The sequence below is a fragment of the Accipiter gentilis genome, chromosome 6 (genome assembly GCF_929443795.1).
Source record: "Accipiter gentilis chromosome 6, bAccGen1.1, whole genome shotgun sequence".
NCBI classification, from domain to species: domain Eukaryota; kingdom Metazoa; phylum Chordata; class Aves; order Accipitriformes; family Accipitridae; genus Astur; species Astur gentilis.
Window position 1 is genome coordinate 19,991,026 of NC_064885.1, and position 65,835 is coordinate 20,056,860.

Genomic DNA, 65,835 nt, shown 5'->3' on the forward strand with positions numbered 1-65,835 from the left:
AAAACGGGCAGCACACAGGCACCCCTGAGCCATGGCAGCAGCTGAACCACCTTCAGACATCACTGCCTTGATTTTGTGCATCAAGAAATAGTGCCTGAGAGCTATGAAATCAGATATATAGAGTTATACTTTGCCCTAGCTAATTAATAGCTGCAGTTACTTGAATACATACTAGAGAACCAGACTATAACCTAAAAAAGTTGCAATTAAATTGCATTGCCTGTGCATTAAAGGTCAGTCCAATTTCTTCTGAGGTGGATGTGAGACTTCTTGATGGTCCCTGCACATCAGCTTATGCCCTACTTTTAAGAATTGATAAATGTAGGTAGTGGGTTTGCAGTAGATACGTCAGATGCTTCAGGGGAAACTCTCAACCCTCTGAAGTGTTTCTGTGCCTTCTGTTCTTGGTTGATGCTCGTAACCCAGGTCAGGGAATCTACAGGCATGCACATCAATACATCTGTGTGTTGCTTGGAAAGAGCTGTGAGGTGCTTAAAATGACATGAGGTGTATGCTGTGCACAAAGCAGGCTGCTGAGGGAGCCTGGCGAGCAGCGGCAGGAGGTCCAGAGTCCATGAGACATGTGGCATGAGAATAGCCTACCTCTGCAAGCATGGGCTTGTTTAGCAAAGGCTGAGCAAAAAGAAATGGAAGCCCAGCAGAAGGCTTCAAACAGTAAGTCAACAGGATGCTTACAGAAAGGAAAGCAGTTAGCCTCAGAAGCTATTGCTGGGGCTTAATGAGAATTTCCTTGAAGCTCTGAAACAGTGGCCAGTGATACAGTGGCCAGTTTAACAGTAGCTCATGGTCTTTCCTACTAATAAAAAAAGTTTTGCTTGGAGAAGAAATACTGATGTTTATCGTGGAAAATAAATGGCTGATGCTACCATCCAGAAATGTTGCAAGATCAGTTAGTTTTTATTTTTAAGGAAGTTTTTTCTACCCTTCCTAATATCTGAGTCTTTGAATTATGCTTAAAAGCATCTTGCTGCGATCACAAAACCTAGAAACATGTTAACTGCATTCATAATGAAAATATTTTCATATAATCTTTGATTCGTAGCTTAGGCTTTTTTAAAATTCCCATGCATTCAGTGCCTTCTCATGAAAACAAGAGTGAGAAAGGCAAGTTGCCAACTTTGTCTTATATTTCTGTTTTAATGCTCGTCCATAAAAGGAGTGCTTTGCTTCTGGCAGACCTTGTGGTTTTACTCCACAAAACAGATTTTACATCACTGTAACAGGTTTGAACCCAGCAGGCTGAACTGCAGCACAGCACAGGAGGAATCAGGAAGAACAAACCAGGAGACAGGATGTAAAATAACTTGAGGCAAAAAGCAGCAACAGTGCTGATTTATGACATGGAAACTTCTGTCTCTCCAATTTCCCAGTGTGCTGCTTACTTGGTCTAGATCTATTAACATCTTGTGAGGCTTAGCAGTATCATTGTCCTGATGACAAAACCCCAAATTCCTTTGTCTGAGTCAAACCCAAACCTTTTCTAGTGCCCCTTGCATGATGCCAACTAAGCAAGTTCCCAGCTGGTTGGGCTTGTTGGGGTCCAGGTCTTTCCTATGTGTAAGAGGGCAGTTACTAAACCCCTCCAAGATATTTTTTTTTTTTTTTCATATTAGTTCTTTAGGTGTGTGCGATTCCTTGTAGAAGCTATGAAATGGAAAAGGTTTATTGGTCCTCTGAAAGTCACAGAAAATGCACCACCACCTTCTGCAGGGACAAGCAGAGCTTCCCCACTCTGCCTTCGGTCAAACTGGGAGGAGGCTCTTCTGGCTCCTGCTGCAGCCCAAGCAAAGCTGAGCTCGTGGCAGGGAGCAGAGATGGAAACTGATTTAAAACAGTTGGTATTAGTTTCAGGAGCAAAAAAAATGCAATTATTCTTAAGGTTAGAAAACCTTCCTCAAGATTTCCAGGAAGGATGGAAGGGCGTCTGCAGGTGGCGGGTGGAGGGCTGTGGAGACTTTTGCTGTAGCAGTTGCACATTTCTTCCGTGACCACAGCATTCTTGGTGCTTGGATTCTTGCCTGTGACTTGGTGTAATTTTATGGGTAATGGAACACCTTATGCACAAGGAGGCATAAAACATCTGTGAGAAATTGCTTTTGCCTCAAACCACTAATTAATTTTGACCAGAATTCCATCCTTTTTTTTGCAAAAGAGATGTAGCCTGAGGGAGCTGAGCCTCGTGATTGGATTCACTTAGGAGGTCCTCTGCTTTCCCTGTTCAACATTTCTGGTCTCTCCTACACTGCCGCTGTGCCCACTTCTTGCCCAAGTAGAGATTCAAGACCGAATGTCTCTGAATCATGCAGCTGAGAGATGGCATCTTTTCTTCTAAGGGCATGTGAAAATGCAAAGAAATCTTCAACCAGATGAATACTTTTTTATTATTGAAGCTTAATAACAGTCCACATAAGTGATCTATTTTCCCAGCCAAATATTTCCTTTTTCCCTGCCTTTTTCCTATGCTGTTTTACCTTTCACTCCCTCAGTTACTGAGGCACCATTTGGGCTGACCTTAGCATCTCATCACTTTTGGAGTGCTGTAGAGACTTCCAGCTCACTCAGCTGTGCTACAGGGGAAGGGAACCAGATGACAAATGTTACAACCATTCATGATCTGCAGAACATTTTGTGCTCCCGAATCCCACTAATGCTTATGCATCAAATCATATTTAAAACCCTCCAATTTCAACCCTCAACACACTATATGTTCGTATACCTCAATGAGTTGGGTTTATGCCAGAATATCCGAAGTTTGCCTGTTCATACAGAGGGGACACTAGCAACTCCCTTTTGGTGGGTCCAAATAAAACTTTTGACTCTCAGGCTGTGCTCTGGGTGCTGCCCAAGAGTCAGGTGAAGATTTGCTTCTGCAAATCATCTTTTTTCTAATAAATGAAGGCTGTGGAAAATCTCCCATGGTAAGTGTATTAACAAGAATGATACTGTGGAAATTTGGCTAAAAGCACGTAAAGCTGGTTGTAACCGAAAGGAGGTGGTCTCAGGCTGTGTCCCATTGGAAAGGGATCACACAGCCCCTGCAGGACTTCCATGGCATGGGCAGAGGGACCTGGCCCCACTGTTACCGACTGCTCTCTGGAAGTTGCAGTTTCCAATATTAATGCAGACCTCTGCCAAAGCTTATAGGGAGGCAAGAGGGGAAAGAGAGAAGAAGAAATCAATTTCCATCCACTGTGCTGACATCGTTCACCTCTGCTATAGTAATTTTTCTCATCTCTCAGAGGGTTTGGAAGATGCCAGATGAGTAATATTAAGGACCTTGTGCTATGCAAGGGAGAGAGCTCTGTGGCTCAGACATGCCCTCAAAATGCTCACAGCATCCTCTCACGCTCACCTCTGTCCTCACAAGGGTGGACCATGTGATTTAAGATTAAAATTTAAATCTAAATTCAGTTCCTCACTTGCCTATATAAACAGAGGGCTCCATAACTGTAAGGAGAGGTCTTTTAATCACTAAAAAGGGTTAATTATTCATTTTAAATATCAAAATATTAAAATAATTCATTGTGGTTGACATTTGCAAAAGCTCAAGTACCAAGTGTGAGCACAGCACAGTGCTGCTGGGAGGTTTCTGGGTTCTAAGCATTGCCTCGTCCTTCTGTTGAGTTTTCTGTAACACAGTGGGTGTGCTTCTACGCTTGGGGCGCTTAACTGTGTAATGCAGAAAATGTTTACAGTTCGAAGGAAGCATGTCCTTCGAGTTATTAATCTGCATAGCACATCTGTCAGTGAGAATGAATATTAAAATACTTCAGCGCTACTTATGTTCGTACTGGTTTGGTTCCCATTCTGCATCTTTCTTTGATGCATTAATCAGTAATGACTGTGATGATAGCATGTTCTTCTCATTGAGAGAGGAAGTGTTCTCAAACATTATGTGATTTCTAGATATAAAATCAAATATTAGCAGAATAGGAGCCTCAGGATATGTTCACCCAAGACTGTCCAGAGTGTCTTTTGGGGTGTCCAGGCAGGCAGGTTCAGTCCTGGCACGCAGCAAAGCCCAGACCTGGTGGCTGCTGCCAGCTGTGAGGAAGGGTGTCCTATTGCCTCCCCTTCCAGGAGAGCAGGAGACCCTCCACTGGTCTCCCAAAGAGCAGAAGCAATAGCTGTGCTCAAGGATGGGTATGTTTTAAAAGCAAACTAACTGAATTAGCGCTAGTATATGTGATAACAGCCAAGTATATCTGTATAGCAGCTATATGCTGATGTGCACTCTTAAGTGGGACCTTTGCAATTGCAGGAGGTCTCAGAGGAGACTCTTGGGCTTCTGTGTGTGGAGTGTTTGCAGTGCTAAACCTCTTCTCCTTGGGAAGAGGGAGCCCTCTCTGTGAACCCAGAGAGCTGCTCATGTGGTGGTGTGTCTGTTGTATCTTCCAGGACACTCAGGTACAGTATTTGATTATTTGGGGGTGAAACCTGGCTGCTATCATGGAAAAGATGTGGTGTTTGGAGTAGAGCTGTATTAGGCTTGAAATAGTTCCGTGCTCCAGGTTAGTGGTTTACTCTCCATTCGGTCCCCTGCAGATCTAGCCACAGCTGTCTGAGCTCGAAGAGCAAGTGGGAGCCCCTTTGGGTGCAGGGGAGGCCACTCACAGTCCTCCTGGAAGACTGAGGCAGTGAGTCTTGCTCCCCGACTTGAATTTTTGTGATATTTTTCTTTGCCAAGCCTAGAAGACAAATCATTAGACCAAGGATTGATGGGTGAGAGGGTGTTCTCCCAAGGCAACTGCTAATGAGAGGTAATTTGCATTTGCCTTGCTGACTTAGGGGGATTTTAACCAGTGCTTCAAGGACTGCTGCGAGGGCTGCTGCTTTAGAGATAGGTGGGGTTCGCTCATTTGCTGAGCCTCCTTGTTAATTTTTGTTTTGCCTGGTGATAAAATGGCATAGTTTGGGAGCAGATTTCTCCTTTCTCTTTCCCATAGCACACTTTTCCTGCAGGTTAGATGGTCGTGGGATGAAACCCCAGGACAGTGATGGGGCACAGAATAGGATGGACAGAAATGCTGCCTGGTAGGTAGCACAGCAAGGGATGTCAGCCTGGGCTGGCCCCGCAGCCCTGCAATACACAAAAGAGTATCACGAAGAGCTAGTGGAGGAGGAAAATGTGGTTTCTGGCACTGGCTGGTGATTGTGCTCTGGGAAGAAGGAAAGTGCAGCTCAGCCTGCAGGGCACGGCTGCTCCCTGCTGTCCTCTGGGGTGAAAGTGCTGTGCAAAACTTAGCTTCCCTAACTGCAAATGCTTGGACACTTCATTTCTGAGTTTTTGAAGCACCTGCTGAAAAATATTTGAGCTAGAGGGGAAAAAAACCAACCAAAACCCCGTTCACAGCTGCTTTGTTTTCAACTAGAAAAATCCTTACGTGTGTTCATCAGGTAAGTGACAGCTGTTGGACAGATCTCCACTGCACACAAACACAGTGGCAGACCACAAGGTATGTCCCCTCCAGCTCTTTGGAAAAGCCAAGGACAATCGCTATGCCTTGCTGTCAAAGCAAGTCCCACAGGGAATCACAGTACCCAGGGGTCCAAGCGTTGCCCCTTGCTTCAGAGCCACCATGGGCCTGTGGCCCTTGTGGTACATGTATTTTGTGTTCACATAGATGTCTGATCTTCCAGTGCCCACAGGTATTGCTGCTAATGGAAGAGTTCCTCCAGCTCTCAGAGGGAGCACGTACTGCAGGGGAACCTGCAGCAGAGACGAACCAAGTATAATCAGCTCTAATGAGCAGAATGCCTGCTACCATTCGAGTGGGAAAATATAAAGGTATCCCACAGTTGCATTTTCCCTGGGATTGAAGTTAAATGAAGCAAAGAAAAACAATTCCTTGGTTATTTTGTGTGTGGGTGGATTTTTCGTGCTTCTAAAGGTGTTTGCTCTCTTCAGTTACTGGGGCTGCACTGTTACTGCACTGTCTGCTGGGTTAAGCTGTTTTAAGACTGATTTCTCTTATCTGACATCTTGAAGTGTTTCAGTACTTGAGCTTTAATGCTTCCTGCCTTTGGGCATGTGTCCCACATCCCCAGTTCAGTCTCAGTTTGTTCTGGGTAAGCACTGCAGCAGCATTAGTAATTGTCTAGATAAATGCTTGAGGACGAGTGTGGCATCCTTTCCCTTTCTTGCCAGTGGAAGGAAATTGCTGGAAAACAGTGCTGTTTTACCCCAGTTTCCTCTGCTCAAGCTCTATGAAACCATTACCCCAACATTAGAAACCGCTGGACTTGCTGATCAATGTAATGAAATTAATATGTAATACATCAAATGCCTTCCTGCATTTTTTTTTTCCTTTCTGTAACTTGAGGGACCAAAAGGGCAGGGGGCTGATGGAAACCATGCCTAGATGCTGGCTTTTCCTGCCTTGCCTGTGATTACTGCTGGAGCGAGGGGGCTCAGAGGGCCCAGCAGCAGGTGGTGAGGACCATACAAGCCTGGATACGCTGTAAGAGCCCACATGTGGTTATTTCTGCAGCACAGTCCTTGGCATGCCTTTGGTCCACGCAGCCAGCAGGTCTGCAAGGTGCTGGGGGAAGCAAGCCTTGCTTGGGGCTTTGCTCTGCCCGCTCGCCCTCCCTGTGCCAGCGGGCCAGCCTGTACATTGGCATGGGTGTTCATGGCTTCGGGCATGAATTTCCTGTGGGCCACCAGTACTGGTACCAGTTCTCTGGCTGGTGTGCAAGTGTCAGCTGGAGAACAGGAGATAAGGCTGCAAACCCTGCTGGAGAACCTGACCTCTGATGGCCTTTGCTGCTTCACTGTGCTTCTTGTCTCTCTGTGAAGAAGGATGCTTCAGCAGGGTGCGACAAGAAGGGGAACTGAAAGTTGGGGATCTGATCAGATTTGGAGTCTGAGGTGAAAGAGCTGCTAAACCTCCCTTAAACCTTAGAAGCTTTGCGTCTCTACACTTATGATGTTATACAACCCAGGGCAGGATTCTGCATGGAAAAGCAAGAGTATTGAGCCCATGTACAAATCTACTAGGATGAACGCTGGCCAATAATTTGGAGGCAGGACTTCAGATTCATTTGTCAAGGAGATGACAGAAGAGTAGCCTGTCAGTGAATTAAGGGGAAACCCCCCCACACACACTGTAATACAGTGACATAAAAGCTGGAATCGATTATATTTGCATTCTGACTATTCATGTAAGAGGACTCTGCCAAGTTTGTCAAAGCCTCTAAATAATGACTTTCTAACCCCTGTGTTCAAAAAACGATTTATCTGTTTCCAGTGAGCATTTTTAAGGTTTTATGTGCTGACTACAGCTATTCTGAAACCTGGGAGCAGAATGGTTGTCTCCTGCAAGTTTCATGGATGCAATGGGGGAATTACTGCCTGTGTCGCTTTCAGTGAGCTCATTATTTCCATCAGGGGACTTGGGATGCAGACCACATTTGATGAGATGGTTTACCCAAGCAGGTATGTACTTGGCATTTTAACACCCCATGCCTTGGGTTGTGCCCACTGCTGAAACACAGGAATAGCCATAAAGATCTCTTGCTTCTTCGTGACATCCAAGAGCTCAGGGTGAACCTAACGCTGCCTATCAAGTGTTTGTACTAGAAGAAATCCCAAACTATCATTTTTGGTAGCCCATGAATTGTTTGCATCACTAAAGTTGTCTTTGAGAGTCTCGTCCATGCGCACTGTTTCTGCTGGCTAGAATGGCTTTGAAGCAGTAATATAATAGACATTACTGAGCTTTTCAAACCAGCCACGGGACTTAGGATGGAGGATGCATCCAGCTTTCCTGCACTGCCCAGCTTCATGTCCCAGAGGGTTTCCCCAGCTGCAAGCAGCCACCCACATGCTTCACCCTGAGCACTGAAATGGGCTAGTCCGATGTCCTCTCACCCTGCTTGGGCTCCTAGGACCTCCTAGGGACACCAGGCTGTGTGAAATAAGAAGTCGTTGGATTTGCTTTCCTGCTGCTCACAGCTTGCTCAGCCTGGTTGCTGGCTGTCTCCCAGGCTCTGTTTCACTTCTGTCGTTCTTGGTAACTTCTGAGTCAATCTGAGCTGAAGGATTACAGCTTCCCTGCTGTGGCATGTAGCGTGGATGAGATCCTGTGTACTCATCTGAAGCAACATACTCAGCTAGAGGGGAAATAACAGGCTCTCGAGAGTCTGCTAACAAAACTAAGGCAATTATAAAGCATCCTTGTTCTTTGCAGCAAACCCCAGTCAGCAGGTTTCTGCTAGCAGCTTCCTTTTGGGAACAGGAATGACCATGGGAGGAAACGCTGGCTTTTGCCATCCCGGTGAGGCACTGCGGTGAAGCCTCCTGTGCAGGAACCTCAGGAAGGAGAGGTAAACCCTCGCACCTAGCTGTCTGCCACCGCACAACTTCATCGTGCTTTTGCAGCACAACAGCCTCCCCCCAGGTAAAGCAGCAGCCTTTGCTTTCACATGGGTCCTACTTCACATGGGAGGTATGAAATCAGCATCAAAACAGAAAGACTTCTCGGAAAGGAGATAATTAAGAGGAAAGCTCAATGTGTTTGGAAACCTAAATACCCCTCATTTTCTAATGGTTGTTTTCAGTATTCAGATTTATTGTCAACAGCGTACTGTAATATGTTCAAGCTCCTTTGGTGTTCATTTGAAAGGGCTCAGAGCAAACCCTTCCCTCTGGCCACTGCCTGCCAGTGTGAAACGAGACTTGGGGGCAAAAATGGATCCTCTCTTAGTGGTGACAATTTTCTTAAGGTTTAAGGAAACTGTGAGCTTGAAGCAAGACGGTGGGATCTGTCAGCTGCTTGCAAGCAGCCCAGGAGAATATAAGAGCCTGGTCTGATTTCCAAGATCCTAAGCATCGCTGCATATCTCCTGTGATGACAATCATGTCAGAAACCAGAGCATGAAAATACAAATGTCAAGTGAAAGGATATAATTTTTCATGCCTGGCTGAAACCAAACAGCCCAATCTCCCACTACAATTCTACTCCTGTAAGCGGTGCAGATAACCTCGGTTATGGGAAGCTATTCACAGCAGGAGCTGAAAGCACGATAAAAGGCTTACAGAGTATTGCCTGTAATTTGGGATCATCTAAAAGCACAAACGTCCGTTGTTCAATTCCTTAAATATTTAGCTTGTGTGTGAAGCTTATTTTGTTCAGTCTTTTTTTCCTCCCTCTTACACACACCAGGGATTTTGCTGCTTCTGCACCTTGCTGCCATGGAGGAAGCTGAGTGGCAGCGTCACTGCCCGGGAGAAGCCTGAGTTGGCAGTGGGCCCGGGGCAGGAGGCAGGAGAGAGGCTCTGAAGCTCGCTGTCCCTGGAGGTCTCCTCCCTCCCAGCTTCCCAAAAGAGCCCAGGCGCATCTGGCAGCACCAGCTGGTTTTGACTTTCCCTCTTCATAGAAAATCCCCTTTCGTGGAAAGATAACTCGGATCCAGACAGAGGTATGCGTCTGGCGAATCAGGTATGATGATAGTGGTAGAGGCTGAGCCTCAGAACTGGCTCTTCTCCTGTGTGCTGGGGCTTCAGGAGCCCATCCCTCAGGGTCATGCAACAAATATAACACATCGCATGTGCAGACTTTGTGCAAACTGCACAAAAATGGCTCTTCCCCATTTGAGAATAGTTTTCATATTCTTTTCCCATGGTTTGGGGTCTCTGCAGGACCAGACAGCCCAGGAAGTGCAGCTCCTGACCTCCAGACCTGTCACCCAGTCCGACAGGGGGTGCAACAGCCCCTGCCACCACCCTGTCCCCTTTCCATGCCACTGTGGTCACTGGAGGACCATTTCGTATCACTGAAGGGATCCCATCACTCGCTGCATTTGCAGAGGATTCTGCTAAAACTGTGGAATCCTGCTGCTGCCTGAACTAATGCTCACCCTGATGAGAGTGTCTAAAGCTGTCCTGAAGACAGATAGCTCTCCTAAGCCTGAAAATTACTTTTTATGTAATGGATGCATCAGTGGGAGGAGTATTTAATATGAAAACTACACCCTTCAGTGTTCCCACCTAGGTGCAGCCCCTAGAATGGGGGGTGCAGCCCAGCAGAAATAAAGGCTCTGCCTGCCCTGGAGAGGGCACAGTAAGGAGAGCTTGTCTGAGCCATGGAGATCACTCCAACCGTTGGGCAGCACAACCTTCCCACAGAGGACAACTCTCCGACCAGGTCTTCTTGCTGTTTCTTGCCTGTGGAGGAGCTTTGGAGAGGAAGAGCCTCTCTTGCAGGCACTACCTGCTCCAGCCTTAGCTGCTGTGAATGACTTGGAAGAAGCAGCACCTCTAAACCACTATTTTTAGCTTCAAAAGATGGAGAAACTGGAGTTCCATGAGAGCCAGCCCCCCTGCCTGCATTCAGGGGACAGGTTGGTGGTGGTGCAGGAGCAGCCACCATTCCCAGCAAAGGGTGACCAAGGACGACTGAGCTCACTATCACAGGGAACAAAAGGTATTTGTAATGAGATGACAGGCTGGGAAACCATGAGGATTAACTCAAACTTCTCTACTGGTTTGATTTAATTCTGCCCGTAGTCCCCAAGCAATAATAAGCTTAAGTTAAATGTTTACATCTGCAAATGTGGCTCATAGAGTGCTTTTTATCCGACTCCTTATCTTTTAGGCATTTGCTGCAGGAGCTGAGACAAAGCCAGATCTCATATCACTGATGGAGCTTGTGCCCAGCCTGGGATGGGCTCCTGGGGCACAGGGGCCAAGCGCGGAGCTGTGTAGGGTGGCAAATGCTCGGTTTGTGCTGAGGGAGAGCGGGTGGCCCAACCTGAGCTGCCTGGTCCGTGCCTGCCCGCAGGCCGGTCCCTAACAGAGAGGCTGCTGCCGGGTCCTCTCCCAACATCACTGTGCCATGAGCAGGCAGCGCTGGTGCATTGCTGCCTAGGACTCGTGACTAAATGCAGATGCTCTTCATGAGAGAACCAAAACTTCTGCATCAGCATTTTCAGCTGCCTGACAGCGCTGACCCGATGGTGTTGGGTACCAAATGTTGCACTGAATGGGTTAGCACTATTAAAAGCAAACATCCCTTATCTTGGGAATAAAAGCTCATGGTCATTTATGGATTGGCTTTGTTTTGTGTGCAAAGGGTAAGTTTCATGTCACGGGACTGCCTTACAGTTTGTCTTTGCTAAACTTTATCTCCTTGCTTCGCCTGGATCCTGCCAGCAGCTGGATTCTATATGACTTTTCTTTTTAGCACTCTTTTTTGCAGGGTTCACTGTTATGCTTTCAGAGGAGAAGCACTAATCTTCAGAAATCACAGCTCCCATGCCCTCCACTGATTGTATAGCCTCTGAACCTACAGGTGATGCTCACCCCTCCATAGGCTTGCTGCAGATTTAAGTCCTAGGATCAACCTCATCAAGGTAGGTAAGTCCTTCCTAGTTTTAATTATGGGTAAATGGGAGTATCTTGAGCGGTCTAGCAAACTTCCCTCATCTGCAAAACTGCCATAGGGACCTCCAGCTGTTTACACTTGAGCGTGACTTTCAAAGCCCTGGTGGACTGGAGCCTGTCACCAAGAGAGTCACATGAGAGCCAGTTTCCAAAGGTGGCAGCACATCAGACAGCAGAGAAGTTATAAAGGTGGGAAATGGTGGTCACTGGTTTCTGCTTGGCTAGGGTCACAGTAAAGAGGCAGTTGAGGAATCTACTTACCTGCCTTATAGCACACAGCAGCTTCCCGTATGGATAAACAATAATGACAAAAGGGATTACAAGGCAAAAGATGAAAAGACATATGATGTAGGATACGTTGTTAGCGTCCTTTGAATGCCAGTTCACAGAGCACATTGTCCCTGGTTCTTGTGGTCTGTAACTGCTCCAGCCAAAAGGGGGGGGGGGTGGGTGGATATTAAAGACTAATAGCTGTGTTTGCCCAAAGTTCAGGGCTTATCCAGCTTCACAGGCTTCCTTAAGCATCACTGCTTCTGCTTGAAATGATAACGTTGGCTCTTTGCTTCCTGGAATTTATGCTTTCTCCCAGATACCTTTTTTTTTTTTTTTTTCTCTGCAGGAAAGGTGTATGAGGAACAATATTTATTGTCCATGCCTGTCCTGTGATGTCTTCACACAACCTTCCCTGTCCTTGCCCTCTCCCCAGATGTTACGGTCTCCTGGCACTTCTTGGATGTTTTTATGCAGCCATACGAATGCCAGAGACTCGCACAAACCCACCAGCCCTGTGTTGTGCTGGACCTCGAGAACATGGCATTCTCACAACAAAATGTGTGTCAGCAAGGGCAGACACTACAGAGGAATGGAAGTGACTTGACTCATGAAATTTCAGTTGCTGGAGGGAAAAGATGGTTCTGTGAAAGTGGGAGGAGGGTGTGTGTCACCGAAGGAATCTGCTTAAATGAAATTCCTGGTGAGAGCCAGGAGAGCTTTCCTTGCAGAGTGTTTGTAACTCATAAGGAAACCACAAAGACGAAATAAAGATCTGTGTCTCAGTGTTAGATCAGAAAAAGTAGAAAGAGCATAAGGAACACAAGTGCTTTGTTGCTCGGGTTTGAAACCTAACTTGATTCCACAGGCAAGAATTGCAGGTCATTAAAGCAATGCTTTTCATATCTAAAGTGTGAGGACAACTTTAATAGTCCAAATGCTCTTTACAGGGCAAGGCATCTCTTTTGAGATGCAGAAAATGAGAGCTGCCCCTCTGCCTCTGCCAGCTTCAAAGTGCAGCAGTCTGAACACACACACACACCCCCCCAGGAAAGCACAGCCCCCTGGGGTTTTCATATGGATTTATTGCAGTGCGGTAATGAAGAAATGTAGATTAAAACAATGTCATGAAGCCTGCTGTGCCAGCAAGCACCCTGGTGTGCCTCAGCATGGCTGTGCAGGGGTGCAGGCAGCTCCTGAGCCCCCAAAGAGACATTTATGGGTCTCTTGCAGTTGGGGTACTGTCAGTGGATGTGAATGGGGCAAGAAGACCTCTCAGCAGCAAAGAAAAGATTTCTTCTGCAACAAGTAATGCTGGGGGAGAGACAATTTGTAATGCTGATTTTAGAGTTTGTAATTTCTCCTTCACATCCACCTCCCAGGCTGCATTCTGGAGGTGATGCTGGCAGGTACAACCGAATATAGCTGGAGCTGCTGGTTAATGCTGACATACTCTGTTTAAACTTCCCTTGGTGTGTAAAGGTTTTACATACACAAAGCTCGCTTGCTACCCTGTATAACTTTATCAGGGAGAGAGGTGGCAGCGAACATCTAAACTGCTGCTGCCGAGTATCTTTAGAGTGGGTGTAAGTGGTCTGAGTGTCTCCAAAAGCAGCAGTGAGCAGCCTGGATGCGATGCTTAGCTGTTTTCCTCTGGGCGTTCAGGTCTGTTACTGATAGGCAGAGCAATGACTCCACTGGTAAAGCTTCTGGCCCCTATGAGACGGATGTTTGTTGGTGTCTGGACGGTTAAAGCAGGCTGGGGGCGATTTTTGGCGCTGGGAAACTCGAAAATCTGAGCTATGGTTAAACTTAGCTCAAAGTGCCGTTGCTCCAAGCTGCTGTTTCTATAGCTTAGGCAACACCGCAGAGCTGGGAGGACGATGCAAGGGCAGGCCTCGGTACCTGCTGTCCCCACAGCCCCCTCGCCGCCTCCGCTGCGCAGTGGGTCTCCCTCCCTGTGCCCAGGTGGCAGGCGAGGAAGGGGCTGTGTAAAGGCAGAGGCGCACGGTGGGTGCTCTTTTGTTTCGCCCTGCAACCGCCGTCCCCTTGCCTGGGGTCACGCCGGTCCCCACGACCTGGAGCTCTGCGCTCCCCTCCTACACGCCAGCCTGCTTCTGGGGTCCTAGCATCGCAACTGCCCCCCAGTGCAGCACCCTGGCCCTCGTCTCCCCCCACCTCGCTCCCGCTGGCCCGGGGTGCGCGACGCCGTCCCGGCCTGCCCAGCGCTGCCCGTCCCAGCGGCCGGGACCTGGGGTCAGGCCTGAAAGCCCCCGGATTTCAGAGCAGCTGTGGCTCTTGACGCTCCGAGCTGTGTGCTCCGCTTTCATTCTTTGAAGTTTGTGGAGCTCTCCGTAACGGCGAGAAACGCGCGCTTCGCAGCCCGAATCGGGGCTCGCACTTAACGCTGCCGGGCGGGTTACGTGCTCTTTCCGGAAAAGCGGCGACCGAAGCGGGGCAGGTTCGGCGCCGGCCCCGCGCCCCGCCCCATCCCTCCCGCTCTGCTGCTCTCCTGCCCGCAGGCGCTCACGCAAGAGCCCCCAGGCCCTCGCTGCCGGGTCTGGGGCTCCTCGCCCGCCGCTCCCCCGCAGCTGCCGGGGCTCTGCCGCCTCCCGCCCCGCCGGGCGCAGCCTCGGCCGCCTGCTCCCGGGGAGGTGCGGACCCCCGCGGCCTTCCCGGCCGCCTCCCCCGCCCCGCTGCCGGGCGGGTCCCGCTCACCGCAGAGGGCGGTGGCGAAGCCGTGCCAGGCGCGGGCGGCCCCCGGCCGGCCCGGGCGGCGGCGCGGCCAGGCCGAGCGGGGTGCCCAGGGCGCGGGCCGGCAGGTCGCTGAGGGCGATGTTGAGCAGCAGCAGGTTGACGGGGGAGCGCACCGCCCGGTAACGCCAGAAGAGCGGCAGCACCAGCAGGTTGCTGCAGAAGCCCGGGCTGCCCACGGCCCCCAGGCAGACGGCCGCCGCCAGCCGCCCGGAGGGGCTCGGGCCCGGGCCCGGGTCTCGGGCACCGTCCGCGGCCCCGCAGCCGGGAGGGGCGGCGGTGGGGTGCCGGCATCCCCGCGGGGCCGCGCCGGGCATCGCAGCAGCCCCCGTGCCGGCACAGGCTCCGCCGCCTCTGCCGGTCCCGGCGCACCGGCGGGGCGAGGGGGGGGGGGGGTCTGCTCCGCTACGCTGAAGGGAAGGCGCGCAGGGGTTGTGCCTGCCGTGCTCCACCGTGTGGCCGTCAGCAGCCGGCTTCGTGCCGCTGCCGGCGCCGCTCGGCCCTCCGCGCCCAGAGGGCCGAGACCGGGCGCCACCTCGTCACACCTGTGGGTAGGGGAAGCGGCTCGGGGGGAGCCGAGCCGGGAGCCGAGCGGCCGCAGCGCTGCGGGCCGGGGGAAGAGTGGCTTTCAGCTGCTGCTTGGAGACCTCCGCGGAGGCGGAGGCCAATCCGGGGGATCTCACTAGTGAGCAAGGTCTCCTAGTTCAACGACTTGCTGCAAGACTGGGAACACAAGTAAGTTCAGGTCAGAACAAAAGAGTCAGCTGTGTTTCGGCGCCAAGTTACATGAAACACGAGTATCTGTAGCACTAAGTGATGTATGTCTCAGCTTGGCCAGATAGAGCCTGTCAGAGTAAAGCTGCGGAGAGCACGGGCCGATCCCAATGCTCTGGTCACTAAAAGAAGGGGTGAAGCTTGAACTGCCAACCAGCTGCAGAATAAATCATTCCTTATAGATTAAAATCTCTTAAAATCTATAGGGTACTTCCTACAACCCAGCCAGGTTCTAGCCATATCCCACCCCTCGGAAAGGAGAGCATGGTCTGGTGTTTTAATGTGCTGTCCTGGAGGAAAAAATAAATAAAAATCACACTGTTTGACTTGTAAGGGGATTTTTCTCTGTGTTTGTGAATAAAAAGGGAATTAGTCTAATTTCCTGCAGCTTGGTTGCTAGGAGCAGTCAGTACTGAAAAGGAGGGTGTAAAGGGTGATATTCCCCCCCCCCCCCCCCCCCCCAATCTTCTTTTTTCTCCTTTGTTTATTATGGGGAGGAAGTAGTTCAGGGTATCTCTGCTTTTAATGGCCTTTCAAGTTATTTTAAAAAAGCGCAAAAATCTGGGCTTTGGGAAAGCTGGCTGCTCCTTGCGTTCCCTCTGGGATGCTAAATCTGTATGATTTTATTGTGCTTACATGGCTAGGATTATACAACTCTAGTTATTCCATCAGATAGGCAAGGCCAAAGTCAAGTCCTGACAAGGTAAGGTATAGTCTATAGCATTTACCCCTGCTCCTGAGGGCGCAGCCTTCCAAAGGCTGATACTGGGAAGTGCATGTGCTAGAGGAGATAGGGTGATAATATCCTGCCACCCTACTTCAGTTTGCTTTCAATAATTATTGCTTGATGGGTCTACTTTTTGGGGCCCATAGAAAGTAAGTTTCTGTCTGCTTTTTTTAAAAGTGTCTGATTAATTTCAAGATTTTCATGCCCCTATCTGCATACATAAGATACAGCGCTCAGGGTGAGCTGCTTACAGAGGGCACTGCCTGCACAGGCAGACAAAGGGCTTTGCAAGCAAAAATGAAGATGACAGGCAGAGGTCACATGTGGCTGGCTTGTTGGATGCTCAAGAACACTAGATAATCTGCATGACCTGCATGGAAATTATAGTATAAATATTAACAGAAATAAAATAAATATTAATATAAGTAAAAATCAGGACCAGTGTGTTTCTCAAAGGGAGCTTTGATTAGACATAAAAGAGGCTGCAGCCTCCGATGGCAATAAAGCCAAAAGGTGGTTTCCACTGGCTTGAGACGTTTCAGACCATTTACTGAAAATGTGTCAAATAATCATTTTGATAATACAAAATTGCTTTAAACTGACCATTTCGTTTTAAGTGATGTGATTTTCTAGGTGAATATTGTGGAGTAGGAATTTTCACACCCTACTACAACAAAGCCCAATGAGAGAATATATTGGATGTGAAATTGTATTCTGAAAAGTAAATCCATTAAAAATATCTCTTGAGATTTCACATTTATTTCTAAGTAATTCCTATTCATTTTTCAGGGGAGAAACAAGTTTCCCCAGCAGCTGTGTGATTTCAGCCAAGTTCCCAGGTGATCAAATAAACAAACATGCTGCTGCACACCACCTTCCCTGCAAATGAGATGCCAAGTCCCTTTGCTGCGTTAAATAGAAAATGAAGAGGAAAGCAAGGGAATGAGATATTTCAGCAAGGCAGAAAGATAGAGAAGGAGCATTTTGCACTTTGCAGAGGTGGAAAACTGGGCCGCCTGTGTAGGACCTGTGGCCGAGCATCCTCGGTTGCTCTCAATTTGGGGGTCTAGTCTGCATCCCTGGCTATTCCAATCGCTTGATGACATCCCACTGCGATACAGCCTGTGGGACTTATTTTCCTAAATTCCATTCTCGACATTGACTTGGGAGCTTAATGGCACAGAAATCTATTTATGGATGCTCCCTAAGAGCCTGCAGCTTATTGATTTTTCAGCTGGTTGGAAATACCAAGGTGCTGAAGTTCCTTTGAGGAGCAGGTCTTGGATTTTGAAGGCAGAAGAAAGGTACTAGCAATGTTAAATGCATTTATCTCGATGACAGCTCTTCGGGGATGTTTCAGGAAGGGTAAATTCTTGTTAAAAAAATTGCAATAGGAATAGTCAAGAGGGAAATGTCATTTGTTCAAAAAAAACCAGCTTCTGCTTCTGGCTTAACAGCAGAGTTTCACCAGTTGAGGCGTGAAAGATGGGCTGCAGCCTGGAAGAGCCGCTTGCAAAACCGGTAACTTTTGCAGCCCTAAATTCAGTAAGATGCGGGGATTTCTCAGTGCGAGGACCAGCAGCAGCTCTCTGTGGCACCGTGCAAGGATGACTCCTCCTATAGGACCTTCAGCCGGGGTGGGAGTGGGCCCCAGGGTGGGCAAGCAGGGCGGGGGGCACAGCTGGTTGGGGGGCCAGCCCTGCTGCTGCTGCCAGTGGTGCCTTCCCCGGGGTGGCTGTGCCAGAGGAGATGTGAACATGGGATGATTCATCCCTTTTCCAGGTCTCACCTGCTCTGCAGAGACAGTGGAATATATAATTTTTAACAATGTGTATTTATGTCTTAGGAGGTTTCTGAGCTGGTCTAGAGCTGGTACCTGGTGAGAAGCAGGGTGCCGTTTGGGCACTGGGGGGGCAGCAGAAGTGCCTGCTGAGAGTGTCAAAAACATTTTCCACTAGTCTTTGCTGGGAGAAAAAAAATAATAATTCATATAGACCCGATGGTTTCCCTCTCTGCTTCATTGCTGATCTGCTGCTAGAGATCTTTTCCATTCTTCCTGACATGGGCAAAGAAATAATACACTTGTCCTGAGTTCTTTGCACCTCCCCACATTAATTTAGGATTAATTTCTGTACGACGAGAGCTCTGTTACGCCTGTGATGTGATGATTTGCGAGTTTTGCTGGCAGTGCCCCTGCCTTCTGGGTTGGCCTGGGACCTCGTGCCCTGGGTCGACGCAGCTCTTGCCCTGCCTGGCGCGGGGGGGGGGGGGCTGCGGTGCGGGTGTGGGTGCTGGGGGAACTCTGGGGATACGCTCGCCCCTTCTTGTGTGGCATCTGGCGTACATTTTGTGTGCTAAGTCAGAGGTAAATTTAGGACATATTTTCAAGCAGAAGCACATCTGATTTCACTTCAGTTCTCTCTTCCATTTTATTAAAAAAAAGCCTATTTTGCTGCCGAGCTGCCGCAGCAGTGGCGTGTCCAGAGGTGGGTGCCAGGGGCGGGGACTGGGGCAGGGGCTGCAGCCAGCAGCAGGTTTTTTTCTTAAGTTTGGTTAAGTTTGCCTCTATTTTAGCAATGGCCACAAGATGGCACAGGTCCCCTCCTAGTAAAATATGAATGTGATCACCAGAGAAATGGGTTTTTCAGGTAGCCTGAACCCAGGCTGAGTGAAAGCTGACTGAAAATAAAACACAAGCATATGATGATCATGACACTTGGACTTCAAGCCCTTCCTGGGACGTGCCAGCCAAGCAGAGGGTAAGCCTGCACCCCATTTTGCTTGGGCAAGTACAGAGCAGCCCTGTGATGGAGGGCGGCGGCAATGCTGAAGGGCCGACGGGACCTGGGAGAATGTGGTTTCCAGATCAATGTCTTGTTCAATGGCTTTCTGTTGTGGTGCCCTGGGTTATATGTAGGGATTGGCAAATTGTTGTTCAGGCTGGAAGATGCTTGTATTTGCTCTTGCAGGCTGGCTGACACGGATGGCGTGGTCAGCATCCCTGTGGTCGCCCTGCGGCAGCTCTCGTGGCTGATCATCGTGGCACGGGGAGCACAGGGCATGCAGCCACCCGGGGAACCGGCAGGAGAGTTTTGCAGGGCAGCAGAAAAGGCAGTCGTCAGGGGTTCTGCAGTGGGTTCAAGGGCAGGATCCCGGGCCACCCAAGAAGATGACATTTCTGTTGGTGGACGCATGAGTGACTGCACTGCAGCTGCAAACGCAGCATTAGCAGCTGGGCAATGCGCAGGCAGCATGTACATGGGTGCTGGGTCGCTGCCACCACAGCTTTGCTGCTGCACTGCCATGTTGAATAATGAATATGAAAGTCAAGCTAGTATCCAAAAATGCATTTCCTACACAAAGATTTTGATAATGTCTGGAAAGGGGCAGGGAAGGGATCCAGCAATTCCTACTGGGTTTCAACACTGTCTGGTTTGTGGGTCCCACTGGTGCATGTCCTATAAATACCTTGTCCTGTCGTGGAAATACAGCCTGTGTTGTGCAGGCCCTTGGCTGGTACTTGTGGGTCATTAAACAGATGGCAAAGGTGGTGAACGGGTTTCACCCAGAGTGGGGAAAGCCGTCAGGCTGATGTGCTGGCAGGATGTAGGTGGCTGTATGGGAGTCGGGGCTGTTTGCTGGGAGGTGTACAGGGGGGTTGGCTGGAGGAAACCCAGAGTAACCTCTTGCACAGCTATTTTTCAGGTATTTAACACAACAGCACACAGCGAGTCCTGCAGAGATGATGTGGTGGCAGTACACGGTACAGCGTGGGGACCGTGTGCGCTGAAGAGCAGTCGTGGGCAGTCCCCAAGGGCCATCCTCTCCCCGAGGGACCCCCCACGGCGTTCGACCTGAGGGGGTGAGTGAAACCCTTGCAACCCCAGTGATTCCCAAGGGCCCTGAACAGCAACAGGAGCCTTCAATGGCAGTGAAGTCAGCAACATTGTGGCAAATTATCTTTTCCCTATGAATGGTAAGAGAGGTCATAATCCTCCTACTGGACTAATTACAGACAGTGAAAATATGGTAATGAAAATAACTCCCATTGCCAGTATTTGAAGAGTTACATTTTATATGAAAAAAGAGGCTTATGTGAATAACGGTTATTGTTTTGTACATGGCTCTCTCTTGTCCCATCTATTCTCACCTCGGCAGATCATGGTGTAATTAATCATATAGGACTAAATGCTGCAGGGAAAGGACTGGGAAATTATGGAGATGCAAAACTCTAGAAGTCTGTGACTTAAACTTGCGTTATCTGTCACAAAGAACATACTGCCTGTTCTGCTTCCCAGCTCTTTCTCGCTGCTGCCAGAAATCAGTGTGATTTCCCCAAAGGTTTAGCAGTCTGACTGCTTTCTGAGTGTCATCCTGGGATTGCATGGCTGGCTCTGTCTGGATTTGGAGGCAGCTCCCCAGTTCTTTGAGATATGTGTTGGGAAGGCTGGGGTACTTGCCTGCCTTGTCCAGCCTTGCTTGCAAAACACAAGTAGGGGTCAACCAACCAGATGCAGGTTATGGCCAGGCATCTGCTGGAAGGTCATCACCCTGGCTGTGCTGGGGTCAGTGATCCCAACCCCTACCAGTATTTTCCTAATGGTTGTGTGAGTAATTCCCATGTGAACAATTGCTATTCTTTGCTATAAATAGGCAGGTTTAGAACAGACTTTTCTATTTGGTCCTTCTTATTCTTGATTCAAGTTTTGGGCTTGTATTTTTTGTTTCTTAAAGATATATTTTTTAAATTCTTTATAAATCATCATCTCCTTGTAGGGCTGGTAGCCCCAAAGTATCTTAAAGGGACTTGGTGAGTTTGAACAGTGGTTATGCCTGCAATGAGTTGCTGTCTTCTCTTTATTTTGGTATAGATTGTTATAAATATTAGTGATTGCCATTAGGGAACACCATTAGGATTTTAGTGAGGTGCTGAGTGCCTAGAATGACCTATTTTTTTAAGCACTCAGATGCTTCCTGTGGGATCCCTTCAGGTTGTCCCATCGGATATATTTTGCTGGTCCTCTCCAGAGAACTTTGTTTCTAAACTTTTTGCTGCTGTGACTGCAGCAGCTTTGGTCTATTTACCCTTTTCTAGCCAGTAATAGTTATCAAATTAGAATGGTTTTAACTAAAACTCAAGCAACAGTAGCCATGGATAGTAAGGAAGCCTTTAGGAGCCCTATTAATTAGCAGCCAGTTCCCCCCAAGTTAGCAGAAATGGTTTGCAGTGTGTGGACAAATGGCAATAGCTGAAAACATTTACAGGCAGTGGAGATTTAATTAGACGCTCGGGACAAGCTTTGCCTGCGGTAGTGCTGTCCTGGGACACAGCTACAGCGATGCTGCTCTCAAGGATGTCTGTGGGGAGGCAAAGTGCTGGCAAGGTGAAGGTGGGGGGAGGCAGGAGCAAGCATCTGTGCCTGTCCTGGAGGTCCCCAGCTGGCACAGCTTGCACCAAGCCATCCTGCTGCCCAAGAGCATGCGTGCACATACACACACACACACACACAGAGTTTATCTGATTCTCAGAAATAATGTCCCATTAAAATGAGACCTCCCCTGGGCTGCAAGTCCCTGTGACACCCCTTTTCTTTGTCCATTGCTGGTTTGGTGGTTGTTCTCTGTCGTAGTTTAACCCCAGCTGGCAACTCACTCATTCCCCAACCTTGGCTGGGATGGGGGAGAGAATCAGAAGAGTAAAAATGAGAAAACTTGTGGGTTGAGATAATGACAGTTTAATACGTAAAACAAAAGCCACACACGCAAGCAAAGCAAACCAAGGAATTAATTCACTGCTTCCCATCGGTAGGCAGATATTCAGCCATCTCCAGGAAAGCAGTGCTCCATCACGCATAGTGGTTACTTGGGAAGACAAAAGCCATCACTCCGAACGTCCCCCCTTCCTTCTTCTTCCCCCAGCTTTATATACCAAGCATGATGTCATATGGTCTGGAATATCCCTTGGGTCAGTTGGGGTCAGCTGTCTCGGCTGTGTCCCCTCCCAACTGCTTGTACCCCGCCAGTCTGCTCGCTGGTGGGGTGGGGTGAGATGCAGAAAAGGCCTTGGCTCTGTGTAAGCACTGCTCAGCAGTACCGAAAATATCTCTGTGTTATCAACACTGTTTCCAGCACAAATCTGAAACATAGCCCCATACTAGCTACTGTGAAGAAAATTAACTCTACCCTAGCCAAAACCATCACATTCTCTAAATAGTCCCCATGCTACATGAAATCTATGTGGCTTCCAGTAACGTCTCTGGTCTGAGTGTGGTCACGAAGAGGAATAAGAAAGTAACATAGTCTAGCAAGGAAATATTTTGAGGTCTGCTTGATTATACTGAGATTAGAGAAGCCTAGTGTACCTTAGCCCCGAGCTGCAGGCTCAGCTCTCGCAACAAGCTGCGAGCAGCCTGTATCACTTTGCTTTCCAGACAGTAGCATTTCAGATGTCCTTGAAAAATCGTGCTCTTGGTGTTTTATATTAGTGCAGATGTGTAGTCTGTACTCCTCTCTAGGCTTTCAGCTTCACAAAAAGACAGGGTGTTGTGAAAAGCGTGAGCACAGCACTGTCATCCTTACGGAGCCAGCAGAGTCAAGAGAGAGCATCCTTCTCCATGCAGGGAAGGGATCTAGAGAGGAAAGCGTGTCTCAGGGAGCCTGGAAATTAAAACTGATGGATACCAAGCTGAAAAGAAGGTTTTAATTTAGCACTGAGGGCAACTAGACACCAAAAAGACAAAGAAAAGGCAAAATAAATTTTTCATTGCTTGAGATCTTAAAGCCAGTATCATCAGCCTGCAAGAGGACCTGGTACAGGAACAGGGTGTTCCCCATGCAGAAACCTCAACAGGAATCAGGGAAAGGCTTTGGCTGATTGGAGTCACTGACCTCTTTCCTTGCCCTGTGGCCCAGGCAGGTGGGTGCATGGCAGGGAAGCTCCCTGAGCACAGCTTGAAGGCTACAGCAGAGCAGTGACATGGAAGGGATACCTAGGATGCACTGCTGTAAAAAATATATCCTATAAAATTGATCACTGACACATAGATTCACAAATGTTGTTGTCTCAAATGTTAAAAGGCTTAAATCTTACTTTCTCCTGTTTTTTCTTGTTTTCCTTCTTATGTGCCTGGTTTTTCTGTACAGGAGTAGAAAAATCATGTTCTCCCCAAAAATTTCTGTTCCACGACCAGCCTTCAAAGCAGGAGGTCCCCAAAGAGCCTCTCCGGTCTGTCCTGTCTCCCAGTGCCCTGGCAGGACTTCACATAGCAAAGCATTTGTCTGCCCTTAAGCCACAAGTCAGGTCTTTGCAGTGACAGCTATATATGTTTTGGGATGCAGAAAGTGTCAATACTCCCCTCTCGGGGGGGCTGGAAGACCCTGGCTTGTGCAGCAAGGCTAGATTCGCCTGCAGTCCCCCATGGCAGCCAGGCAGCCAGGGCAGCATTGGGCAGCGCAGGAAGATTACTGGCATTTAAGGCAGGTTATTGCATTATTAGCCCTATGATGGTCATGAAAGAGATTGTCAAAGAAGAGGGTAGATAAATAGGCTGTGAAAACAAACAAAAAAAAGCTTAATGACTTTTTCTTTGCCTCTTTTTTCAAGGCCTATTAAGACTTCTGGAAGTGTGCTAAAAGGCAAAGAGGTCCCTGCACTCTGAATGTTACAGATATTTCCAGAAATTATTTTTTCAGAACAAGGGCAAATAGAGAGGGAGTCTCTCCCTTTCAGCCATCTGATGCTGCTGGGTGCACACGAAGCTGCCCCACTCCCATGGCCATTAGCATCGCCGGTGCCGTGGGTGCAGGGTGGTGCTTGGAGCTTGGGGCATGGGGGGCACTGGCTGTGGATGTGGCTTGCTAAAAAACTCCCAGCTGAGAGTTAGACAAGGCCATTTAATAGGTTACCAGATTACTTGCTCACCTCTTTGCACTTGGCTGCAAAACCCAGGTGAACATGCTGAGCCTGGTGTCAGCTGCCACTTTCCCCTTTGAAGGGGGCACACGTGCCACGGCCACAGCGCTAGGCAAAGGTTTAGGGGTAGGTGATGTACAACCAGGGTGTCCTGGGGCACTGCAGCTACACACAGCTGGACCCCAAGAGTAATTCTGGACCTGCTGATTAATTTCTTTTTGTCCAACTGCAAGTATTTAAAACGTCCTCCAGCATATCTGCACTCCCCAGCAGTTCAGTCTAAATGTCTTTCAGTATGGAAAGGTCAATGTGGTCCTGCAATAATTCTTTGATTTTTCAGGACAACTATTTACAGTGTGTAGGAATTTCGTTAAAAGCAGGAATCTTCTCTTTAAATTTATATAGACTTTTCTGCTGGGGAGTTTTGAAACTTTGCAGTGGTCACTAAGCTGTTAGAAGCAGCTGCGCAAAGGGAGTGCTTTCCCTGGGGCAAGCTGTTGAGCAGTGATCTATTACAACCACTCCTCAATATTAGCTGTGCGGTGGCACTAATGCCATCGACAGAGTAAGCTCTGTCAGCAGCCACTGAACAGGAGGGGATGCTGTGTGTGTGGGGAATGCATAGGCAGGTTCCCAAGGTGCTCGCCAGGTGTGTGCTAAGTTGCAACTTCAGGAGTTTTTCATTGCCATCCCCAGCGGCCTTATCTTGTCCTCCCATGCCACTTTGCCACACTTCACTGCAGGATCCAAGGACCTTGTCCTCGTATGGCTGGGTTCAGTGGCACGCTTCCCTGCATAGCGTGTAGCATCTGCAGGGCTGGGCTTGCCTGAGGCTCAGGTGTCACCAGGGTGTGACAGAGGTGTCAGTAAGAGAGGGGTCTCTGGAAACGCAGCATCTGCCTGCATGCACTGCTCTGTTATGACATTTTCTTAAAATTAGGGGGCTAAATATGTGGCCATCTCTGGGAGCGGCACCAGGGGCTGCCAGGAAAGGGAGTCAGTGGAAATGTCTGTGTGTTTTATGGTCTATAAGCCTCTGTCACATAAGGTACCTTTGAAGTCTTATAACTGTAGAATGTCTAGCAGATAATACTCTTTACTGTACTAGAATCTGCAGTATTGCTGCATGCCTGGCAGGCTAGGAAATGTAGATAAATTGTGGTTTACGCACATGAAATGCTATACATCCCGCTGTGGTTCAGGTGTCATTTTTCTTGTAGGTAAATGGCAAAACAGCCTTAGGCCTCCTGCCAAACTGGGGCGTTCCTGCCATCAGCTGCACCAGAGGAGCCTCACTTTCAAGATGTGACACTCGCTACTCTGATAAATGACCGGTTCAAATAGGTCAAAATAAAAGAGTGAATTTCCCCAGAGCCTGGTGTTATTCACACCTAATAGTCATGGTATTGATGGGAACATCTGCAGACCAACCTCAGTATCTCAAATGACCCAGTTTCCCCTCTTTGGCTGCATTAAAATTAATTTGAGCCTCTGTTCCCCCAGATGAATTTAACCTTGGTGTCAGCAAAGCACTTTTTAGCTCAAGGTACCAAAGACGGGCACAAACTCACCACACACATCAAAGAGCATGAGGGCAAGAAGCCCATCCCATAAAACAGAGTGATAATTGTGGATTTTGGGGTTTTTTTACGAAGAGCTGAAGAGACTCTCAGCAGCTGTAAGTAAACGCCTGCATTTGCTGGGGTTACAATTGGGCAAACCTGCAGTTTCTGGTTCCCCCTCCCTGCACTACACCAGCCCTTGCCATCTCCTCAGCAGTGCAGCTCAGCTGCCACAGAGCTGGGCTTGCTCGCAGGAAAATCAACTCTTCTCAGCCCTGAAACCGCCCTGCCAACCCCTGCTTACACAAGCAGATCAAGATGGCAAAGCTTTATTAATTTGTGTGCATCCCCTAGGCAGGAGACATAAACCACAAAGGTTCACACACCATGAGTACCACAGCAGACTCCCGTTGGGTTGGAAATGCTGCACGGGTACTGATTCAACAAGACCCAGGGCTGTAAGCTCTGGCATTTCAAACTTTATAAGTACAGAGTGCTGGTTGCAAAGACCTATCCTAAAATATATAAAAAAATACAGCAAAAGCTCTGTCCTGGATGCCAGCGCTTTGGTGGGGCCGTTGGCTGCGGCAGGTAGGGCTCATTATGTGGCATTGCTTTAGGCAAGTGTACAACGCCAGGCGCTGCTCAGTGGTATGGCTGCTTGTGCCATGTTTTGACTCATGCCAGTCATGCCAGTGTTCTCAGAACTGGGGATTTTAAACCCCAAGTTGTTTTGGGCAGAAACAACTTTTATTGTGTATGTGTAGGACCTAAAAATAGCCCCAACTGGGTTTAGGACTTCATTTGCTCCTGCATTGGTACAGATGATTGCCTCCCTCTCAGGTATGGGCTGAACCTTTCCCTGGAGAACAGCTTGAGGCCATGGGAGCTGTAAGTACCCAAATGTCAAGAGGAAACATTGCTCTCACAAGGATCTGCCCACACACTGTGGGGCTAACCCAAATTTTGGAGAGGGTGCACTCTCACACTTAAAAACTCTGTCTAAGCTGCAAATGATGACACAAAGTTAAAAAATGACCTTTAGACACCTAGTTCAGACACTATTTTCCCCTGACTATAACCTTCTGGTGTCCTGCATTGTTATAGCATCCAACAGGATGATTAGAAAAATAGTAGTATTAATTCCCCACAGAGCTACTGCAAAATACAAGCGAAATGAAGATTGATTGCTGTTTAGAGGAAAAGCAATGCAATGATCCAAAATCAGGAAAGAAAATCAAGCAGAGATTTCCTGTGACAAAAGGTTTTCAATGAAATGAGTGTAACCAAGAGGAAGGGAAAGGAGGAACTTTTTGAATTCAGCACATAAGCAAGTTGAGCAAATAATTTCTTCCCTGTTCAAGCAGAGGACATAATTTTGCTTGAATTTACTGGCCCCAGGTATTTCTATACAAGGCTCTACGTCTGTCCAGCTGTTAAAGTGTCACTCTGGATTTATGCTAGTGTAAGAGGGAACAAAATACAGCCTGCATTTGGTGTGAGGTGCATGAATTTGGAAATGTCAAAGGGAAAAGTGTGCTTGGAATAGTCCTGGAAGAGAGGGTTTCTCTCAGAGTGGTGGTTTCTGCTGGGGAGAGCAGTCCCCTGCCTTTGAGCCTGTGCATTAACCTTTAGCAGTAGTAAAAGGAAGCAATCCTCCTTTGATGGTGGGAAAAAAAGATGAACGGATGCAGGGGCTGTGGGGCAGCAGGTCACAGCGGTGTAGGGTGGGAGGGCTTGGGCCAGGGTTGGTGCTGGAGGTGCCTGTCACAGCTTTTCCATCCTGCTGTGCCCAGAGCCCCCTTCCATCCTTGCCCTGGTTTATTTGCTGCTGCTGGCTCCTTGGCACAGGGCATGGGCTTGCTCACACTGAAGGAAACCCTGTCTGTGTGGCTGGTGCCCCTTCAGCAGTGTGCTGAGCCCATGCAGTATACCCTGCCACGTGTCACTGCTGAGGGCCAGCTCACTGAATATACACACAGGTTTACATTGCTAAGGTAGACAGGTATGTGCTCACAGCCACATAGGACCAATGTCCTTCTTCCTACAGTGACTAAGGGTTATGGGCACACTAATAGTAACTGTGTTTTAGCAGCCCAGAGTTTCAATAAAACCAATTTATAACTCTGCCACCTTGTAGCAAGTTAGAAAATTGCTTTAAAAATTAATGTAATGTAATCCGTGCAGAATTATCTCCTGTACCTGCAAGTTTTTAAACCTAAGGAGGCAAAAAATAAATACATCTGACTTTTTGTTGTATGCCTTCTGGCAATATGTCAGCAGAAGAGTTTGATTTTTCCTTGACCTTTTACTTCAGGGAGGAGAGGAGATCTACTAGATGAGAGGTTTCATCTGTGTGTGAGACATACTCTACTGTGCTCAAGGCCATGGTGAGTAGAGTAACGGCACATCTTAGTCAAAATGCCAAAAAGATACTGATTCAGTGAAATGAATATAGCATGTTTGAGGGACTGTTGGAAAGAACAGTCACATCAGCAATTTGCAGCAGCACACATGTCCCCAGAGGTTCCTGCTGCAGCATGACCCAAAGGTTCACAAGTTTGCTCTCTATGAAGTATTGCATTAGAAGGTGAATTTTAAGGATGCATTTTAGACAGTGCTAGCATCAGATTTGCTGAGAAACCTCAGGTTTCGGGTGGGGATTTCTCATGAGATTCTACAGGTGCAGCAGTGTTGACGTCAGCAGCAGATGGAGACTCTCAGCAAGTAACGCCAAAATGTTATCTCATGAATGGTTAGTACTAATCTGCTAACACAGGCCCATCGCTGGGAGAGATGTGGAGTGCTTTAACCCATCTCAGATCTCTTGAAGCAACTAGACAAGTGCTAGCAGAGTCAGTCACATCACTATGTTTCAGTGACAGGCCCTGCTGAATAAGAAAGTCAGGAGATACCAGTGATGTTTCCTGAGGACCAACCTCCCACAGGAGGGCTTTTCTTTTCCAAAAACACCAATACTTTGATAAATGAGCATTTTAAACTGTTAAAAGTATATAAACCATTAAAAACAGGGAGAGGTAAAGGGGAGAGGGGAACCCAAATAAAAGGCTGTTGTGACTATTACAGCAAAACTTTGGCAGGTCTAGAAGTCACTCGACTAACACCAAGTGCAACCCTGCCCTGAATAGGCAGAAGATGGCATTGAAGTCGTAAGAAGGTCTGTGTTTGTTTATCTGCAGGCTCAGGGTCCATATCACTAGCATCTGGAAAATTCATTGTGGTCAGATCTTTGCACAAAGTTGCTGTGGAAACATTTGCTGCCTTCCTGAGTAGGAAGCTATGGTGACAGGCTATCACACAGAAGAAATGTAATGGAGCAAAGCAGACAAAACCCCAGCCACCAAATAAACTTCGTAGTTAAATAGGGTCCAGCACAACTTCATGGGTTTCTTGGGTTTGCCTTCCTCATGCACTCCCTGATGCCCACAGCACGCTGTTCTGCACAGCCCTGTGCTTGCTCTGTGGTGATGAGGGCTGCGAAGGAGAGCAGCCACCACCACTGGATGGTGTCTTTTTGGCCAAATTTCCTGCCCATGTTTTGTTTCTAGACAACATGGAGGTCTTCAAGTGGGAGGCCCACGGAGGGCATGTGTATGCTTGCAAAGCTGTCCGATTTTCAGGGCTTGGGACAAAAGGCTGTTTGTGGCACAATATCAGGGGTTTTTCATGCCACATTGAATTCTCACCGGTAATGAGTAGCTGGATAACACAGAGTAAATAAGCAATTAAGTAAGAGTGATAAATGCAAATCAGTGGCTCTCTGTGGGTGTGCTGCTTTCAGCTCTGCTCCCTCACACGTGTTTTAACTGTGAGATGCTGAAAGCCAAGATGCCCAAGCTCAAAATTAAACTCCAGTGGCAGAGTCTGGAGCTGAACTTCTCAAACCACATTTTCCTTGCTTTGTGTCCATGAAGGGGGAAATAGGCCCATCTCCCAGAGCCTGTGCTCATTGGCCAAGTTCACCTTCTTTCTTTGCTCTTCTGTGTTATTCTCTGACCATAATATGCCAGCACAGCTCCAGAAAAAGGAAATGTTGACATTTATAGATATGCTTATACGCTTCTCTGTCCTGAAAAGCAAGCAAACATGAACAACTTAATCTTTTAAGGTAAAAGGAAGACCTGCAAAAGTTACTAATCAATCCAATCCCTGATGTACTACATTTTCTATAAATGCACAGACAGGTCTATAGCTCACACCACCCAGCAGGCTCAGGGTAGCATCATTTGTTTTAAATCTTGTTATTCCAATTGCACAGTTTAATTATATTGAATGCTTGGTAGCATACACAGGAAGGAAAACCCCATTTGTAATCTTTAGCTGGTGTGTCCTCTGGCCCCAGTACTTTGGAGCTGTATAATGTTATTGACGGATCTGGTGTATCTCTGGTAGGAAACAAACAAGTATTTAGCCACTTAATCCTTGATGAGACATTGATCTTCACTGGGACAGGTGCTTACAGTGTTCATGTGGTGTAATGTTCATGCAGGAGGGATAAACACCATGCCTAAGTCCTTCAGCACAGTTCTGTCACATCCACCTTCTGCTGCCAGCTCCCTTGGTTAGGTGGGCACAGCTTATGTCTCACATATGGTTTGGAAACGGATGGTGTGCTTGAGCCCACACATGACTTCACGTGTTGGGTTTTGTAGTGACACTGGTAGGAAGACTGGTACAGATCACCTATGGTGTTTGGGGGATCAGGTGGAGATCACCACCCAGTGATTCCTCCATGCCAGTCTGCCCTGGTAGCAGGGGCTGTGGCTGACTGCTGGTGCTTCAGGGATCCGCCACCAAATGCTCTTCGCTGGGTTTCCACCTCCCATTTGGTGCAGCGTGTTGAGGATGCCAGCCCAAGCACTGCTGAGCAGCGGTGGCAGTGGGTAGGCAGCAGCCTGTGTGGTGCTGTGACACGGATGCTTTGTCAGCCAACATTGCCGTATCACTAACAAGGCTGCCATGTTGTATTATTTAATGCAGTTCTGCAATTTTTTGCTTATCTATCTGCTACCTTCCTGCACATGGCTCACCTCTCCAGCAGCAACATGGGTGGTTTTTCTGGTATGCAGTAATGAAGAAGAGATTAAAATATAACTCCTTGGCACTAGAAATCTGCATAATCTCCCTCTCTAGAATCAGTTAGCTCCTTGGCCTTCTGAAAATATTGAATCAAAGGGTAAATGAGCTATTCCTAAATTTTCATTTATTAAACTGTATTCCTAAATTTGTTTTCCATTTCAGGAAATGGAAACAGAATAGATGAAACAGCAGCTTTTTTTGGTACACAGGCATCATCACCTTTCATGACCAATGCAAGATGGTGTCACAACCCAGACTGAACAGACCAGGGAGTCGTGTTTAATTCAAAATTCCCTCGGGCTAAATTAAGATGAAACAACACCAATCAGTTAAACATTTTATTTATGACAGAAGCAAACTGAACTGGGGAGTCGTGGTAGTAGGTGGCAGGGTTTCTCAGGAACAACAGTAATTGGCATAAGACTACTTCTGTAAACCATGTAACCCAGGGTAACCATATACATCAATTCAGGGAATAAGGAGAACCCTCCCATTGAGTCATAAGGTTCGGGGCAGACCCCCTTGCTTTCTAGACTCCTCCTCAGAGAAGGGCCTAGGGGCGGCTGGATCCACTCTTAGTCTCAGACTTGGTCAATAGTTTTATGTCTTAAAGAGATGAGGTATAGGGATTGTGGAAAAGGAAAGAGAGAAGAAGACAGAGAGAGAAAGATTTCACTGGTCCTGGGTCCAGCATTGGTTCAGTCAGCTGAGGGGTCCAGTTCCAGTGGGCTTGTGCACATGGGGCTTCAGTTTGTGTCCTTTTATCATCCTTGCCCCTCCTTTGGGCAGGCACCCGAACTTGTCAGGCTAATGAGCAGTTTGTGAGCCTTTGGGCTTGGGGGTCATTTGTGGAGTAACTTCTCCTTCCCTGCAGACATGGCCATTGTTGATCTTTGTATCCGAACAGCTTATCAGAACAGGGAGCTGTGCACCCTCCAGCATGCCCTCCCCCTCCTGTTGCTGATGTCTGAGCTGACAGGCTTTTCACCTTGGTTCCTTGCTGTGCAGGGTTTGTCTTTAAGCAGAACTTGCCCCACCACAGTGTTTGAGACATTAACTCTTTCAGTCTCTCACAGATGGATTTGAATCTAATTTGTTTTCTCTCCTTTGCAGTCATTGCTAGTTCTTAAATGATGGGATAATTTTCCTTCTGAAAAATGCATGTTTATGGAACATTCTTCCCTGCTGTACTTCTGTGAACCCTCTGACTGCTTTTCCGTCTCTGGCCTCCTGCAGCAAAAGTTTCGCAGTTTAATGCTGTATTGGGTGTATTGGGTCTGTATAGCAGCGTATGGTCATTTGTCTGTAAAGGCAGGAACATCTGAGGACATTGGACCCTAAGTAAGTGGTGACTTTGAAAATGAGAAAATGGCCCCGTATCATTAGCTTTTGACTTTTTTTTTATGATCTCTCTATCTGTTCCATTTTGTGTGCCTATGGGTACACAGTGCACTGTTAGCTCATAGTCTTGAGCAGTGCTGTGCTGGAGCCACCAACCACCTCAGTACCCAAGAAGGCTAATGGTGTGCTGATGTGCCGGTGTGCTGGTGTGCCACCCTTGTACCTGGGATGAGGCAGCAGCGCGTGTGGTGCCTTTAACACTCGCAGGTACTACACTGCAGAAGTGAATGCTCCTCCTAGTCTGAAGGTGCCTCCTCTTCTCCTAGAAATGAGGAGGCTAACTACAGGCAAATTACAGAGCAGTTGGTGAAAGCAGAGGATAAACCAATTTGTTCTCCTGGGAGCAGGACAAGGTCAGGTGAGCACATGTTAAAATTACCAGGCTTACCTCCACTCTCCTCTGTTCCTTCCCATTAGCAAATATAAATATTTGTGTGTGTGTGGCTTGTGGTTGAGTGAAAGAGATAAAAAATCTGCTGGAGCTCTTGAAACATGTCCACTCCAGTGCAGGGTGCTCAGAAACAAAATGGTTCTTATATTTCCATAACAGCAAAAGGAGGTTTTTTCCAGCTCACAAAATCAATGATGTGAGTCTATAGCATCAATATTAACAAGGCTGAATAGGCTGGCACTAATGATACGTCCAGTATGTGTGCAGGTCATACTTAAAATTCATTCAAAACAGAAGCACCTGTATGATATATTTCTACAGCATTGTACAAGTGAGGTACTACTGCAGCCAGCCCTTGAATAAAGCACGGCTGGCTTTACAAACAATGCTATCCTTACATCATCTTTGTTTTCTTTCTCCTTGGACATGTGAATGTAAATTGTAAATAAATTAAGCTTTGAATTTGGAATTTTAATAAAGGTGAAGACTTTCCATATCCAAAGGATTGCACAGCAAAGTGACTTTTCAAATTGATAATGTAGGAAAGAAATGCTCATGGTTGAGGGGTGGGAAGGAGAAGAACAACCCAGGTGAAGGGGTTTTTTGCCTTGCTGCCGTGGAAAAGGTGGTACCTTCAAAGGTCACCCCAGCTGTCTTGTGAAGGTTTGCAGCATCCCCTGTAGGCGTTGCCCCCGTTTCACACCACAATCAAAACCACATCATCTAGTCCTGCTTAATGTACTACATTTTAGCAAAACACAAACAGATGTAATTTGTGTTAGTTTAGCATCCTCCAGCGCTAAGATTCAGTGGAAGACTGGTGAAAAATGCCAGGAAAATATACAGGTCCTCAGGAGGACCTGGCATGCACAGCCTTCTGTCTTCCTTGGAGGACCAAATCCCTGTGACCAGGCTAGACACTCCACTTGCAGGCAGGTGCCACTGGCCTTACTGGCACAGACCTACCAGCTCCCAGTGCTGTTTGGCTGCCACCAGCCAAGAGGTCCCCTCCTGCCATGTCTTTGTGTCCCCTGGCCACTTCCAACCTTTGTGCAGGGTGGAGCACATCAGTCCTGACCGTATGGCCAGCCTGTCTCCATCTCTGTCCCCTCAACCATGGTCTTCTCCGCCAGCCACCTCACCCTCCTGGCCCACAACCCTCTTTGGGGCTCTTTCCTAGGCCACCACCTCCAAATTAGCTGCTTCTCACCTGCACTTCCAACCGTGAAACACCCATCCTTCCCTTCACCCTCCTCCATGGGCTGAGTTCAATCTCCTTCTAGTGCTGGCACTGTCAGCCACCACCTTCTTAATCCCCACTGCCAACTGCAGCTTCATGCATGCTCATGGTAGCACACAAGGCTGCACCAACACCATGACAGCCACCATCTCTGGAGAGGCTCATATCCTCCTCTACTTGCCAAAGGCTGTACCCTGCAACACAAAACTGCAGATGCTGCCACCCAGCACAGGGCTGGTAGGGTCTGTCTCCTGGAGGACACCCTGCTCTCCCCAGCCCGTGAGGGGGGCAGAGCTCCTGGACAGGAGGCAGTGCATGTGAGTCCAGCCAGGGAATGGATCCCACCACACCTACCTCAGCCGGTCCTTGGGGTTCAGTGCTAGAACAGGTGACCCATGACATCTTGCTGTCTCCATCTGAGGGGGTCACCAAACCATGTGGGAGCCACTTAGGGCTTTCTGTCACACCTAGTGGAGGCTGGGTAGTCTGTCCTGCTGGCAGCAAGGCCAGCAAGAGGTGCATGTCCCTTCACAGCTTGATTTTGGACTGCAGCACCAACTCCGTCTCTGTCTCTCAGAGACAGAAGGATACATACTCAGCCGTCTTGTCTCTCAACTGTCCTCCTAAGACCTGCTCATGGATGACAGAGCTTGGATGGACCCTGCTGACAGCTTGCTCAATGATCACTTAGACTATGGGCAGGGTTTCTTCCACAGCCTGCCTCAAACTGTGTTCAGGCTCCCCCAGGGAGACCTCTGTACCCTATAGGCAGCAGGACAGGTGCCCACCACATGAGCCACACCATCCTACAGGAGCTCCCTGGCCCCTACCATGCAGTCAGACAACCGCAGCTGTGTGTAGGTGGGCGAGAGGCATGTGACCTGAGTCACCACTCACCCCTGTCCCGCCTTGCACAGCAGGGCTCATCATTGACCTCGCACCTCACAGTGATTGTGGGCGCCACCATCATAGAGACAGCCAACGCCAAGGGCTTTGCTTTCCCTGCAAACACAGGGAGCAGGAGAAACCGAAGCTCTTGTGCCCACCTTGCCATGGAGGGGACCTCTCTGGGAGTGATGGATGGTGGGCACAGCTGCCTTGGGAAATAGAGCAGTGTCAGTATGCATGGGGGCAACCTGCTCTCTGCAGCCTGGTTTCACTTGCCTAGCACTGAGTGAGACAGCAGGATATGTTTGCACAAGTGTGTATGTGGCAGCCTGGATGTTTCCTATGACCCACTAGACACTTTTCAACACAATAATTTGCTGTGCTGCCAGTCCGAAGTACTGCCTTGGGAAGGCTTATGTTGGCATCAGGGGCACATTTGACAGTCTTGAGACAGAAGTCCCCTTACACAAAGGCATTTGTGTCTGTTTAAGTGACAGGTAGGTTTGGAAAGTGAGCTGAGCTGTGATAAAGAGGAGCAGGAGGATGAGATGAGACACACCAGGGTGGTAGCACTGCATACGTGTGCCATGGCAAACCTGATCTAAAACACCTTCATAACTGCCTAGTGTGTTTCACATAGGAGTTCTGCCTCAGCATGGCAAAGGCCACACTCAGCCCCTTCCACTACTCTTGCAATGCTGTCTGTGCATCCCCCTGCCCAGCACCCTGCCTGTGGGGCCACCCTGGCAGCTCATGCAGGCAGTGCATGGGGCTAAGCTGCCACCTTGCACTGCCGCATGGCAGCACCCAGTGCTGCCACCTTTTCCCACCCTGGTGCCCCACTGTTGCACAACTCCCCCTGCAACAGGGTGTGCAAGAGCCACTCTGCAGGGGTGCAGGGGTTTGACAGGCTCCGACTCCCTGGCTCTGCCTGGGTGACAGCTCACCTGCAGAGCCATGATGGGGGAACAGCCTCTCTCCACAGTGGGTGTCTGGCCCCGTTGTGGTGGGGCCATGGGCGCAGGTCCCCAGCAGCAGGCTCTCAGAAAGGCACAGTCTGGCTCCCAGACCTGACAGCTGCATTTCCACAGAGCTGACACTTGTGTGACTCATCTCGATGTTGTCTCACACTCTGCAGACACACACACACTTGTCAACAAGTCTCCCTTGGAAGGGAAAGCACCATGCTTTAATGGTTTCCACTGCAGCGTTTCCATCATGCCACACCATCAGACACTGAAGCATCCTGCCACCCTGAAGTATCACCCCTTGCAAAGCCCCAGGGAGGTATTTGCTCCCTTCCCCACTGGTCTGTGGCTTTTGTCCACTTAGCATTTCAGAGTTCAAAACCTTGTCTACCCATTTGGAAGATGGGTGTCCCTGCCTTTCTGCTTCCCCTCAGTCAGTGCATCCACTCTGCAGCTTCAAGGGGCTGCAGCAAGCACACTCACTCAGTGCAGTGTTTCTATTTGAAACTGCTCCTGTCCCAGCTACTGCACCCAGATTTTTGTATAGCAGCATGAAGAGGTGGAGCTGGCATCTTCTGTAGGAAAGCTTAGCCTGCTCCTTTTATTTTCCCTACTGCTGCTCTTCTCTCCTTTTACAGCCAGGTCTGCATGTGAGCTGGCACTCACGGTGTGCTCTTCCCTTTAACACTGCTGACTTACTCAAATGTCACCCCTAACTTCAGGAAAGGCAGGAAGGTGCATCCAAAGAACTCCAGGACAGTCAGTCTCACCTTGATCCCCGGGAAAGAGATGGATGAAATCCTCTTGGAAACGATTTAAAAGCATACTGAGGACAAGAAGGTGATTGGATTTACAAAATCACGCCTGACCAACTTGATAGCTGCCTCTAAAGAGATGACTTTGCTTGGTGGATAAAGTGAGAGCAGTGGAGGTTGTTTATCTCAACTTTAGTGTTGAAAGCCTTACTGTCTCCCTTAATACATGCAGAGACAGACTGATGAAGCATGGGCTAGATAAACGGACAATGAGGTGGACTGAGAACTGGCTCAACTGCCAAGCTCCAAGGTACGAAGTCCAGCTGGAGGCCAGTCCCTAGTGGAGTCCCTTGGAGGTCAAGACTGGGGCAAATAATGAAGATGCCAAACAATAATGGCCTGGCGCAAGGACAGAGTGCACCCTCATCAAGTTTGCAGATCATATAAAACCGAGGAGAGTGGCTGATATACCAGGGGGTTGTGCCACTGTTCAGAGGCACCTTGACAGGCTGGAGAAATGGACTGACAGGAACCTCATGAGGTTCAACAAGAGGAAGTGCAAAGTTCTGCACCTGAGGAGGAACAACTCCAGGCACTAGTACAGGCTGGGGCTGACCAGCTGGGAAGCAGCTTTGCAGAGAAGGACCTAGAATCCTGGCTGCAGAGAAGGACCTGGAATCCTGGTGGAAACCAAGCCGACCGTGAGCCGGCAATGCACTGTTGCAGCAAAGGCAGGCAACAGCATCCTGGGCTGCATTAGCATGAACATTGCCAGCAGGTCAAGGGAGGTGATCCTTCCCCTCTACCTAGCACTGGCGAGACACATCTGCACTGCTGTGTCCAGTGCAAGAAAGACATGGACTTGCTGAAGCAGGTCCAGGGAAGGGCCACAAAGATGATCAAGTGACTGGAGCATCTCTCATATGAGGAGAGGCTGAAAGAGCTGGGACTGTTCAGCCTGGAAAAAAGAAGACTCGCAAGGATCTTATCCATGTGTATAAACACCCAATGGGAGGGAGTAAAGAAGATGGAGCCCTTCTCAGCAATGATACTGAGAGGACAAGAGGCAATGAGCACAAACTGAAATACAGTAAAGTCCATTTAAACTTAAGAAAAAATGTTTACTCTCAGGGTGATCAAACACTGGAAGAGGCTACCCAGAGAATTTGTGGAGATATCCTTGGTGATATTCAAAACCAGACTGGACATGGCCCCGGGCAATGGGCACTGAGCAAGGGGTTGGAATAAACCTCAAGAAGTCCCTTCCAACCTCAACCACTTTCTGAACAAGGCCATCATCCTGGGCTCTCAGGCAAAAATAAAGCATCAGCCTCTGTTTAGGAAATGCAGCTGCAGCTACCACAGGCAAACAGCTCCTGCAATCTTTGTGGGTCTCTTCACACATGTCTTTTTCCTGGCCTCAAACACCTGCAGTGACGCTCCAGTCCCTCTTCCGTGCTGTGACCCAAAGAACCACCTCAGTGTTTCAGAACAGCACGCTTCCCTTCTCTCTTCCGCCACAGCACCTCACAAATGCCAGATGGTATCTGAGGGTCTTATCAGCATGTAGTTCAGAGACATTTTACATGGCTCCTACCTTATGCATTGATGGTTTGTCCTCCATGACAGTCAAACCTGGGAGCTTTGGATGCTTGGTTGCCTCCTGAGGGCTGTGATCAGCACACACATCTCTGTGGTTATAGGGTGGCTGCAGGGTGCATAAGCCTTGTAGTGGAGCAGAGCCAGTGGGTCTTATCTTCAGGACCTTGTCAGGTCCTCTACCCTGCATAGCCTTGCTGGACAGCTGTGCTGCAGCACTTCCTCTGCTTGAAGCCACCTAGTGCCTCCTGAGCCAGGGACACCTGGGCCATGTCAGCATCCTGCCACCCTTCACTCACCACACTAGTGCCTGCATGCTCTCACCCCCAAGCTTGAGCCAGCAGGCTTCTCTTCTCTCACAGATCATACAGCCAGAAGAGTACCCATCGTGCTTTTGTATGAGCAGCCAAACACTATTAGCATCACCGCAATGAAGAATTGTTACTGCTGGTCAGGTACTAAGGGTAAGCGGGCAGCGAGATAATTTCCCACTAGCTCTATTGCACACTGATTATCAACACCAATTAAATAGCCCATCACTGAGTCCTTTGGGGCTTACAGCTCGCTCTCTCCCCCCCCCCCCCCCCCCCCCCACTTCTGTCAATGCAGGGTCTGACAAGTGAGGCTCTTTGCCACCCATGTGAGGTGCCAAGGCCTTGGTTCAGTCACTAGCCTGAAGCACCCAGGTGCTTTGGCTGTACCTGTGCTCAAACAAGAGTGCAGGCTGGAGCCCTGCTGCTGGCCCCATCATGGCCATCTCCTGCTCCATCCCTGCCCCAGGTACCAAACCCATCCCAACAGTCCGTTTGGGTGCAGCAGTCTCCATCTGAGGAGGGTTGTGGAGACTTTTTCCAGCCTAGAGACAGCCTACACTACCTGCCAAACTGCTCAGTGTGCCCACCTCCCTGCCCAGACCTGTGCAAGCATGACTTAATTTAGCACTCATCTGGAGGGCCCTGCACCTCCAGCTCCATAGGGTGATTTAATACCAGATATCACACCTCCCTGTCCTTGCTTAGCTTAGGTTTCAGCACAGCATTTCAAATCCATAGTTGCTGAGTACCACTGATAGCCGTCAAACATGCCATTTTAGAAAGTGCTGACTGATGAGGTGCTAGACCTCACTGGAAAGTATTGCCACCATTTATTTGGGCAGCAGATTGACATTCAAGACCAAACTGAAGTAAAATCTTCTATGCAGGAGGAGGAGGTGCTATAGAAACCCTCAAGTACTAGTGAGCTGTTGGTGCTAGGCACCTGCCCTGCACAGGCAGTCCATGCCTGTCCTCCAGCCCCACTGGCTGGCCCCACTCCTCCTGGCCAGGATGTGTGGCTACATAACTCTCACATGCCCTGCCTCCCGTGGGACCCACTCCTGATTTTGTGGCATTAAACCTACAGGTAACATCACTTTATTTCATTCTCTCTTGCTCTCTCTGAACTGCTGGTCAGGGTCCTGCTGTGGCTGGGAGGAGGCAGAGGAGGCTTAGGCATCCGGTTTCTGCAGGGCAGTGCAGTCCTGTGATGCAGAGGTGCATGCAGTAGATTGTGACTTCTGAGCCTTTCGGTTTCTGTTCTTATTCCAAGGTATTCTCCAGGTACTGCACCTGGAAGGTCATGGCTTATTACTTTCTAACAGCAGCTGGGAACTGGAAGCTAAATTCATCCAACATGGGAAACAAGTGATTCCAAAAGATTTCTTTTTTGTATAAGTGAACACTTGCACCCCCTTCCAGGGTCTTTCAAACCAGTTCTGTGGTTAGGGCAAGTACATTACAGTTTTTGAGGGATGCAGTGATAGAGAAGTCTGAAAGTACACAAGTTTCAAAAAAAGAAAAGAAAAAATGAAAAATGCTGTGCTTTAGATCACTGAGTTTGAGAGAGCTGTGAACAACAGCAAGGTCAGAACAGGCAGTTTCCAGATTTCTTTATGCTATTTGGAAACAGAGAGGAAAAGCCCCCCTCTTAAGTGCTGTGGCAGGGCCCTTACCTAGGGCTCTTCTGCAACAGAGGCAGTTTGTCTGCTCACTCTTTCTGTCTGTGCTTCCCTCCCAGGTCAGCTCACTGCCCAGGGCCTGGCCAGCAGTGCCTGTGGTTACATTAACACCCATGAAGTACTGCCCTGGTCGAGCCTATTCTCATACCCGTGCAGCATATTTATTAAATCTTTGCTGACAAATACCCATTCAATTTATAGGAATGTTGGTGAAAATCAGGGCAGTTGCCATGGAGGTGGCAGTTTTGAATGCAGTTGAGGCAGAAGATGCTGTGCTGTTCCTCACACTTCCCACCCCATTTCCTTCTTCCTCTCCCTCTACTCACTTCTGGGTCCCTTCCCTCACCCACCATGGCTCTGGTGCTGTCCTTAGTCATTTCACCCACCACATTCACCCTTCACCCCTATGATACCTGCTCACTTCCGAGCTCTCCCCACAAGGAAGGAGAAGAATTTTACACACAAGACTCCCCCTTCAGTGCAGCTGCTTCCCCACAGGTATTCCACTGGGAAAAACACTGGATGGTTGCCACCGCAGTGCTACTGTGACACCCACTGTGCCTTCAGCCTCTGCCTTGCTTCTCTTCCTCCAAGCTCTCTGTTAAGTGTCTGGAAGAAACCTGCTACTTCTTGAGCTGCTGGAGGAAATGAGCCCAGCTCTGGCCTTCCGCCCCAGCTGGTCACCAGCTTCCATGATGGGGGACAGCTGCTGACCATCTCTCCCCAGTCTATGGTGGTGGGAAAGCAGGACACACTCCATGATACTGGTGACCTTGTCCATCAAGCCCCAGCCTGTTCCTGGTCCTGCAGCAGCAGCAAGACACTGTTTTACAGCCATCTCCATCCTTTTCTCACAGCCATAGGTTGCTGCCTAGCCTCTCTGATGCTGCAGCCATCTCATCTACCCCACCTTAAGCATTTCCAGCAGCCACAGGATACACTAGCTTATCACACTGCATCTCTAAAGGTATTTTGTGCTCAGCCATACCCTATCTGTGCTACGTGGCCTGCTTTAAAACCCTCTGCTCATTTCCTCCCTCGTCCTCCTCCCAGCCTCTGGGCTGCCTCATGGCCTGGAGCACTTCGCTGATACTGGGAACTGCACTTGGTACACATCTCCAGCTCCAAAGGCAGTGTCCACCAGAGCCCTTTCACACTGCAGAGCACACCAGAGTGGTTTGCCTGCACTGTACTTCAGCACAGAGCCTGCTGCTGGCGTTGTAGACCAGAGCAAATGAAAAGCAACCTGGGCATCAGCCGTGCCAGCAAAGACATCTGCCGCATTCAGTTAGTAAGCATAATGATGTGGCAACTTCAGCCCGTGATCCAAGGTGTTTCCCTGCTGCTACTTACTACAGTTCAGAGAGTTTTTCCTTGGGTGACAGCTGTCAGCTTCCTTCCAGGGTACAGGCAGCAAGCTTCTGTTGGGAAACCCAGACCTGTGCACACAAGAACTGGAAGAGAGCTCTACAAAGGAGTCTGCTAGTGCCCAAGACACTTATATATCCCCCCAGCAACTGAGTTATTTGTGTGTTTATCACTTACTTCAGAACTGAAGTCTGATTTTGCAGGCAGTGCCCTCACCAACTGACCACAAGGTCTGCATTGCTTGCTAAAGCAAATAACTGCTTAACCAGGCAAGCTCAGTCATGGTGTCCCCTCCCATATCTCTGAAAGCTGTAGGATTTCACCAGATCCCTCATCACTCTCCCATTAGAGCGGTTAAAAAAACCTTATTTTAAATTAAAAGGTTAAATTCTTTCCAAAGTGCATCTAGATGCAAGCAGAAGTTCAGTGACATATACACAGAATCATCAGTTCAGAGAATGGTTCCGAGTGCACATCACATAAAGCCACTTTGCACAGGATGGGGTCTGAAGAAAGCTGATTTTTATCAGCCCATAAACTCACACTCTTCACACAACCAATACTCTTGTGAAACATCTAGTAGCCAGTATGACAGAGGCTCAGTATCTACTACTTACAACTCATGGATTTCCCAGGGTGGCAGGATGCCTGCCTTGAGCAGGAACCATCTAATGTAGCCCTTAATGGCAAGTGCCTTGTTTTGCACTGGTGTTTCCTCTTTCAGGTGCGTCTTTCTGGTTTACATCTGCAGAATCGTACTCTCTCCTGGAATGAATGGGCTTAAAATCAGGTTAATCCTTCCACCCCCTCATTCCCTTCCCAAGGAAGTGGAGAGCACATGCCTCACTCACTCCCTTAGGGTTTCAAGCACGCCTTTGGGATGCAGGAACTCAGATTCACCTCTGTTTTCTTCAGCTTGGAGCAGGAGCTCCAGGTTTGCAAGGCAGCCCAAAGGCTCAGAAACCTGCCCAATTAGAGCCAGAGCATGAGGATGCCTACCAAGTAACATCTGCATGCCCTTGGAGCCCTTCATGCCCCTAGTCTGTCTCCCAAGCCAGCAGAACTAGTAGAAGAGCTTCTGCTCATAGGTTGCACTGGTCTTTAGCTTTGGTTGCGGCAATCTCTGCCTAGTCCAAAACCAAGCTAAGGGTAATTTCACCTTGTTTGCACAGCCTGTCTTAAGGAATTAGTGTCCACATTGCCACAGGATGTCCCCGTTATCTATGGGGGCTCTTCTAATTGCTCTTCTGCACCCCCATTCAAGATCCCCCTATTTAATAAAAGCTCTTTGCCATGTCGTATTGGAAGTGTACCTTGAGATATTTACACATAAACTGAGTAAACAAACAAAACTTGACAAAGGATGCATCCCAGTTACAGGCTGACTGAGAAAGCCAGCTTTGTAGACTCAAATTCACATTCATAACAAAGTAAATATTTACTTAAATACCCTTTTTTAAAGGAGCCATGCATCTGTTAAGAGGTAGGAGGAAAGTCTTACCATGTCTTTTCCCATTTCAGGTCTCAGAATATCATACAACATCTACACATCAGGACAATGAATGTGTCCAACAACTGCAGTGTCACAAATCTAGAAGTGTATCACCATGTTCGTCTCCTTGAATTTGTTCTGTATAACCTCATTTTCTTTTTTGGAGCACTATTTAATGCCATCGCCCTCTGGGTGTTCTTCTGCAAGATAAAAAAGTGGACAGAAACCAAGGTGTATGTAATCAATTTAGTCTTTGCAGACTGCTTCGTCATCTGTACCTTGCCTTCCATGGCTTATTTGCTCTAGAATAAGTCAGCCCGAGATGAAGTCTGCCAGTTTATAGAAGAAATGTATTTTATCAATATGGTAGTGAGCATCTACACAATTTTATTTATTTCCATTGATCGATACATTGCTATAAAGCACCCCTTGAAAGCCAGGACCTTCAGGTCTCCATCAAAGGCTGCCCTTCTCTGTGGGCTTCTGTGGGTCTCCATGATAATCGGTGCCACCTTACAGCTTTGGCAGAGACATGCCACTCTCTGATTTCAGAAGGACACCACCGCACCCACTACTCTGGGTCTGCTTTCCATTTTCTTCATTTTTACTCTTCCATTAGGAATCTTGACTTTTTGCTCCATGGAAGTAATCAGGAACCTTAAGAAACATCTGAACACAAATTCACCAGAGGAGAAATTAATCCAGAAAGCTGTTCACATTATTTATGCAGATCTGATTGTATTTCTAATATGTTTTCTGCCAGCCTACCTTGGGGTACTTGGCAGGTTCATAATGGAGAGAATCGGAGCTACCTGTTTCCTGCTCCAGGTTATGAAGAACTTCTCCTCCGTGATGAGGTGTATTGCCACATCCAACTGCTGCCTGGATAGCATCTGCTACTACTTTGTGACCAAGGAGTTCCATGAAGCCCTTCTATTGCCCAAATCCAGCACTGAAAAAACAGATCAAATCCACCCCTCACAGACACACACTTGCTAAAGGAAGGGGGGTGGGGGCAGGGGGAACAAAACCCACCAAACCCAAAAATCCCACCACAACTCTGTAATATCAAGAGAAGATATACCTTCAGCATTACAGGGATAACTATTGCTCTTTCTCTCTAGGGACATCTTTGTTAGGTTTAGCATTACTAAGTTACTTGCGATTTATACTCTATGTTTCTATTAAACAAATGAGTGATTTCACAGAGATGTGTAAAAGTCTGTATGTAATCACTGGTCATTAACATGTCTCCATTCCACCTTCCAGCACCTACTTGTTACTCATACAGGAAGACAGGTGACCCATGTATGTCTCCCTGGTTTAGTTAATTTTGCAGCTAAAGTCACAGAATCATAGAATCATTTAGGTTGGAAAACACCTTTAAGATCATTGAGTCCAACCGTCAACCTTGCACACTAAACCATGTTCTGAAGTGCCTTGTCTACATGCTTTTTGAAATACCTCCAGGGATGGTGACTCAACCACTTCCCTGGGCACCCCGTTCCAATCCCTGACAACCCTTTCAGTAAAGAAATTTTTCCTAATATCCAATCTAAACCTCCCCTGCCACAACTGGAAGCCATTTCCTCTCATCCTATCTCCAGCCACCTGACAGAAGAGACCAGCACCTACCTCACTACAACCCCCTTTCAGGTAATTGTAGAGAGCGATAAGGTCTCCCCTCAGCCTCCTTTTCTCCAGACTAAACAACCCCAGCTCCCTCAGCCGCTCCTCATAAGACTTGTGCTCCAGGCCCCTCAACAACTTGGTTGCCCTTCTCTGGACACGCTTCAGCACCTCCATGTCTTTCCTGTAGTGAGGGGCCTAAAACTGAACACAGTACTCAAGGTGCAGCCTCACCAGTGCCAAGTACAGGGGAACAATCACCTCCCTGCTCCTTCTGGCCACACTATTTCTGATGCAGGCCAGGATGCCGCTGGCCTTCTTGGCCACCTGGGCACACTGCTGGCTCATATTCAGCTGGCTGTCAACGAGCACCCCCAGGTCTTTCTCTGCCGGGCAGCTTTCCAGCCACTCTTCCCCAAGCCTGTAGCGCTGCATGGGCTTGCCGTGACCAAAGTACAGGACCCAGCACTTGGCCTTGTTGAACTTCATACAATTGGCCTCAGCCCATCAATCCAGCCTGTCCAGACCTCTCTGTAGAGCCTCCCTACCCCCAAGCAGATCAACCCTGCCTCCCAACTTGGTGTCACCTGCAAACTTGCTGAGGGTGCACTCACTCCCCTCATCCAAATCATTGATAAAGATATTAAACAGAACAGGGCCCAACACCGAGCCCTGGGGAACACCACTTGTGACCTGCCGCCAACTGGATTTCACCCCATTCACCACAACCCTCTGGGCTTGTCCATCCAGCCAGTTTTTCACCCAGTGAAGAGTACACTTATCCAGGCCATGAGATGCCAGTTTCTCAAGGAGTATGCCGTGAGAGACAGTGTCAAAGGCCTTGCTGAAGTCAAGGAAGATAACATCCACAGCCTTTCCCTCATCCACTAGGTGGGTCACCTGGTCATAGAAGGAAATCAGGTTGGTCAAGCAAGACCTGCCTTTTGTAAACCCATGCTGACTGGGCCTGATCCCCTGCTTGTCCTGGTCTTGCCACATGAGAGCTCTCAAGACAAACCGTTCCATAATCTCCCCCGGTACCGAGGTCAGGCTGACAGGCCTGTAGTTCCCCAGATCCTCCCTCCGACCCTTCTTATAAATGGGAGTCACACTGACAAGCCTCCAGTGCTCTGGGACCTCCCCTGTTGACCAGGAACGCTGATAGATGATAGAGAGTGGCTTGGCAAGGACCTCTGCCAGTTCCCTCAGTACTCTTGGATGGATCCCATCAGGTCCCGTAGACTTCTGGGAGTCCAGATGGCGTAGCAGGTCCCTAACTATTTCCTCCTGGATTAAGGGGGGTACGTTATGCTCTTCATCCTTACCTTCCAGCTCAAGGGGTGGAATACCCTGGGGATAACTGGACTCACTACTAAAGACTGACGCAAAGAAGGCATTTAGTACCTCGGCCTTTTCCTCATCACTGGTTGCTACGTTCCCTTCTGTATCCGTTAAAGGAAAGATATTCTCCTTGGGATTCTTTTTACTGTTAACATATTTGCAAAAACATTTTTTGTTGTCCCTTACAATAGTGGCCAGATTTAGTTCTAGCTGAGCTTTTGCCTTTCTAATTTTCTCTCTGTATGATCTAACAAGATCCCTGTACTCCTCCCAAGTTGCCCGCCCTTTCCTCCAGAGATGATAAACTCTCCTTTTTTTCTTGAGTCCTAGCAAAAGCTCCCAGTTTAGCCAGGCCTCAGCAGTTCGACTTGCGGCACATGGGAATAGCCTGGTCCTCAGCCATTAAGATTTCCTTCTTAAAGAATGTCCGTCCCTCCTGGACCCCTTTGCCCTTCAGGACCATCTCCCAAGGGACTCTCTCAACCAGTGCCTTGAAGAGGCCAAAGTTTGCCCTCTGGAAGTCCATAGCAGTGGTTTTGCCGACCACCTTCCTTGCCTCACCAAGAATTGAAAATTCTATCATTTCATGGTCGCTAAGCCCAAGACGGGCTCCAACCACCACACCTCCCACCAGTCCTTCTCTGTTCGTAAACAACAGATCTAGCAAGGCTCCTCCCCTGGTTGGCTCACCCACCAGCTGTGTCAGGAAGTTATCTTCCACACACCCCAGGAACCTCCTGGATTGTTTACTCACTGCTGTGTTGTATTTCCAGCAGATGTCTGGCAAGTTGAAGTCCCCCACGAGGACAAGGGCACACGATTCTGAGACTACTGCCAGCCGCTTGTAGAACGATTCATCCGTCTCTTCAACCTGGTCGGGCGGTCTATAACAGGCTCCCAGCACAATATCTGCCTTATCGGCCTTCCCTCTCATCCTCACCCATAAGCACTCCACCTTGTCATGAGAATCGTGTAGCTCTGTACAGTCAAAACATTCCCTAACATAGAAAGCCACCCCACCACCTCTTCTACCTTGCCTACCCCTTCTGAAGAGCTTGTAGCCATCCACTGCAGCACTCCAGTCACGGGAGTCGTCCCACCATGTTTCCGTGACGGCAACTGAGTCATATCTATCCTGCTGCACGATGGCTTCCGGCTCCTCCTGTTTATTGCCCATGCTGCGTGCGTTGGCATAGATGCATTTGAGCTGCGTTATCGAATCCACCCCTAACATCGGCATGCTGCCCCCAGGCTCATGTCTGGTGCACCTAGTTTTATCCCTTACCCCCTTCGAACCTAGTTTAAAGCCCTTTCTATGAGCCCTGCCATCTCACGAGCAAGGATTCTCTTACCCCTTTGAGATAGCTGGACACCACCTGTCGCTAGCAAGCCTGGTGCTGTGTAAACCTCCCCATGATCAAAAAATCCAAAACTCCACCGATGGCACCGGCCTCTGAGCCACGTATTAACCAGGTGTGTTTCCCTGCCACTGAAGGGATTCAGGAAAACACTGCCTGTGCTCCCAGTCTTCCTACTAATCCTCCCAGTGCCCTGAAATCCCTTTTGATTGCCTTTGGATTTCTCTCTGCAATCTCATCACTGCCAACCCGCACAACCAGCAACGGGTAATAATCAGAGGTCCGAACCAGACCAGGGAGTTTCCTGGTAATGTCTTTTACCCGGGCCCCAGGGAGGCAGCAGACCTCCCTGTGGGACGGGTCAGGTCTGCATATTGGGCCCTCCGTCTCCCTCCAAAGGGAGTCGCCTACGACAATCACCCTCCTTTTTCTTTTTTCAGAGGACGTGAGGATGCGTGGGGCTGCCCGACTGGGCCTAGGCACCTCCCTAGATAGGACTTCGCCTACCCCCTGATCTCCACTGGCCTGGTCCTCAAGTTCCAGAGCCCCATACCTGTTGTGTAGGGGGCAACTGGTCCACACGTTCCGGAGCCCCATACCTGTTGTGTAGGGGGCAACTGGTCCACAAGTTCCGGAGCCCCATACCTGTTGCGTAGGGGGCAACTGGGAAGGTGAGGGAGACCGGGAGCGGATTCGCCTGCCTCCCCAAGCAGGGACCTGTATCCATTCCCCTCCATCTCTTAGGTCCCCTCCTGCCTGGTGGCAGGAGGGTAGGGGAACCTCCGCTTCTTGCGCGGCCTCCACCTGCTGCCTCTGCCTCAGGGATGGTAGGGTGTGGGCCCACCAATCTCTCTCCCTCTCACGCTCCCTGACACTCCACAACCTTTCCACCTCCTCCTTCAGCTCTACCACCCGGCTGAGCAGATCACCTCACCCAAGAGGTGTCCCCGCTGCCCCCCGCCATTTGTGATAGACTCAGGCACTCCCTGCAGCCAGAGACCTGGACAGCCGCACGTTTACGTGGGACCGCTGTCTGCGTTGCCATAGCTTTCCTAACAACGGCTTTCCCCCGAGTGGCAACCATCCCTGGGTCTCCCTCTGGGCCGACGCCCACCGCTTGAGTAGCCTTCTGGAGCTGGGAAGAGCGGGGGCTGCGCCCTACCTGCGCGAACTGCCGCCCTTTCTGACGCCGGCGCTCCTCAGGGCCGTTCCAATCTCCCGCGGTTGCCCCTGGCAACGCCTCTCTCGCGAGAGCCGCCGGCTCTGGCCGGTCCCTCCGCTCCGCCCCGGCGCTCCTGGGGCTCGGGAGCCCCCCGGTCCGCCTCAGTCTCAGTCTAGCGCTCAGCCGCCGGCCCAGCGCTGGCGCTGCTGCTGGCCTCGCCGGTGACTGAATGCTGCTGACCGTTACGCCGCGTTGGAAACCTCAGCAGACATTTAAGTAGACCTTGCTGATACTTGCTGATGCTGTTCATTAGATAGCAGTAGGACACAAGTACACCAATAAATAGTTACAGCCTTGATAACGCCTATCAGTAGCAAACTGCAAATCATTTAGGCCAGGGAGGGGGAACTAGCGGCTGGGGTGCCAATATAACTTGAACTTATGTCAGATAACCTGGCAATAACCTGAAAAAAAATGTCACGTGGTTTTGACCCTGTGTCATTACTGGCTATGATTAAGGTGTGCTTTAATGTGTGACTCACCAGAAGCATTTGAAAGGCATGCCCAGCCCTCACTACAGGGGAGGTTTCCCATTCCTAAATTAGATGACAGTGACAGTTTTGACTCTCCCTTTTTTTTATCCTAAGCTAGTCTCTCTGAGGAATAGTATTGATCCCTATAAGTATTCATGAGAAGCTCAGTGCCATCTGAGCGGCACGTGCATGACTGAGTAGAAATCTGCGGTTAGATCTTTGAGGTGAAGATAATCCTAAATGCTCTAAACATTGAGGTCAAGTAATTTTCATTATGTGCTTTGTTTATGTTGTCAAGATGTGAGTTTAACAGCAGTTAACACTGCTGATGAAAGTTCAGCTGAGGAAGTTGACTCAGTCCCCTGGACTAACTTGAGCTGTTCCCTGCAGTCACAGTAATCATGGGGCCTAGAGGGGCTCTGAGCCGTCTTCACTGACCCCGACAGACCCCGTCCTCAGCAAGAGTCCTGAAAGGCTGTTCACAAACACTGCCTTGGCAGTCAGCTGCCTTCACTAAGTACCCCTTTTGGCAGGACTTGAATATTCACACTGGGAGCCTGGGTAAGGGAACAGCACAGTAGCTACTACAGTGGCTGTATCACCATCATGATGCAGTGACAAACAGCGTAGAATAATATTCATATGCCAGTGTCCCAAAGGCCATCGCATGTGTAAGCCTGAGGTTAGCTGAAGCCTTCAAAGATTTTAACCACTCCATTTCTGGAAAGGAGAGAGGGACTGATGACGGCAAGAAAGTTTCTAGTGGTGGAGAAAGCTTTTAATTGGGAACCATAAAGCCTTTAAAATGCAGAAGGTAAATACTAGAACAAACCAAAGTTGTGGTGGCGTTTGGTTGGTTGGTTTTATGAAGCCACGCTCTGGGGGCTTGATTTATGGGTATTGAACACCCGGGGTTTGGTTTGCTGAGAGTGGAGTTTCATTTCTGTGCTAGTCTTCACACTGACACTTTTTTTTTTTTTTTTAGCATGCTATTTTTTTGCCTTTTGAATGCCAGTAGTAGACTGAACATAACCACCTCTGACTCTGAGAAAAAGATTTAAGAGGGAAAACTCACTTAACTCAGAGTTTCTCAGCCAAAATCCTGGAGTGGGTAAGCAACTCCTTTACTCTGAGGAAGCTGGAGTAAAACATGAAATCTTTACACTGCCGAAATTTGTGCCTTAAAAACTAAATACAGGATTGAAAAAGCTCTTGAACTGAATTAGGCTTGAGGCTATTTTTATTTATTTTTAAGAAGAGAGAAAACAGAGCATTTTAAATAAAATGCCAGTTTTGCACAATTAAATCCCAAATTAGAATTGGCCATGAATAGCATCAGAAGATACTCTGCTGTAAAGACAGAGAGAGAATTCAGAATGTAGACCTTCCCGTGGAGAGGATAAAGGCAGAATTTTCTAATGTATTATTTAACGCTTGTTATGTAGTGCATTAAGCAGTTACTGAGAGGAAAGCTTTTAAAAACCAACAGCCTCTCTGATAGCATTAAATCTTACCTTAGATTTTTGGTTAAGTCAATATTAAGAAAATAAACGAATTAATACAGTTCAGTCTGCCCGATTTATAGACACCAATCAAGTTACAATGCTGGACATGGCCAACTGAAAGAGAGGAATAGATTTACCTGAGGGAGGTCTTAATTTAATCAGCTGGTCCCAGAGAGCTGAAGTCAGCAGGCTGGGGTGATATAAGAGGCAGCAGAGAAATAGTGCCTTTACTGCAGTCGAAAAGGAGAATGACAGTGATGGAAAGGAGTCTAGGCAGTGTCAGAACACACCTATTTCCGTGATTTATTCTTAATTTACTTTAATGACAGTCTGAAGGTTGTCCATTTTTCTTTAAGTGTCCTCAGAATACTGATATTTTCTAAACATTTAGAGCATGCTTTTTCTCCCCCTCATTTTTGTTAGCTCCATTGCAAGTTGGAATTGAAGAGGCCCTATGTCCACATTTTGCCCTAATGAATTTTGAGCACAGTGTCAGATTACCCTTTTCCCACTGCATAGCTTGCCACCCAGTGTCCCTTCTCTGCGGTCACCCTTGAGTCAGGTCTAGGAATCACACGTTCCTCTGGGATTAATGTTGAATTTATGATAAAATGGAGGAATTCATTGCATTTCTTTTACAGTTTATACTGGCAAAAGAACAATGTGTGCTTTCCCAATATAATAGTTCATTTTTATTATCAAGTGAGTTTATTGATGGTTGTTCAGAACTACTGACATGCAGACAATGATCTCAGATTGCATTAACATTTCTGGAATACTTTCCATCTTTCCAGTTTCTGCCAGGAACTTGCTTCAGTGATTCAGAGTTTTTATTTTAAGATTGGACTGTTGTTTAATCTGCATTACAAATCTATGCCTTTTGCTTTCTTGTGTATGTGCACTGCATTCATTAGTATCACAAATCCTTTAATCTTAGACCTGAACAATTATGTTAATTCATAAATTCTTCCAGGTAGGAATTCGTTTTTTTTGCCATGCACTCAGGTATGCTTTTACAAATTGACTGTAAAACCATCATCCCTTCATCAGACGAAATAACAATATTTTCCCCCCACCCCCAATGCCAGTGAGAGGGTTCAAGGGCAATATGATCTCAGTAATACTTGAAAATAGCTTGGGGACATCGAGATAACTGGAGAACCTTATCAGTCATTTTCTCATTTAAAAAAAAAAAAAATCCATGTTCTTGCAATAAAGGACTACTACTACTACTTTCTTATGAATCTAGTCCTTTATACAAGAGATGCCCAGAACTGCCACAAAAGGCATCTGGAGGGAGAAAAAAGCCCCAGTGATATTGTTCCATACTTTAAAAACAAAGAATCCTTGTACTCACTAGGAAAAAAAATGAAACAAAACGTGAAGCATTTTCTCTTTGTAGCCCCTTTTTGCCTAGGTTGATGAACAAGGCATATGAGACACCTATGTATTTCCTCATGTCCGCAATCTTTCTTGCCAGGTTGTCTTACCACATCAAGGGTCGCATGTTGCTTTAAAGTTAAGGGTAGTGGCAAAGCAGAAAGAAGCCAGATAAGTTGACTGTTACATTAAGTCAATATGCTCTCTGGTCTCCTCCTGCAGCAGCTCAGCAACTTGATGGCTGTTTCACTGGGGCATGTTATAAAACCACTCAATCTTAATATCATGTTTTAAAACATGAGCCAGTTCCCATCCCAGGTGAAACTGAGGGTACTCTCGTGAGAGAAAACCAGGTTCTGAGACCAGCCACTGCAATGCAGAATACCTATTATTCTGCTCAGGCTGTGTCTACGAGTAGACAAGTAGAGCAGGCCAGTCAGAGAAGACTTGTTGAGCAAAACAGTGGGTGCTGAGGACCCAGCGGCCGCACTAAAGCGCCACACTGAAGTGCCCCATCACTCTCCATACTTAGTTCAGTTATTCAGACTACTGTACAGCATGCTCCTGCAACAGACAGAATTTAAAGCTGCTATTTAAAAGATGTGTGATTAATCTTACATTTACTTTCATGTTTACAGATACACTCAAGGAAAAGAAAACCCATCCAGAAAACAGAAACCAACCAAAACCAACTGTGAAAAAGATTGACACCACAACCACCACAAGCACTGTCAAGTCATCCTCTAAACACAGTGTAACTGGAAATGGGAGCAATCCAGCCCCGAGTTCCTCACTTGTTATTTTAACAGCACTAGCAGTTCTGTGGCATTGTCCACTGTAGCTGTATTACCTTGCAGCCATTGTGCAAGTGTTTCTGTTTGCTGTCATTTATACCTACAGCCTTACCCAACAAAAAAAATTTGAATGGCTCTCTAGTTTATGTGATATGTTAGAATAAATATTAAACGATATGCTGGAGTTGGCAGATACCAAGTGTCATCACTTAAAATGTCTGAAGATAGCCTTTGACAAAGCCCACCCGAGACACAGAGGGAATGATGACAAGGGTCTGAGTAGCTTAAGTTATGGGGTAGAAATAATTGAAAACACACAAATTATGTGTGTGTCTTAATGTTCTTCTCAATTTCGTTCACTGGAATCTGACTGGCTGGTTTTGTTTGTACAATTTTTCTGATAAATTATATGAAATGTCAGTCTTCAAATTCAAGCCCATACATACTTTATTTTTCTAGTGAACAGCTAACAAGCTATGTCTACAGTTGTAAAACATGTTAAAGTAAAGTACTCTGTACCAGCTTGATGAAATTCCTAAGTGGTCAAGAAGATCTAAGCATGTTTGAAACTTCTTTTCACTCTTACTGTTTAGATTGTAGGAAGCAATATAAAAGCATATGGTGTGTCTAATATATCAGTATAGTTGCCTTAACTATGGAAAAAATTAGAACCACTTTGTTTACTGAGGGATATAGATAGTGAGTTTCCCTGCCCTACAAAATGCCATTACCAGATGCTTAAGCATATGCTCAAGGTTTATTGGATGAATGTCCAGCAATGGGAAACATAAATAAACATAATAATGTTTTATCCAGTTGAACGCAGCTCTGTACAGAGGAAAAAGATAATCTGGTTCAAACTTACTTTGCCTGTGCGATGTTAAAGAGAAACTGACTTAAATTTTCCATAAGGGTCCCAGAGATAAAAATTATTGGGAACTCCCATTAGACACTAACTAGATTTTGTGGATTGTGGATCTCTGCAATCAACTCCGTTTCAGAAATTGTGCATTATTTAATTACATTTAATGTTTAAAATTTTGTATCATGGTAGGTGTAAATGTAAACCAATCTGAAATCTAGAACATTCTCTGTTATGCCTCATCTTTATTGCTACCCTAGAAAATGTCAAAATGTGCACTATATTACAAGGCTATTTTTTTTTTAATCCATGATACATTGATGCATTTTAGCTTTTTGGATGAAAAGTGGTATAATAACTTCTAATGGGTTAAGAGTTAATGTGTGTTTTCCAACAACTGTTTACAGTACCATTGAATCTATCTATCTATATATATACAAACACAACTGTATGAATACAGTGATTAATAAGATAAATATATGAAACATTACAATTGTTACATTTACTACATTTCATAACTATTACAGCAGTTTAATGGCCCTTTTCATGTTGTAGACTATTATTATGTACAGTTTTATAAGATTTAATGTAAACCACTTGCCTTTGGTTTTTTGTAAAACTTCTCTGATATTTACAGTTACACAGCCACTGGCATAACTCAGAAGAAGAACCCTGTATCTTATGAATCAACTTCAGGCATTTTATTGGCAACTTGGATTATAAAAGAGAGCCTGACTCAAAGAGGATGCCAGGATTACTACCGGATGTCATTATATAGAAAATGGGAGTAATACTGAACAAGCATACAGTAAGCGAACAAAGACTCTCTACACTTGTATGTTTTCAGATAGTGTTAGTAAACATGGCTAATTATGTTTGCGAAGGTGGGACTTGAGGTTTGTTTTTTTAATTTGGGCTCTTAGATCATATTTACAGACATAAAGGTATAATAAGAGCCATCAACATACCCAGCTGCAAATGCAGTGTCTCTGAAGTGGCAGCAGCTAAGTTTTCTAAAAGATAATTCAATTTTAATGTTGAAACAAGGAGATAAAATGGAAAAGATACTTACACTAACATGAAATCTTTTTTAATTGGAATTCTGATATTTCATAACGGTAAGGATATTAATATGCCTAATTAGTGCTTTCCCATCATATCAGTGAAAATCAGTTTTCCCAAAAGTACTAAAATGGCTGTCCTGCGTCTTCCAGGGTTTGTGAGCTGCACCAGTCTATTGAACTCTAATTAAAAATGCCGCTTCTTGTATTCATTTTCAGTGCACTTTTACCTGAGAAGGCGTGCAAGTCATGTCATTTGTACAGTGAAAGGACACCGTAATTCCTTGCAGTCTTAAAGGATCAGTTGTGATGGCTGCTGTTAGATAGGTTGGTCTCTGTGCATACACAGAAATGTACGTCAGGTGCTAACACCACCAGCTCCTCAGGTAATACCAATCACTGTGGCTTCACTGAAGCAATTCATGTCTCTTGCTTGTGAACCTGACCACTAATTTAGTATTCCCACACTTAGGATGCTCAGTCATCATTCAGGCAAATGCATCCACATTTGCACACTTAAGTCTCCATCACGATTCCTATGGATAGAGCTAGGGTTTCAGGACGGGGCTCTGACGCTACCAGATTGCAGCTGTGCAGCTTGGAGTTTTCAGTTCTTCTCACCTGCAGAGAGGGAACTTGAATACCTAGATTTATGTGTCTTTGTGAGGTCTTTTCTGAAAACCGTTTTGTGCTTTTAGCTCAGAGCGGTGATCCAGCTAGCCTAGTATTCAGCTGTAGCAGAGGAAGTTGCAGAAGCCCTGCAGTAGGCATGTATGGAATAACTCAGCCAGGGGATTATTTGTTGTTGCTAACTGTCATAATCTTGCTAAACAAAAACCTCTGAAAAATCATCATTGAATTTTCAGCTTGCTTGGCAAATATTTGTATGATGTAGTGTTCATCTCTCAAGCAAAACAAGACATCCCTTTTGAAATTTCTGTAACAGAACTAGAACGAGTTAAAACTGTGAGGTGAGATAGAATCAACTCATTTCATTGGATTCAACCAATATTTTAATAGACACAAATTGTTACGGAACAAGGGAAGAGACTTCAGAGGACTCCACACCTATTAATATATTTCACACTAATATACTTTTACACTGTAAGAAAAGTACTGGTCAAACCAGCATGAAGTATGTTCATAATGTGCATCAAAAATGGTGCAGCTTCAACGGGCAATGCAGTATATTTTTACTGATGGTTTATGATTTTTTTTTTCAGGATCAGTTGCATTTACATATTTAAAAAAGAGTGTTTTCCATCAAACAACAACGTAGCAGCAAAGGCAAAAACAACTGCCTGCGTCAGATAAAGGAAGTATTTCTTTTCAGATGAATAAGATACCTATTTTACAAAATTTTATTTTGTTATCCAGGACACTGTAATTATGACATAATTACGAAGGTCTAACTTTAAAATACTTTTGAACTTGTCTATGTAATCGCAGTGTAAAATAAGGTACCGGTCTAAGTGCATTGCTGTAGCTTTGCCCAACAGTTATGAATTGTATTTAGCCACTGCTTTTTGAATGTTTATTGTTTTGCTATGACTTTCCTTTGATATTTTGCTGTGCCAACATTTGTGAATGCCAGCGTTGGAAAGTAACTGCTGTCATACATTTGTGAGTAAAATCAATCTATAATCTTCTCTTGATAGTGATGCAGGCTTCTTTCTGAGTAATACAAAATTGCCATGGGCATACAGTCGGTTCTTAGTGTTTCACTGCTATTTGGACTCCATGTTACACCAGGTTCATGTGTCGCTAGCCCCCTTCCTGGCTATGAAAGCGTCAGGAAGAAGAGTGAACATGGGTGGACAAAAGCAGGCATGGCCGCAGTGTGCCAGTGCATGGCAACCTCCAGCTGCCTTTTCTGAGGCCCTGAGCTGAGTGTTCTCAGCTAATTTTCAAGCAGCTTTTACACCTCTCCAAATCAATGCATGGAGACTGGCCAGGCAAAGAGCAGCAGAGAATCTAGAGACTGTATATTCAGGCAACTTCACAGACACCTGCTATGAATTGCACATTTTTTGCAATTTAGATGCCTTATGGAATCCAGCCTCCCATTTTCACCCTTACACTTTTTTTCTGGCTTGCATATTGCCAGTGTTATGCTCTGTCTTCTAGTGCGCCAGGTACTTTGTCATTGCATAAGGAATTGTGATTCTGATCTTTCACTTAGTAACGAACCTTTTGAGGTACAAATACCTGTCAGAGCTTGATAAGAGCATTACAAACAATAATGTCCGGCTGCATTGACTTCAGAGGCTCTGTGTATGGGTATCTGGCTGTGACATTCACATCTTTCTGGTCTCTTAAATCAGATCTGTATTTAATATATCCCTGTTTCCATTTGTTACCAAGACTGCAATCGTAATTTTAAATTTGACTCTCTAATCCTGTATGGGTCTTCTCAATATTGTCCTAATGGATGTTGTGCGCAGACTTAATTATAATGTTAGATGAGCCCTTTGCCCAGATCTACTGAGCCATTCTTATTTAATATTGCACATGATTAGGTTAAAGCAAGATCTGTTCAAGCGAAAAGAGGTGAAACACACCTGAAAGTGAGATACTGACTAGGACAAAAATCCAGAAAGTGCCTATGTTCCTGAATTGGACTCTTCACATTAAACAGATTTTGAGGTTTAGCTGAAATTACAGTCAAAATTTCGTAACTAGCATGCTGTCAAGAGGATTTTAGCCTTGCATTGAAAATCGATAAGCAGTCTACCCATTTTTTAAGTGAGAATTAATTAATCTACATGCTTTCCTCATGTCTCCGCACATGGGTAAATTTAGGTCTGTAGAAATAGGAGACATTCCTTAAAACATATCCTGCCCATTGAGCACCACAGCATTATAAGTGCTTAGTGTTACAACAAGCCAAAAGCACGAGACATTTATTTTCATTTATAGCATTTCACTACTCACGGTGCTTCTTGTAATGACATATGGCATGTGTGGTAATGAAAAGTGAAACATCTTACAGTCAATGTCATTATAGCTGTGACACGTGTGAGTCAAAATGAACATGGTAGTCTTCCTCCCATTGCCTCGAAGTCCAGAATTATTCCCAATACTGACTGAATTCTCTTCTGGTTTCTACTTTCTAACTAACTATATTTGAATTTCATTAAATATTAAGCCACCAAAAAATAAACACTGGCCAAGAGATTGTAATAAACAGAGAGATAATAAACTCAGAAAAGTACCCTGCATTTAAAATAGAGAATACTCCTAGGTAAGAAACCCCTCCTGGACTAGAACAATTTTTCAAGTCCCTTTCCCCTCTCCAGATTCATCACCATCCCCTTCCACCTCCATACAGCACAACATGAAGCCTGCATGCAGGAAGCTGGTGCACTGAATTCAGGAAAGTGAAGTAAAACTATTGCTGCGTAGTGGTATTTTCAAGCATCTTGCTTAAAGTGGGCTTCCTTTTGCTGGTTATGAGGAATGCATTCAAACTGCATGTGCAATTGCTTAAGTTCTTATCCAGTAAATAGCTACAGTTGCTGTAGCTTTCAGAAAAGGCTGCTGGGTACAGACCGTGAAGCAATATTTTTGTGTTGCTCCCATGTCACTGAGATCAAACTCAGTCCTTAAAATAGACTGGTTTAGACATTCCAGTTATTATCAACACTTCAGTGATTTCCACCCATGAAAATCATGTAATACCCTTTTGAGAGAAGGGTACATAAAAGAGACCCCACTGATGCTTTCATGAGGTACATAAAGTACTTCATTAAAGAGCCGGTAACAACCACAGGGGTTTTTTTTTTTTTCATTTCTGTGGCGAAAGTATTAATACTACCTTGCAAAATTATGCAGTTTGCACTTAATCATTTCAATTAATCTTTAGTAAATTACCCAGTCCTTTGTAATTATAATATTTGCAGCTAATTTAATGCCATCCTAAAAATCATTGGTTGCATAATATAAGCAATTAACATTTATTCGGGTTTTTTTCTGTTGCAGGGGGATATATAAATTATCCTCAGTGGCCTTTCTGTACACCTAATTAGCACCTGTTTGAATTATTCTACAGGCTATGGACATTTCATTTGAAAAATAAATGTGTTGCTAGTTTTGTGAACTCCTTGCAAATACACAGTTGTAAAAATTACTTTTCAGGGGAATACGAAAACATGTTTTCATATGTCTTCGGGGTTTATGAGCTAGGCTAGGCTTTTAGGCTATTACCTAGAATAGGTACTGACATTTTTAATGCAGTTAAAATGGAAGCAGTCAGATACCTCTTTCCCATAATTAAGTACAGTATCCCGGATTTGTAGCCTAGTTTATTCAGTAATGAAAAAGGAAAGCAATAAGACATCAAGAATATAGATCCTAGTGTAACTTTCACATTTCTGTATATGCATATACAGTTATGAAGTTTTACTAAGCAGAGACTATCAAAAGCATTGCTATGCTGGAGTGTCAAGGATACTATGTTAAAGTTGTGGAAATTAAACCAGGTTGCTTCAACGCCATAAGTAAGCTTCTAGGTAAATAGTAATTTTCTATTTAAATACACACTATATCGAAGAAGATCATTCAATCTTTCTAAAAAGAAGATCTGAAAAAAACTTCTAACAAGAATGCCAATATCAAATATTTATAACCTCTTACACCTATGAAATTGGGACATCAAAATGGACTTGAGATTTTTCTGTGGGTATGAATTGTTGCAGCAGACCCTCAGCTCTTATAAATCAGTATAGCTCCTTTGATTTCAGTTTAACTATGTAAATTTACCCCAGGATAGTATCCAGCCCAAGAATGTGAATTTCTTCCCATCTTTCTGCAGGTGCAGAAAATCAACAGTAACTGCAGTGATTACAAAATTTGCATAACAGTTTTACATTGCCCGGGCCACTGATCAGATAGTATCTTCATGCCTGAAAAGAAAATCTGTAACACATGGGATGCCATTAAGTCTTCTGGCATTTTCCTTTTCCAGAGGCATGGCAGGGACCTTTTCCAGAAGCAGCTGGTATGATTTGGGGCTACAAGTTGATATTCATAGTGTAAGTATCTCCTAGGGTAGAAAATCTTTCTCAGAGAAGCTTTGCTGATACAGATCAGGCCTTGAGGCAGATCAAGTTTGATTTTTCTGTTTCATGTTAAAATGTAGGATCCAGGTCTTAAACTGGCCTCAGAAACTAATTGAGACTCAGTGGAGAGAACTGATTGTGGCTTTGATGTTTTCAGAGAAGCTTAAGCTGCAGAGAAGGCAAGCAGCCATATTCTGCTTCAGCTGAAGCGTGTGTATCTTTACATCCAGTTTCAGATGACACTACCTGTGAGTTTCCAGATTAGTGGTGACAAATTTGTGAGTTACTGTAGCCTGATGTTCTTCTATTGAGAAGAAATGAAATTTCCTCCTAAGTGGAAACAAAAAGAAGGCTTTTTATTTTTATTTCATGTCATGCTACACATCCAACTTGGAAGGAAACCAAAACAGGACGTTGGGCCTCACAAAGATGTAGATTCCCCTGAGTGGGGTTATTCTTGGTGCATGTAGTGATAAAGGTATCAGAGTCTGTCTGCTTGTTGTGAAGGAGGATATCCACCCTTTGGCTCTTTCTGGGGGCTTGACAAAAGCTACATTTTATGGCTCAAAGGTGACAAATCATTTATAGGCAAAAGTTGTAGCTAAGTCCACAAAGCAGTGAAGAAAGCAATAAGACACTTGATGGTGGTCTCATTGAAAAATGAGAAAATGAATTTAACTGACGTATTTCAGCTTTTCTATTAGGGATGACCAACAGAGTTGAAACCTACTCCCAAAACACTGCAGCTGCATATGGGAGCAGGCTAATGTAGCAGCAATACTATATAAAATATTTGTTGTATCCCACTTACTATATGGGGCAATATTAGAATAAAAATGGAAGCCAGTACACTAAACCTTGCATAATACAACCACTTACTGTACTTTGATATCAAAACTAATACAGTATGAATGTTTACAGTACACCAGGGTAGAAATTCTAGTAAAATATGTGCTTTGTCATTTAGATTTTAAATAATTAGTTTATGACCTTCTAGTCTTTTTTAGTTCATTTTATTGTACAGGAATTAATAGGCCTCTCACATTTGTATTTTACATGAGTTGCATCATGGGTATTTTAAGTTCCAAAATAGATTGGGTTTGCCCTAAGCTGGGTTCAAGCTCTAACAATTATTTCTCTTTCCCAAGCACGTGTTTTATTTGCAGTATATCTGCTTATATTTTTATTGAATAAATTTGTCAGTTTTCTCTGGTTTGTTTTCGGTATTGAATATGATAAAGGCAATTTTAAAAAGCAGTCTGAAAACAATGTCTTAAAAGAAGAACAAGGCTACTTTGAAAAGTTAAAGTAAACAGTGTGTTTTGTAAAAGACAGTGAACTATGAATGGGAATAAAAATAAATAATCCACAGCAGGAAATTGTTGTCACCTATTAGAATTTTTGTATTTTTTTTCTGAATATTTTTCATCATCTTTGTTGTAAGCTACAAAGCTGATAAAATCTTAAATAAAAATATTTTAATCTGTTCAGAAGATGCTTTGAATAAAGGATGCAGACCTTGAGAACTGCTGAGGAACTGTTAATATTTTGGTCATAGTCTGGCCAAGAAAGGTCTGTTTCTTGAGCATATAACTACTTTCTTGCTCTTCTTTTCTTTCTTGCAATAAATACAGTGAGATGTAAAGGTGCTTACCTGCTCTTCTGGGAGCTCTTAATATTATCGAAGAGACACAATTCTTGCAGCAGTCTCCTGGGTAAATGCCAGCATACCTCCACACAACAAGTAGGACTTTCTCATCAAACTTCCATTCCTACATAAACAATCACATCTGAGGTCTCCATTGACCAAAGTCTTGCAATAACTGTGTGCCATATTAAAAGCCTTGGCCTTGGTTTTGATTAGGATCACATTACTTTTCTGTCTTCACATAGGCCAGTGTACTAGAAAAAGGAAACTCCGGGCTGCTAGCTTAGTGTTTTCATCACTTGTCAGTTACGAACTTTGCAGTTTCTCTTCTTCTGAGGGGAAAAACCCCCCTAATCCTGTATTTTTCTGTCAGATGACGATTATTGTGGTTGTACCTCTACCATTTCCTAAAGTGACATAGCAGAGACCTTTGCTCTTACAAGCATTTGTTACAGCTACTTTCCACGAGTTTCTCTTCACTGCTCTGTCAAAACAGATGGTTTTTTCCTGCTTAGAAGTTGTTGGGAAAGATGTTAGCTGTTTTCTCTCTTGTATTTCCTGTTTTGGTAGAATTTAGGAGCTCCCCTTGTAGTATTCCCGAATGAGTTGAATGAAAACTGTAGGACAGACTGTTGAACGACAACAGTATCGTGAACAAAATGTTCCTTTATTGTGTTTAAATGACTGTGTACCTGCTATCTACCTACCTAGTTTTTTCTTATTCATTTTGTTTTCTGATTGCATAGTGATTTGACTGTTGCCTCCTAAAGCATCCATGACTCCAGCTTTCCTCAATTCTTTCAAAATGCTTCCTATTTGAGGTCTGGGGATTACATATGGCTCATCTCACCATCTGTGGAGAGTGCTTTTCGCTACTATATTCAGTTTTGACCCAGCTCCAAAGTTAATAGCCAACAGCTCTTCTCTGCCGATGCTAGAAGAATGCTTGTTCTCTGAAGTGCTGCCTCATAAAAGCCTTTTAAGTTTAAGGATTGCACATTCATCCTCTAATTAAGCAGGTGTCTAAATCTGTGAAGCTGCTTCATTCTGTAAATACAACCTGCCTCCACTTCAAAGGATGTTGTTTCTTTTCCCAAAGATGTTTTTAAAAGTGCTTCTTTGACGGTTCAGATTTGTAGGGTTATTTAAAGGCTTTGCCTCTCACCTGATTCAGTACTTATTTTCCAAAAATACGCAGAATACATCAGATCTGATGAGACGCCTCAAGGCTGTTCCTTTATAGTGGTGCTGGAGTTCATATCTTTGACTGAAGATCTTTAACTGCACTGAGTAACTAGCCCTTCTGCTAGCCTAATGACAGAAGTAGTTGCAACCGTATATGATCCATTTGATGCTTTTCCCATCAGAAATGCAAATCTTTCTTTCTTTGTGGTTGGTTTTATTGTGGTGGTTTGGTTTGGGTTTTAAGCACTATGTCAGCTTGGCTCTGAAACACGTCTAGAATTTGTCATACCCAAACCCTGAAAAAAAAAGTGGATTTAGCCTAGCTTGTCCCAGGGGCTCCAATATGGTGCAGCTCCAAATACAACCACTGACTTATCAGAATGATGGCTTGCCTTATGATACTGAGAGAGGCAGCATGACTTTAGTGTAGGAAGTCTTCCTACACTTCAGCTTTACATCTGACAATACACAGTCTTTTTTTGGAAAGAACGCTTACAAGATCATTATTAACCCAGGAACCTGACATTAACTACCACCATCCTAGAAGAGGAAACTGAAAATATTCCTGCTTGTATAAGAAAAAGACAGGTTTTATTTGTGCTTATTATGTCCTCAAGGAGATTCAGTTAACTTTAGAAGAAAGAAGGCATTCCAAAAGCAACAGAAACCCATGTCCTACACCTACAGGTTTATGTCCTACAACCACAGATTACTGCTTTCCCATCATGTGTGTTTTCAAGAAAACAGCATATGGATGAAAGGAATTTGCCAGAGCAAGCAGGAGGAGACTACACCAGATGTGTGAGCCCTGTTCACTCACAGTGGCTACTCACTATCTGCTCACGGACTTTTGGCTCTGCAGTCACTGGTCCAAGGGAACACCTAGAACTTGAAAACCCCCACAGAGAAGACAGAAAACTCATTCTTTATGGGGTTGCCTCCCATCGTTCCACAGGCATTATTCTGTCTTATCCCCAGGGGAGAAAGGGTGCAGTGTGCCTCTCAGCTGCAGGGACCCGTGTTTTCCCCCAGGGTTCACAGTGGGTCCTGCAGCATGCTGCCATTCCCTTTTTGAAGGTACACACAGACATTTTGGGTGCTCCCCAGGTAGCCCACAGGACATGAAGGAAGAGAGAGAAGTTTATTCTGATTCTCCTCCACCCAGGAGCAAAAAGGGATGAATTAGGCCTGAAACCACCCTTCAGTTTCAGAGCTATCCTTTTAAATTAAGGCCTTTTTTTCATGTGACCCATTATTTGTTGGTTCAGGCAAGTGCTGGGGCAGCAGGAGCCTGCTCCCTATATTGTATTGCACAAACTGTTATGGTGTCTGCCCTCTGTTTTCTCAGTCAGAAGTGACCAGATTTTCTAGCTGCAGAATCAATATTTTTCATGACAGAATAACTCAGTCTGCAGAAAGAGAAAGCATCCTAGTCCTATTGGGTCTAAAATGTGGATTTCCTCAGACCTTTCAGGAATTGGAAACTGCTAAGAGTGGCAGTGGGTTTGCTTTTCCCTGGAAAGCATCCACATTACACACACCTGGTATGCACTGCTCTGTTTCTCTGATGCATTCAGCTTGCGGTCACCACCTATCACTTGTCTTTCCTTTCTCAGTTCCACCTTAAATTGGATGTAAAGTTCTTGAGACACATTTAGTGCATCAATTTCCTCAGGGCATTTCTTTAATTTAAGGAAAGGTACAGAGAGTCCAATTAACCTCAGATGAAGAGACCCATAGTTCATTGTCTGTCTGGGAAAATGAACCTCAGGGAATGGTACTCTTACATTGCGAGTGCATGTCAGAACCACAATCAGAAGTCATGTTTTTGGCTCCTACTCTGGCAAGTAATCTATTAGAACACTGTGAACAAACAAGTTCGTTAACCTCCCAGAGCCTTAATTTTTTTTTCCTTGCAAAGAAGAAATTATATTTACTGTGGGTGAAATCTGGAAAAAAATCAGCACAAATTAAGAACATCATCAGCATATGCTAACTTACTACACAGTGGTAACTACCCTGACCTTTTCTTACAGGCAGAACAGGAATTCTCAGAAGTAAATGCACTGGTAAATACTGACTTTCTAATGTTACTCACAAGATTATGTTCATGCCTGCAGATATGCAAGTAACTTAAGAGTAGCAGCTTATTTTGTCTGAACAGAAAGTCGAAAGCACAAGCCTGATACTTGCACAGAGCAAAATGAGCTAATAGGAATATGATTCCTCCTGTTTGATGCTGCCTGCTAAATCCCGATCAGTCATCCTTGGGCAAAGCAGAGCCTAAGAATGTGCTTCATTGAGACAGAGAAATGTAGCAGCACATGCAATAATAGCAAGATTCAAACCTATATTGACTGAAAACCCTAGCTGTAGTGCCACCTGCTTCATCCCAGGAAGCAGCTATGTCCAAAACTGAGATCCCCCAAACTATTTTACTAATACTGGAGTAAAAGATGACCCCAGGATGACGCAGGACACAGCTACAGGGTCATTCTCCCTTTGCCTTTCTTCCATGCTGGCAGCCAGGAGCCATCTCCAGCCGTCCTATTACTCAGTGCTCAGCTCTGCCCCAGAAATGAGGCTTGTCTTGCAAATGGACAGATCAGCAGGAGTCTTGCACTATTGTCTATTTCTCTTTCCATATATAGACACCTAGCTGTGCAGAAACACCTGTATGTATCATCAAGTTTCTTCAGGTCCTTAAAGGTTTTATGAGAAAAGCTGGTTCATCTAACAGACTCCAAAGGGATGGTTCACACAGCAAATTCAAAAGGGAAGAACGTGTTTCCTTGCCATTAAAAAAGTAGGGATCTGTCTCCCAGTGAAAGAACTTAAGACACACCTCAGCCTCCCGTTGTTTAGGCAGTTCCTTGGTGTACATTTCTGGGCACATCTCTTGCTCCTTGGACAGTAGAGGTCTGTGGATTCTCACAGAGTGCAAGATGAGAGTAGAGTGCTCACTGTTGCCATGTTACATTTCATTCTCCTGAAAAAAGGACCCAGAAATAACTTGTGGCCATGATTTAAACAGCTAAGAGAGCAAACCACCGTGGAACATTTCATACCAGCCAGCTAAAACAGACACTCACCTGTGGATACCTAAACTTGTAGTCCCCAACATATCTAGGACTTGCTCTAGGGAAAAATAGAGAATATTTCTGCTAGCATTTCTGTGGAGCCAGACTGGGACACGAGGCTGCGGAAAACTTAACAGTGGCTGAGTTACAGACTCTGGATTAGATATAAGAGAGTGTCATTCATCGCTTATTGAGAACAATGCAAGGCAGTGATTTAATAAATGACTTTAAGGTGCTTCACTTTAATGATGGTATAAGACTGTACTTTGTGTTGTCACATGAACAAAGGTCAGTGAACTGTCAGTCCTCATTACTTGGGCAAATGTTCTTTTGAGAACTCCCAAACGACTTCATGGTATGTGGAAATGAGTACATGTCTTTAATGGTTATCTTCAAAAATCAATAAGCATAAAGTTTAGAAAGAAGGCAAATCAGTAAATGGAAGGAATCATAATTAAAGAGATGGCAAAAAATGAAGAGCTAAGAAAAAAAAAGAAAAGCATTACTCAGAGTTATCACCTTGTCCCACGAGAGAAGCTTTAAGCATTACAATTCCTGAGTGGACTGGTGGCCCATCTCAGTCTAAAATAACCTATCCCAGAAAAGAAAATAGGAAAGGTGAAGGATATGAGG

At 46.2% G+C, this 65,835-nt stretch overlaps 1 pseudogene; it reads left to right on the plus strand.

Annotated features, from left to right (window-relative positions):
- Window positions 1–5,796: 5,796 nt before the first annotated feature.
- LOC126039277 (G-protein coupled receptor 35-like) lies at window positions 5,797–43,753 on the plus strand (annotated as a pseudogene).
- Window positions 43,754–65,835: the final 22,082 nt, after the last annotated feature.